Raw genomic sequence first — 71,508 nt, 5'->3', positions numbered from 1 at the left:
CTTAAGTTCAAAGAACCCTGAGGGGCAAGTGATCTTAATATGATCAAATTCACTCTGACATTAGCGAAGGAAAAGCTCAAGTCAGATGTGGAATAAAGAGAATTAGAGAGGTTTGAGAGAAAAACTGGTCAAAATCGATTTGGAAAGAACACAGGCAGGGATAAAAACAGAGCTGCAATGGCTGGAATTTCTGGAAGAAATTCGGAAGCAACAGGACATATACATCACAAAGAGGAAGTAGTATTCTAAAGGTAAGGTGACAAAATCGTGACTGATAAGAGAATCCAAAGACAATATAAAAACCAATGAGAGGGCATAGAGCAAAAATTACTCGTAAGTTAGAGGATTGGGAAGCTTTTAAAAACCAACAGAATGCAACTAAAATAGTTAAGATAGAATACATAGGTGAACTAGCCAGTAATAATAAAGAGGATACTAAATTTTTCTTGAGGTACTGTCCATATAGTGTAAAAGGGAGGCGGAAGTGGATATTGGATAATGCTGGAGAGGTAGTAATGTGGTGTGGATGCAAGGTGATGGCTGATGAACTGAGGAAGTATTGTACATTACTCTTAGCTGTCAAAGAACTGGAAGGAACATGGAAGTCCCAGATGTCAGTGGTCAGAATGTGTAAAGTTACGTTACTCAGGAGAAGGTTCTTGGGAAATAGAGATGGTCTGACGGCAAATAGGTCACCTGGACCAGATGGTGCACACTCCAGAGATCTAAAAGAGGTGGTTGAGGAGTTGTGGAGGAATTAGCAATGATCTTTCGAGAATCGTTAAGGAAATTATGTCCTCAGAAGTTTTTTTTCCTTCACTGCTCTCCTCTCCCAGTTTCACCTATCACCCATCATTTCTTCAACCCCTCTCACCCCCACACTTCCTCCTCTGACTTTTCATCTTTTTCCCCCCCCGGCCCTGATGAAGGGTTTCGGCCTGAAACGTTAACTGTTTACTATTTCCCATATATGCTGCCTGGCTTTCTAGGTTCCTCCAGCATTTTGTTTATGTGTTGCTTGGATTTCCTGCATCCACAAATTTTCTCCTGTTTTTGATAAAAGCAAAAGCGGGGTCATATAATGTAGCAAGAAAATATGTGAAGTTAGAGGATTGGAAAGCTTTTACATAACCAACAGGAGACAACTTAAAAAAAACACACAGGAGAGACAAGATGAAAAATTAAGGTAAGTGAGCCTATACTATCAAGTATCAAAAGTTGTTCAGATATCTTCTTCTTCATGTACCTTGCGCGTTACACACTTGGGCAATTGTGGCTTTCCATATTGAATGATCCCACGCAGCGTCAATGATATCTCGCACACTTAGATCTGTTACTTATTTCACAATGTCCATTTATTTTCTTTTTTGCCTTCCTCTTCCGCATTTCCCAAGCATATGGCTTGTAATGTAAGGCATTCTATTTCTCCCTTTCTGATTACATGGCCAGGAATTTAAATTTCCTTTCATTTAATTTTCTCATTAAAGATCTTTTTGTATGAGCACGTTGGAGGACTGTCTCATTAGTTACCCTATCTCTATATGATATTTGCAACATTCTTCTAAGAAACCACGTTTCTGTTGCTTCTAATTTTCTCTGGAGTTCTGGTGTTATAGTCCATGTTTCGGAAGAATACAGCAAGATTGTCCAGATGTAACATTTTAGTAGCGTAAGCCTTGTTGTCATAGAAATGTGTCTGTTGGTAAAAAAGCGTTTCAGTTTTTGGAAGTTGGTTTTGACAATGGCAATTCTTCTTTATATTTCTACTTTACTTCTAGCATCTTGTGATATAAAGCTACCAAGGTAATTAAAGCCGGATCTTTTTGTTCAGTCTCTTGGTTACCGATGTACATTTGACAGTTGGGAGTATCCTGCTGTTTTGATATTACCATACACTTATTTTTTGAACAGTTAATGATTAGACCAATATCTGCACATGTTTGTACTACTTTGTCTAGGAGAATTTGTAGATCTTCTGCAGCACTTGCTATCAGGGTGGTATCGTCTGCATATCTTGTTGATGTTAACACTTCCAATTTTTATCCCATCTGGGTATTCAATTTTTTGAGAATCATTTCACTACAGATACTAAATAATTCCGATGAGGCAATGCACCCCTGTCTAACTCCTCTTTGAATTTTAGTCCAACTGTTTATATTATCATCAAATTTTTACTGCCGCCATTTGGTTCCAATATAAATTTTGAAGCAGTTGTTGTTCCCTTCCATCAATGTTTATTTTAGCGAGAAGTTGAAATAATTTTTCATGTTGCACTTTGTTGAATGCTTTAGTGAAATCAATAAAACATAAAAGACATAATTTTGATATTCAACTGCCCTTTCTGAAAGCATTTGTGTACGAATAAACCCATATTGCATTTTAGAAGTTTCTAGCCTTAAATTGTTTTTATTCGACTCAGAACAATTCTCAACAAAATCATTATTATGTGACTCATAAGACTGACTGTTATATAATTTTCCAGTCAATAGCTCCAGGAATTTTTTGGCAGTGTTATAAATATTGATTTCAAGAGATCGTCAAGCAATACATCAGACTTATATATGCCATTAAATGGTTTAAAAAGAAAACTTATGCCCAGATCTCCTAGGGCTTGTATCGTTTCCACTGAAATTTCATCAGGTCTACTGGCTTTACCATGTTTCATGCTTTTCTTTGCTTCAGTTATTTCTTCTTTGGTAATAGGTGGGCCAGAATAAGGGTGTTTAATATCTGTGGATTCCCCTCTATTATCCTCAAACAGCTGCTCTGTATACAGGATTAACCTCTCACATACTTTATCTGGATCTGTTAGTATGGATCCAAATGCTGATCTGATGCATCCTGTAGAGGAGGTTTTCTTAATTTCAGTAATTATGTGTCATGGTCTGGTCCATGAAGTCTGCGTTCTGGCTCACGGTCTGGTCCGTGGACTCCTGACTCTGGGTCTACTGGCGTTCCTTTGTCTCATTTGGGCTTACTCATAGGCACCTGATTCTCGTCTTGGGGCCGGGAATATAAATGGCCCTGGGTTCGAAGCTGGTTGCTGATTATTCTTGTCAGTATCCTGTTCTTGTCTCTGTGGGGTTTGTTTCATCAGTATCCTGTCCTGGCCTCTGTGTGGGTTCGTCCTGTCGGTATCTTGTCCTTGCTTCTGTGGGGTAAGTCAGGCCGTCCTTGCCGTTACCCTACAGTGGGATCAGTCCCTCCCGGTCCTTGCCTCCGTTGGGTAAATCAGGCCGTCATTGCCATTACCCTGAGGTTGGACTGTTCCCTTCCTTCCCTCCAAAGCCCTGCCCTGCAACCCGTGTCTGGAGCCTTGTCTCGCCCTGCCTCTGCCTGGAGCATTGCCTTGCCCTGCCTGTGTCTGGAGCCTCACCCTTTTTGCAATTGTCTGTCCGTGTCCACGCCTTCAGTAGGTAGGTCTGACTGTTTTGCCGCTACCTAGCATTGGGAACTGTCTCGTCGTGTTCAGCGTTCTGTGTTATAAGTCCCGGCCCTACGTCCTGTACCCAAGGAGTGGTCCCGGCTCTGTGTTCTGTGTGATGAGTCCCAGCTCTACGTCCTGTACCCAAGGAGGGGTCATGGCTCTGTATTCTGTGTGATGAGTCCCGGCCCTATGTTCTGTACCCAAGGAGGGCTCCTGGCTTGGTGTTGCATATTCCTGTCTCTCCCTCGACCAAGGCTCTGGGTTCTCATCCTGTAGCCTCGTCTTGTCCTCGCCTGGTTCTGGAGTCCGAGCCCAAGTCAAGACCCAGCTTCCGGGTCCTTGCCCAGTCCCTGGCTCGGAGTCCAAGCCCAGGCTCCAAGTTCCCAGTTCCATGTCCTGGTTCCGCTTCCTCGTCAAGTTCTGGCCCAGGCCCGGAATTCTTGTCTCGTCTGGGACCTTTGGTACTCCTGGGCTGGGTGAGGCACATCAACAAGGTGAGAGCACAGAGCCCTGGTCGAGGGAGAACAGGAACGCAAAACAAAGAGCCTGGGTTGAAGGAGAACAGGGACACAGAACACAGAGTCGAGGGAGAGACAGGGGCATGGAACACAGAGCCGGGACTCCTCCTTGGGTACAGGACGTAGGGCCGGGACTCATTACACAGAACACAGAGCCGGGACCCCTCCTTAGATACAGGACGTAGGGCTGGGATTCATTACACAGAACGTTGAACATGACGAGACAGTTCCCAATGCTAGGTAGCCATTGCTGATTGTTTCTCACATAGACATTGTCATCTGGTTTAAACTGTGTCGTGTTGATCATGACCTTCCTTCTGCTTTTCCTGTTTCCTCTCCACGTTTGCCTTCATGTCCGGGTGCAGCAGGTCCAATCTTAACTTGTGCCTACACCCCATCAGCATCTCGGCTGGAGTGTGTGCAGTTGTAGTCTATGGTGTGAGGTGGTAATTAAACAGGAAACATGAAAGCCAAGTGCTAAGAGAGTCGCCTGTCATCTGCTTCAGGCTGTCCGAATGTGATGAATGCAATTCTGCTGCATGAACTCACTGAACAGCTCACTGGTGAATGTCGGGCCTTTATCAGTGAGCAGAGGCAAGTGCAAACACTTGCCTGAGCTTGTCTATGGTTGAGGGGGCTGTGATGTTGCACATGATATGAGCATCTATTCATTTAGAGTGCACATCCACCATTACCAGAAACATTGCCCCATAAAGGGGCCAGCAAAGTCCAAATGTAGCTTAGACCAGGGGTAAACTGGCCACTCCCATGGGTGCAAAAGAGCTGGTGGTGTCATGTTCTGATTGGTCTGTCATTGCGTGCATGAATTTACCTTGTTCTCCAGATCTTCATGCATTCTTGACCAGCAGACGTCGGATCTTGCAAGGTTTTTCATTCGAGATACCCCTGGATAAGTCTCATGAATTTACTCCACAATCTGTAAACGGCCAGGGGGAGGCACGATGACCCCTCGTCCCCCAGAAAATGCAGTCATCCTGCAACTCAGTTCTGTCTTGTGTTCGACATAAGGCCTCAGTTCCTCTCCTTCCAGGACACTGGGCCAACCTTGTAAAAGGAAAGTCTTGACTTGGGACAGGACTCGGTCGCTCTCTGTCCACTGGTTGATTTGGGTCGCCTTTGCAGGTGTCTCTGACAGCTTCTCCAATGAAAACACAGTCTCTGGAGGCACATATGTAGTAGCAGGTATCTCAGGTAAAGGCAGTCGACTCAGCGCATCGGCGTTTGCATTATCCCCACCCACTCTGTATACTATAGTGTACTGGTAGTCTGACAGTGTGAGCGCCCAACGTTGTATCCTGGCTGAGGCTTGCGGTGGGATGTATCTGGTCTCACTGAGTAGGCTCATCAGCGGTTTAAGGTCCATATAAATTGTGAATGCACGTCCATAGAGGTACTGATGAAAACGTTTGACCACAAAACAATGGCCAGACCTTCTTTGTCTAGCTGTGAATATCCCTTCTCAGCAGCCGTCAGGGTATGTGAAGCAAAACCAGTACGATCCTCCATTACATGTGAGAGAAGTGCCCCGACCCCATAGGGCAAGGTGTCTCATGAAAGGGTGATCTCCTTGTCTGGGTCTTAGTGAACAAGCAGCTTTGCTGAGTGGAGGAGTACTTTCACTTCCTTGAAAGCTTTCTCCTGCTCTTCACCCCACTGCCACTTAGTGTCATTGTGAAGCAATGGGGCCATGTTGTAAGTGAGGAAGCAGATTCGATAGGTCTCACGGACAAGGACTCTGGACACGCAGCCTTGGTGGTAAAGGATTTGATTTACAGAGGACAAACGTGGGAAAAAGGCAACAGAAGCAACATGCACACGCGCACACTTTACAGTAGGCAGATCGGCAATAAAACAGGCAGACAATAACAAACGTGGGAAAATCGCGGGGGAACAAATTACACGCACACACACACAAGGGAAAAAGGTCCCACGACCAAGGGAAAAGTCAATACGATATCCCCTGCCCCTTGACCTAGTGCAGGCACGGCTCTTCTGCTTAGGGACAATACCCACACTCCCAACCCTATTCAATGCACAACTCACCAGCAGCAGGGTGGACCCTCGGAGATTGCAAAAAAGAGAGCGGGTCAGCAGACGAGGTTTCCTTTATAGTGCAGCAGGGCTGAAAGGTCCAGCCCAGGTAATTCACAGGGAAGCTTGATGCCAACTTAGTTAAGCTGATTACAAAGGCCAATCTCCCGAGGTCAAGTACAAAGCTAATTAAACGGGCCAATGGTAAGGTGGTAAGGGCGGGGAGGGGTCAAACCTTGATTGGCAGGTGGCGTGTCTTCCGACCAGGTAATGGACAATGCTGTCACGTGACAGTCACGACCCCTCCAATACAGTCCACTCCTCGGAAGTCACGCCACCCGTCAAGGATTACATATAACACAGTGAGAAAGAAAGTGATATATCTTAATGGAAGTCTTAACTATTTCTAAGGTTAACGCTAATTGTGACTATATGGAACTAAAGAAAGGCAGACGTGCTCTTAATAAGTTGGTAAGCACAACATAGTATACACACAGCATTGATAACGAGAATGAATGCAATCGATCAGTGGATGACAGTTGCCCACCACCCCTCCAGGGACCCAAATGGCCACCAGTTTCCCCATGAGGTGTCGTGCTGGAGGAGCTGGTCCCTCGATTTTTGAATTTTAGCCACCGAGTCCCGAATGTGAGCAGCCAAGTGGGTGATGTTACTCGATTCGTCAGGGATAAACGTGCAGCACTCCTTACCAATCACTGCACAGGTACCACCGCGAGTAGATAAGACAGGGCTAGTCGGTTCTGCAGTGCCACCATCCTGACGGCCGCCAGCTCTGCCGCCGTTCGAATGAGGGCATCTTAGGTGTGTTGCAGTGCAACTGCCGTTTCATTGGCCAGCGCTTCACGCACACTGGTCATCTGGATCACCTCACGGGACTATCGGACCGTGCCATATCTGGGAAAGGCTATCATCCAGAATCTCCCCGCCTCCGTAATGGCCCTCTTGTTCCGGTAGCCACTGTATATCATGTGCTCCCCCAGATCGTTCAGGAGGTGGATGAAGGGCACTGCATATGCTGGAAAGCAACAACCGTACCAGCTCGCGGGGAGCCACGGGTAGGCGCGGTGGTCGGAAATCCAGTGGGTCCAGGGAGCCCCCAGTTTAGCGGCACCAACGGCGGTGATCACTGGAGCGCCCGGATACCAGTCTCCTTCCCAGTCGCTGTGGCCAACCGAAAGGTTGGAACTGTGCTCATTTCGGAGCCTGCACCAACATTCCCTGGGTCTGCTCACTGGCTGAGGGATAACCCTGAAGGTCGGGACTTGGGTGGAGGTCAAATTGTAGGGAGGGAAATGGCAGTTCCTGAAGCACCCACCCCATCGGGGGTCGCTGGAAGAGATGTTATGTTGTGCTGAGGGGAGTGGTGGGATACTGCCATTAGCCCCCTCCCCGCACCAAACAGATATACCAAAACCCACAGGAGCAGACAGTCCGTGTAAACCGTTCATTTTAGAGTCATCCAGCGGCATCGGCGTGAGTGGCAGGGCGTCATCAGCTTGCGCACGCGAACCTGAGGAAGGTGTTGGCAGCTGTCCCAAAGCCGATCATCGCGGTGACCAGAAGGGATGACTGGAGTAACGCCATTGTCCTGTAGGGGGTGGGGGTTGGGTGAGGAACAGACTCATTCTCATCGGGTTAGGTGTCGGGTATGTAGACAGGACAAGTCTGTTTTACCCGGAATCGCGACCCAGCGGGTGTCACCTGGACCACGTGCAACAACTTCTCCCTTCTTGGGGGTGGGGGAAGGCCATGTGGCTGTCGTAACCATACTCTCCCCAAGTCCTCGGTCTCGGGGGGTTCGGTGTTTTCTAAGTCGGGGGATGGGGAATGTGCCAGGTGGAGGGTCAGTGGGGACCCACCCTGGCCGGTGGGCCGTGCATTTAACTGGTCAACGTCCTACTGCGGCATGCTCAACCACCCCTGCAGTGTGCGAGAGGGCGCTGCGTGCGTATTTTTTTTCTTTAAGCAGGCGGTTCATCCTCTCAATGAATCCCGATGCCTGTGGCTGATCGGGTATATGGAACAGCCACGAGATCCGCGCCTCAGCAGCCCAGATCTGAACTTGGGCCCCAAAAAAGTGCGAGCCCTAATCGGCTTGTACCTCCCACGGGACCCCATAGATGAAGGAGAGGAACTTTAATCCTTCGATGGTGTTGTTCTGGTCGGCCCTCTCACAGGGCATCACCACCAGAACACCAGAGTACGTGTCCAGCATCGTCAGGAAGTACTGCTTTTTACTTTGGCGTGGGAGCGGTCCAATATAGTCAGTCTGCCATACGCGACCTGCTCCCGTGCCACGACGAATGTGACCCGGCGCCCCTGTCGGCCAGCCCCGTGGTCTCACCTGTTGGCAGATGGGACAATTGACAACAGAGGTCTTACATTGATCTAGCATGAGGGCGACCCCAAATTGCTCTGCCCAACGCCGTGTACTGTCGGCCCCTAGATGGCCAGCTTTGCGGTGCGCCCACGCAGCTAACGTACTGAGGTCGGTTTCTGGTGGGGAAGTGGTGGCGCGGCATATTTGGACAGCCTGGTCCACAGCGGCGTTATGTTTTGCTTCGTCAGTGTTTCTCTGGGTATGGGCATCCACGTGATGGACTGAAAATTTTCTGCGGGCAGCCTGGTCCCAAATGAACCGCCAGTGCTGCTGTTCCCAGAGCAAATTCATGTTGTCCATGAATTTCCCACCCCATCTCATGCCAACGGGCCATGCACACAGCCATACCGTTAGCCACTGTCCAAGAGTCGGTGTAAATGTGGACTGGGCCGGTGGTAGCCCGCTGGGTAAGGGCTATTGCCGCCAGCTCGGCAAGTTGGCTGGACCCACCCGCTCCCTCTGTGGTTAAAATTTTGCTCGTGGCGGGATGAAGTGCCGCCGCCTTCCAATACTGCTTTACCCCTTTCCAGCGGCTGGATCCGACTGATCAGGGTCGAGGGAGTCGAATGGTTGGTCCCAGGACACAGGGGAGGGCCAGAGTTCGGGTATGTCTGGGACTGGGTCCTGGGACTGCGGAAATGACATAATCTTTTCGGGGAGGCGGTTGACCCCTTCTGGACGTACAATAGGGCTGGATGAACTCAGCAGGTCGGGCAGCATCCGTTGAAAGAAGCAGTCAACGTTTCGGGTCGAGACCCTTCGTCAGGACTAAAGGAGGGGGCAGTGGCCCTATAAAGGTGGGGGGAGGGTGGAAAACCAATCAGAGGAAAGATCAAGAGGTGGGGGAGGGGAAGCAGGGAGGGGATAGGCAGGAGAGGTGAAGAAGGAATCTAAGGGGAAAGCACTATGGGTAGTAGAAGAAGGCAGAGTCATGAGAGGTGATAGGCAGCTAGAAGAGGAGACAGAGTGAAGGTGGGATGGGGAAGGGAGAGGGAGGGAATTACCGGAAGTTGGAGAATTCTGTGTTCATACCAAGGGGCTGGAGACTAACCAGACGGTATATGAGATGTTGTTCCTCCAACCGAAGTTTGGCTTCATCGTGGCAGTAGAGGAGGCCATGTATGGACATATCCGAATGGGAATGTGAAGGAGAGTTGAAGTGAGTGGCAACCGGGAGATCCTGTCTGTTGTGGCGGACGGAGCGTAGGTGCTGGACGAAGCGGTCCCCAAGTCTGGTGAGGTATATGCTGCCTCCAGTAGTCCTGGAGGCGGACGAACCTCTGGGTGGTCCTTTTATTTGAGGAGACAGCAAAGTTTAAAAAGTTGTTTTTGGCAGTCTGGGGAATGTTTCTTTGGCCTGAGTGCCATTGAATCCCGAGGAACAGGACATTCTGGCTGAGGCCCTGTACCTTTTCAATGTCAATTGCCCAGCCACCTACCTTGAGGGAGGAGATTAACATATCAAATGCCTCTGAGACAACGGTCTAAGACGGACCTTGCAGGAGGATATCATCTATATAATGGGTGAGTGAGACCTCTGGGGGAAGTTGAATTTGATGTAAATCACGAGAGATTACGCCGTGGTAAATTATTGGGTTGTGGACATAACCCTGGGGTAAACGACAGAAAGTGTATTTTCTCCCGTCCCATGTAAATGCAAATTACTCCTGGCAAACTTGATGGAGATAAATGCGTTGGCCAAGTCCACTACTGCATACCAGGTTTAAGTATCGTTAGTCCACCGTCATGCGCCATGACCCATCCTTTTGCGGACAGGCCAGACGGGACTGTTGAAGTGGGTGTGGCTGTGGGGTTAATGACACCGGCCCGTAATAGGGCTTGGTTGGCCTCAGTAATACCTTGGTGTCCCCCTGGCACTCTGTACTGACGGTTACAGATTATCTTGGGGGGGGGGGGGGAGGGCAATGACAGGTTCCCGCTGGGCCGCTCCAACTCCATTGCGACCCCGAATGTAAACCTGCCTCTGTTAGTGTCAAGGGACTATCCCTTTAAAATATTAATGCCGAGGATGCACTCAAGCGAAGCGGCTTTAAGGACTTTTCAGGTTGGGGAGGTTGGATCTCAATTGCTAGGCGGAGTGTGACCTCCTTCGCGGGTAAAAGGGAACCCCCTAAGCCCTGTAGAGTCAAGATACGAAATATTTGTCGTTTTGTGTCCAGCCAAATATTGCCGGCCGTTTGGCTCCTCAGGTGCTACCTTGTGTCAAGGTAAACATTCCCTGCTGTTTGTCTGTGCTATTTTGTGTCGAGATAAGGATTGCCAGCCATTTGCCTTTCCAGTTAATGCTCTATGGCAAAAGGAGTTTTGCCTGCCGCCTGTCTGCAATTAGGAGTCCAGCTACACCAATGCCCGGCGGTCAAGAAAAGTTTGGCCTGCCTACTGCTCCTCTGTCCATCCCCGTTGTTTGCCTGTGTTTACGCCGACTCTTGGCCGCTGAGTGTTCTATATTCCGTTCCCGCGCCGTTTGCCAGTGTTACTTGCCCTCCGTGTTAATAGGAATAGGGCATTCCGCCCTCTGTTCCTTCCTGGCCACGCTCATCCCCTGGTCCACATCCCTGCTCTGCCCAAGTCACGCCATTAAACGCCAGAGTTTTTCTGTAGTGACCCGGGTTCGATCCCCCATCCAGTTTCGCTCACTTTCGGCTCACCTCGGCCTAATCCTCGCTCACCGGCCTTCCTTGCATACACTACTACACTATTGTGTATATATACTAACACACTACTGGTAATGCTACCTACGTGTCGGTGTCCTGCACTTGGGTTCGCTTCCTACGGTCTTGTAACAATTTTTTTCAAGGTGTAGAGTTATAGTAAAGTGATGGGTTTATTGCTTATCGTTCGTATTGGGGTGGGTGTTCATTGCAGGAAATGAGTGCTACGTGTAGGCGTGTGTGGCCACCGTTTGTGGTGGTGAGTGGATTTCTGTGGAGGTTATGTTTTCTCTATGGACAGGATAATGAAAGGCTTGTCACTTTGAGGCTCCACTGTTAGGTTTTATTTTGACCATTTGGGGGGTAGATTATGTTTTGAGACCTAGTTCTTTGGCCTGACCTTACAGTAAGAGGTAATCTCCGTACATTTGGTGTTCTCTGACCTTTATGTTATATCTATGTGTGTGCGTGTTGGGGGCAGGTGCACCGAGGATTAAATTAACCGAATTTACTGGATATTCAGTGTCACTTAACCCTGCAAACTGGAGTTTAGGTGTGGCATATTTCCTGTTACCCCTTTGTATTTTTTTTTATTGACATCCCGTGGAAAAGGATAATGAAAAGCGTGTTGTCTTTGATTAGGTGCAATTATGCGGGCAGAGAGTGTTTCCTGATCTCATAATTGGACCTTCATTATCGTCACGCAAACCTGCCATATTGCTCTGCCCCACGCCTTCATTAACTAAGTCAACACTTACCTTTACTGGAATCTTTCCCTCTGGCACAAATTTTAATGAATATTCCATGGCTAACCAGTGCCCTGCTAATGTACTGTCGTGACCCTCATACTCCGTAAGGACCTGGTTTGATCAGGACTGCCCATACTGTACCTTATGCAGATAAGTGCTGGTTTTCGTTCCGTTAATAGGGCTTGCCTATTTTTGCCAGCACTGCCTTTTACTTTAACGTGAGCATTCTGCCACCGATGTCTTCTCAAAAGCTTCACACTTGTCTGGCAACCTTTACTGATATAAATCTTCGAGTTCCTTCCTTTCCACCAAAATGACGATTTGCACAATTTAGGTCTTTGACTTGATTGTCTGCTCTATCTTTTCTGTCCAACAACCTGTCAGCGGGCGGAGTGGTGGTTATTGGTCCCAAATGAATTCCCCACTGACACAGAAGCCACTTGAACAACCTCATTCCCTCACAAGTGATCGAGCGCAACCGTTTGATTTTCAGTACCTTCTGGTTCTTCACACTTAACACAATTAACCCAATCTAAATCACTGGTACTTCTACAGCCCCAGGCAATTTTAGGCAGATCATTTCACCAAGCCTTACACCGTATTATTAATTGTGATGTTGAAACATATTTCAACATGAATGGAAGGAGTAAAGTAAAGTTCATCCAGCTATGGAAGAAGCTGCAGAAGATCATGAACTTCACACAAACCAATCTTCCATCCTTGGACTCACTTTACACCACACGCTGTCGGAGCAGTGCTGCCAGGATAATCAAGGACAAGACCCACCCAGCCAACACACTTTTCGTCCCACTTCCCTCCGGGAGAAGGTTCAGGAGCATGAAGATTCGTACGGCCAGATTTGTGAACAGCTTCTTTCCAGCTGTGATAAGACTGCTGAACAGATCCTGACCCGGATCTGGGCTGTACCTTCCAAATATCTGGACCTGACTTGCACTACCTTACTTTCCCATTTCTATTTTCTAATTATGATTTATAATTTAAATTTTTATTATATTTACTTCGATTTGTACTTCAGGGAGTGCAAAGCGCAGAAACAAATATCACTGTGATGCTTGTACGTTTTAGTATCAATTGTTTAATGACAATAAAGTAAAATAAAGTAAAAGTAAAGTATTTCCACTACTCCGTCTGGCCCAGATTAAATCAGGGGATTACTGAGTGGCACAGCTTCAAGGGCCTGAAGCAACAATTTGGTGCTGTATCTTAATCAATCAATAAATCAGTCAGTCAGAAATAAATTAAAAAAAAATACCGATTGTGTTCTCCTAACATGTTCGATTACCTATTTCATGTTTATAAGCTGTTCCCAGAGGACGACGCCGTCCTCTGTGATATACGTGTTTCCTGTGAACTGCCATGATTTTCTCTCCAGACGAGAATGCAACTCTCCTCCAGTTTATTTCTATCAAGGCAGTGCGCTGTCATGCTCGGTTATCTGCCTCGTATTTTGTCTCACCACAGATCACTACGGAGTAAAGATACAGAGATAGGGGGTTTCGCAGCTTAACGTATCTCAGTGGTAAAAACAAAATAAATGAGGCAATAATTGAAATAAATTCTCTAAAAAGCAGCAAATAAAAATATTTAGTTACAGCAACCTGGTCCCAGAACGTGCAGGGTCAATAAACCTGCATGATTTCAAGTTCATTAGAATCATAAAACGCTGCGGTAAAAATCGACCCTATGGCCCACTTAGACCATGCTGAAGTATTATTCTGCAGGGTCCCACTGACATGCAAGCAGACCATTCCCGTCCATAACCTTCCCAGCTTTGCTCTAAGCTACCTGCCCGGCACCTACCTTCATATCAACAACAAATCTGATCACCAAGCTATCAATTCTGTCATCCAGATCATTGCTATCTAACATGAAAACAAGTGGTCTCAATACTGACCGCAGCGGAATGCCAATAGTTACCTGCAGCAAACAGAATAGGCTTGCATTGTTCTGGCTCTTTCCCTCCTGCCAGTAAACCAATCTACGATTGATACTGATATCTTCCCTGTAATACCATGAGCTGTGATCTTGTTAAGCAGCATCATGTGCAAGAACTTGAAAATCCAATCAAACAACATCCACTGTCTTTGCTTTGTCTATCCTGCCTGTTATTTCATCAAGTAATTCCAACAGATTTCTCAAACAAGTTTTCCCCTGAAGGAAACCATGCTGACTTCAGCATATTTTATCATATGCTTCCAAGTTCCCAGAAAAATCTCCTTAGTGGACTCCAGCCACTGAGGTCAGACTAACTGTCCTATCATTTCATTTCTTCTGCTTCCCTCCCTTCTGACATTTACAACTTTCTAATCCACCAGAAACATTGTGATTGTTGAGAGGTCATCGCTTATTCTTTAAGAGAAACATGAGGGGGAGCTTCTTCACTCAGAGCCGGTGAGAATAAGGAATGGGCAGAGGCGATTTCAACATTTCTGAGAAGTTTGGATGGGTACATGGATGCGAGGGGTACGGAGGGTTAAGGTTACGGTGGTGGTTACTGGAACTCGACAGATTAATAGTTTGGTTCAGACTAGATTGGCTGAATGGCACTCTCCTGTGTTGTAGTGTTCTATGACTCTGATGCCTTCACAAACTCTTCAGCTACCTCTTTCTGAACTCTGGGGTGTACTCCATCCAGTCCAGGAGTCTTCAGGCTTTTCAGCTTCCAAAGCACATTCTCTCCTTAGCAATAGCATCCATGTTCTCTTTTGCCCTTGATACTCTTGAATTATTGGCATTTTTAAAAAAAAGATGATGTCAGAGTAAGAAATGTAGGGGACAGCAGAGGAAGAAGAGCGATGAATAAGAAATATCCCCGCGATTTCAGCAGACAAGTTCTTAGCAAACTGAGAAATGTGTATGCTCTGCGATGCTTGTACCTCAAGTTTTACCAGCTGGAGCTGAGAAACAAAAAAATGTATAATAATTATTATTATAGGTTGACAGATCCTCTGTAGATGGATGATCGTGTCTTCATCGTCAAAGGTAGAACAATTAATTTAAATAGTAGAAATATTTTCTAAAGATAGAAACATGAACGTTGGACAGGATAGGCGCAGAGCCAAAAAGCATGGAAGTTGCAATAGAGCTGGTAGAATAAGAAACACAGCAGCAAGGCATAATACAACTGAGAGATGAATATGAAACAGAAGACCATAAGAGGTAGGAACAGAATTAGATTATTTAGCCCATCGAGTCTGCTCCGCCATTTCATCATGGCTAATCCAATTTTCCTCTCAGCCCCCATCTCCCGCCTTCTTCCGGTATCCCTTCATGCCCTATCCAAAGAAGGGTCTATCAACATCTGTCTTTTTGAGAAACATACAAGTGTACAGGACACAAGAAATACCGCAGATGCTGGAAATCTAGAGCAATGCACACAGTGTGCTGGAGGAGCTCAGCAAGTCAGGCTTGGTTGGGAATAAGGTTTCAGGTCAAGACCACTCTTTAGACAATAGACAATAGACAGTAGGTGCAGGAGTAGGCCATTCGACCCTTCTAGCCAGCACCGCCATTCACTGTGATCATGACTGATCATACACAATCAGTACCCCATTCCTGCCCTCTCCCCATATTCCTTGACCCCGCTATCTATAAGAGCTCTATCTAACTCTCTCATGAATGCATCCAGAGACTTGGCCTCCACTGCATTCTGCGGCAGAGCATTCCACATATCCACCACTCTCTGGGTGAAAAAGTTTTTCCGCATCTCTGTTCTAAATGGCCTACCCCTTATTCTTAAACTGTGGCCTCTAGTTCTAGACTGACCCATCAGCGGGAACATGCTTCCTGCTTTCAGCGTGTCCAATCCCTTAATAATCTTATATGTTTCAATCAGATCCCCTCTCATCCTTCTAAATTCCAGTGTATACAAGCCCAGTCGCTCCAATCTTTAACATATGACAGTCCCGCCATTCCAGGAGTTAACCTTGTGAACCTATGCTGTACTCCCTCAATAGCAAGAATGTCCTTCCTCAAATTTGGAGACCAAAACTACACACAATACTCCAGGTGGGGTCTCACCAGGGCCCTGTACAGCTGCAGAAGGACCTCTTTACTCCTATACTCAATTCCTCTTATTATAAAAGCCAGCATGCCATTAGCTTTCTTCACTGCCTGCTGTACCTGCAGGCTTGCTTTCATTGACTGATGTACACGAACACCTAGATCTTGTTGTACTTCCCCTTTTCCTAACTTGACTCCATTTAGATAGTAATCTGCCTTCCTGTTCTTGCCACCAAAGTGGATAACCTCACATTTATCCACATTAAACTGCATCTGCCATACATTTGCCCACTCACCCAACCTGTCCAAGTCATCCTGCATTCTCATAACATCCTCCTGACATTTCACACTGTCACCCAGCTTTGTGTCATCAGCAAATTTGCTAATGTTACTTTTAATCCCTTCATCTAAGTCATTAATGTATATTGTAAACAGATGCGGTCCCAGCACCGAACCCTGCGGTACTCCACAGGTCACAGCCTGCCATTCCAAAAGGGACCCGTTAATCACTACTCTTTGTTTCCTGTCAGCCAGCCAATTTTCAATCCATGTCAGTACTTTGCCCCCAATACCATGTGCCCTAATTTTGCCGACTAATCTCCTATGTGGGACTTTATCAAAAGCTTTCTGGAAGTCCAGGTACACTACATCCACTGGCTCTCCCTTGTCCATTTTCATAGTTACATCCTCAAAAAACTCCAGAAGATTAGTCAAGCATGATTTTCCCTTCATAAATCCATGCTGACTTGGACTGATCCTTCCACTGCTATCCAAATGTGTCGTAATTTCCTCTTTTATAATTGACTCCAGCATCTTTTCCACCACTGACGTCAGGCTAACTGGTCTATAATTCCCTGTTTTCTCCCTCCCTCCTTTCTTGAAAAGTGGGACAACATTAGCCACCCTCCAATCAGCAGGAACTGTTCCTGAATCTATAGAACATTGGAAAATGATTACCAATGCATCCACGATTTCTAGAGCCACCTCTTTAAGTACCCTGGGATGCAGACCACCAGGTCCCGGAGACATATCAGCCTTCAGACTCAACAGTCTATCCAACACTGTTTCTTGCCTAATATAAATTTCCTTCAGTTCATCCTTTACCCTAGTTCCTTTGGCCACTATTACATCTGGGAGATTGTTTGTGTCTTCCCTAGTGAAGACAGATCCAAAGTACCTGTTCAACTCGTCTGCCATTTCCTTGTTCCCCATTAGGACACTTGATACCCAGGTATCTGGAATATCAGCAAGAAAGAAAATAGAAAATAGTGTCAAATAGTGAAAACTAGTGACAAAATATACTGCAAGCCTGACGGAAATCTGCCCAGCAGAACTCAATATAATAACAAACACAACAACTGGAATAAACACTTTGACTATACACATGTTAATGCCTTCTTTAGGAAAAATACCCTGGCCCATTCTGATCTGGAAAACTTATAAAGAATAAAAGCTACTGAAATGATGAATTTAGAAAGCAGTATTTACACTGAAACACACATCGATCAACACTACCTAGGACAGAAGGAGGATGAGGAATTACAGACAATAAAAACTGATACAACAGTCAGATAAAATTCCTAAATATATGTTTTCTTCAAAAATAAGCAGGATTCAGCACACCATGTGAGCATGTGCAATTGTCACACCAGAAAACTTAAATGAGAAGTCAAATCAGAAAAGTGAATAATCACTTGAGGAAAATGTTAACCAGTGGAATGAGTGTGACCCTCCATGGGAGACATCCCAATGATCTGAGCAGACTAGATGTTTGTCAAGGAAGCATCAAACGCCTGCCTCAAAGTGGGAAACATCTTTGCAGAAAGAGAGATTCCTTGTGGAAATACAGGACAGGGTGGTTAACATAAAAATTATCAAAAATACATGAAAAACTATAAAACACGGTGATAAATGCAGAAAATGCCAAGAGAAACCACACTCAATCCAACACATTCCATGATCCTGCAGCAGTTTTACTCAATCTGATTTCTTACAGATGGCAAATATCATTCACCAACATCTTGCTTTAAACTCATGAATGACCACTGTAACTTCATAAATAGATAGATAGATAGATAGATAGATAGATAGATAGATAGATAGATAGATAGATAGATAGATAGATAGATAGATAGATAGATAGATAGATAGATAGATAGATAGATAGATAGATAGATACTTTATTCATCCCCATGGGAAAATTCAACTTTTTTTTCCAATGTCCCATACACTTGTTGTAGCAAAACTAATTACATACAATACTTAACTCAGTAAAAAAATATGATATGCATCTAAATCACTATCTCAAAAAGCATTAATAATAGCTTTTAAAAAGTTCTTAAGTCCTGGCGGTTGAATTGTAAAGCCTAATGGCATTGGTGAGTATTGACCTCTTCATCCTGTCTGAGGAGCATTGCATCGATAGTAACCTGTCGCTGAAACTGCTTCTCTGTCTCTGGATGGTGCTATGTAGAGGATGTTCAGAGTTTTCCATAATTGACTGTAGCCTACTCAGTGCCTTTCGCTCAGCTACCGATGTTAAACTCTCCAGTACTTTGCCCACGACAGAGCCCGCCTTCCTTACCAGCTTATTAAGACGTGAGGCGTCCCTCTTTATGCACCATAAATTCAAGCTTGATCCAGTTTTAGAGTCAAAATCTTACAAATTATATGATAATCAATACAATGCAGATAGGGCAGTCCATAATAACCATCCAGATATAATATTACAGGATAAACAAGCAGGAACAACTCCTGCAATAGACATAACCATTCCAACATACACACATTCCTCAACCAATGGAGCACCTCACAACAGGCGTTGTTTGTGTCAGCAGTCCGGCAACAAAATTATTTTCACTGACAATCAGCTTCCAAATGTTGTTATTCTGTCATTTGTTGCCACGCCCCGCTGCTGATTCCCTTCTCCTCATCATACGTTCTTACCCCGACCATCATCCAGAGCCCCAAACTCTGCCCTGTGCAGATCCGCCTCTGGTTTCTGACCCTGCTCCATTGAACATCCAACTAATAGTTTCCCATTCTGCTTTCAGTTTTCTAACAACCCTGACAGCTACATAGGACCCTGGTCAGACCTAACTTGGAGTACTGGGCTCAGTTCTGGTTGCCTCAGTACAAGAAGGATGTGGAAGCCATAGAAAGGGTGCAGAGGAGATTTACAAGGATGTTGCCTGGATTGGGGAAAATGCCTTATGAGAATAGGTTGAGTGAACTTGGCCTTTTCTCCTTAGAGTGAAGGATGATGAGAGGTGACCTGATAGAGGTGTATAAGATGATGACAGGCATTGATCATGTGGATAGTTAGAGGCTTTTTCCCAGGGCTGAAATGGCTGCCACAAGAGGGCACAGGTTTAAGGTGCTTGGGAGTAGGTACAGAGGAGATATCAGGGGTATATTTTTTTACACAGAGAGTGTTGAGTGCATGGAATGGGCTGCCAGCAACAGTGGTGGAGGTGGATACGATAGTCCTTTTAAAAGACTTTTGGATCGATACATGGAGCTTAGAAAAATAGAGGTCTATGGGTAACACTAGTAATTTCTCAGGTAGGGACATATTCAGCCCAACTTTGTGGGCCGAAGGGCCTCTATTGTGCTGCAGGTTTTATATGTTAATCCTTTAGAAGCATGGAAAATGACCCATAATGTGGAAATGAGCCGAGAATAAGGAGGTTAACTACCAATGTCATTCATCCTCAGCCCTGAGATTTAAGGGGTGAAGAACATGTCAGATAGAACTACAGTCAGCTTGACTTCTTCAGTCTGCAGAAAATTCAAGAGGAATCTCTTCACCCACAGAGTGGTGACTGTTTGGAACCCATCACCACAGAGATAAGAAGATGGGAACAACAGGGGAGGACTTAAAAACACCGTCGTGGAACAGAATCAATGGCAGGGTCCAGCTGGCCTGAGTTGACTCTCTACTGTACACTAGGTGTGTTATAAATTCACCAAGTACCAGAGACAGAGTTTAAAATAGAACTGATTTATTTGTCTCGGGTCCAGAATATTAAACTCAAGTCCCTTTAAAAGGTGAATATGCAGCAGAAGAAACTCCTCCCATGCCCGGTGACCAGGGTGCAGAACTGGATGCGGTGAGCAACAGTAATAATTGCAGAGTTCAGCACCGACAGTCTCTCACAAAATTGCATTCAGCAACGGTGATGGACAAATATCCAGCTTGCAGCTTATTGAAGCTTTCTCCCCAATGTGAACCCAGCAGTGTGAGTGAATCCCTTCCCACATTCACAGCAGGTGAATGGCATCTTCCCTGTTTGAAGTGACTGGTGTGCCAGGAGATCAGATGAACAAGAGAATCCCTTCCCACATTCTGAGCAGGTGAATGGCCTCTCCCCAGTGTGAACTCACAAGTGTGCCAATAGGTCAGATGATCAAGTGAATCCCTTTCCACAGTCGGAGCAGGTGAACAGCCTCTCACCAGTGTGAACTGACTGATGTCTCTGTAGGATGGATGACTGAGTGAATCCTTTCCCACATTCTGACCAGATGAATGGCTTCTCCCCAGTGGGAACTTGCTGGCGACTCTGTAGGTTGGATGACTGAGTGAATGTCTTCCCACAGTCTGAGCAGGTGAACGGCCTCTCCTCACTGTGAACTCGCTGGTATCTCTGGAGGGTGGAAGAGAGAGGGAATCTCTTCCCACAATCTGAGCAGGTGAAATCCCTCTCTGTAGTGTGAACTGACTGGTGTCTCAATAGGTGAGACGCCTGAGTGAATCCCTTCCCACAATCAGAGCAGGAGAACGGCTGCTCCCCGATGTGAACTCGCTGGAAGCCATTAAGTCAGATGACCAAGTGAATCCTTACCCACAAATTCACAGATGACCAGACTCTGCCCAGTGTGAACTGACTGGTGTGTCCACAGGTGGGATGACTGACCGAATCCCTTCTCACACACAGAACAGATGAATGGCCTTGTCCCAGTGTGAACTTGTTGATGTACCTTCAATTGAGATGACCAAGTGAATCCATTCCCACTGTCTGAGCAATTGAACGGCTTTTCTCCTGTGTAAAATGATGGTCATGCCAGCTGGTCAAATGACGAGTGAATCCCTTCTCACAGTCTGAGCAGGAAGAATGGTCGATTTAATCCCTTGCTCCACTTCTTAAATATCTGGACAGAGACAGCAAAGTTGGCATGCCGTGTTCCAGACTCCTGGAGACAAAATTGTTGTTGTTTTTAACCTGTGAAAAGATTTACAAATTCCATCAATGGGTGTAGAACAACATTTCAGATGAGGTCACTTGAGTTGCCAACATGTGATCTGGTATCCCACTGTTACCATGAGGTTCAACACAGTTGGACAGAGAAATCATCTTCTAACTGGGCACAGTGCTGGTATCTGGAATGACCCTCAAACTCTCTGATGCTCTTTCTGTCTCTATAAGAATGGGGCATTTCTGCCATCTCCAATTTGTGACTTGGCTCAGTTTGACTCTCTCTATTGGCATTATTCCCTGTTTCCACTGAGCTGGATGGGTGCCTGGCCAGACAGTAACTGAAACACTCTCATGCAAATAACCTTTGTTAATGTGCAGCTGGGATTTTCTTTTATGTACTATTAATTTAAAGTGCCACAGTTTTAACACCATATAAAAATTTCCTGCTGAGATGAATGGTTTGTCTGCACAACTGTTTAAAGAACTTCGGGTGAATATCAGTATTATTTCAGATTCTTGTCACAGCCACAGAAAAATACAACACAGAAACAGACCCTCTGGGCCATCTAGTTTGTGCTGAACTATTTAAACTTCCCACTCCCATACCCCTACCATCCAGGTACCCATACAAACCTCTTAAATGTTAAACTCGAGCTCCAGTTGTTCTGGCTGCTCATTCCACACCCGGATGAGGGTCTCTGTGAAGAAGTTTCCCCTCATGTTACCCTAACATTTCACCTTTCACCCTTAACCCATGGCCTCTGGTTGTAGTCCCACCTAATCTCAGTGGAGAAAGCCAGTTTGCATTTACCCTATCTATACCCAATCAAATCTCCTATCTATCACAATCAAATCTCCCCTCAATCTCCTACATTCCAAGATTAAAGTCCTGATCTGTCCACATCTATCCAAATACTTATATATCTGGTTCCTGCAAATATGTTCCAATAACTTTCCCACTACTGACGTATTATTCCCTAGTTTATTTTTAAAGCGTTTCTTGAACAGTGGAACAACATTGGCTATCCTCCAATCCTCAAGGACCTCACCTGTCACTAAGGATGATTTAAATATCTGTGCTTGGGCCCCGACATTTCTGCACTTATCTTCTGCAGGGACCTAGGGAAAAAACTTGTCAGGACCAGGTGCTTTATCCACTCTAATTTGCCTTAAGACAGCAAACACCTCCACCTCTATAAGCTGTGCAGCGTCCATGAAGTTAATGCTGCTTTGCCTCAATTCTGTAGACTCTGAGTAAATGCAGATAGAAAAAAATATATATTTTAATTCTCTCCTGGTCTCTTGGTATGGATTACCATTCTGATCTTCCAAAGGACCAGTTTTGTCCCTTGCAATCTTTTCGCTCTTAACATATCTGCAGAATTACTGAGGATTCCCCTTCATCTTGTTTGATGGGGCAACCTCATGCCATCTTTTATTTCTTTCATAACTGTTCGCTTGAATTTCCTATAACTCATATGTACCCCATTTGTTCCTATTTGCCTGTACCTGGTATGCACTTCCTCGTTCTTTGATCTTGGTGAGGAAAGCCAAAGGGGTGATAGAGGATCTGTTAATTTGGAGAACAACATCTGAAATTATGACACTAGGATCTGGCAACTGTGGACTGGGACAGGCGGCTTTATGGCAATGGTGTGCTTGGTAAATGGGAGGCCTTTGAAGCATAATTTTGGAAGTACAAATTGGATATGTGCTTGTCTGAATAAAAGGTAAATATAGAAACTGTAGGGAACTTTGGTTTTCAAGAGATATTGAGACCCTGGTGAAGCACAAAATGGAGTTGCATAACAGGGATAGACAGGTAGGTTCTTATGGAGTATAAGAAATGCAAGAGAACACATAAGAAATAAATCAGGATGGCTAAAAGAAGGCATGAGGTTGCCTTCTCAGAAAAGATGAAGGATAATCCTCAGGGATTCTAGAGATAGATTAAGAGCAAAAAGATTGTAAGGCACAAAATTGGTCCTCTGGAAGACCGGAATGGCAATCCACGTGTGGAACCAAAGCAGTTGGGGGAGGTCTTAAATATTTTTTCAATTCTATTTACTCAGGAGATGGACACAGGATCCATGGGAGGCTGGGAAAGTGTCATTGAAATTGTGGACCCTGTACAGATTAAAGAGCAGGAGATGTTTGCTATCCTGAGGCAGATTAGGGTGGATAAATCTCCATAGCATGACAAGGTGCTCCCTTGGACCCTACGGGAAGCAAGTGCAGAAATTGTTGGGGCCCTAGCAGAGATAATTAAATTATCCCGAATGTCAGGGGAGTTATCAGAGGATTGTAGGATAGCCAAAGTTATTTCACTGTTCAACATAGAACATAAATATCTACAGCATACTCCAGGCCATTCAGCCCACAATGTTGTACCAACCATGTAACTTACTCTAGCAACTGCCTAGAATTTCCCTAGCACATAGCCCTCTATTTTTCTAAGCTCCATGTACCTATCTAAAAGGCTGTTAAAAGACCCTATTGTATCTGCCTGGACCAGAGCTGCCGGCAGTGCATTCCACGCACCCACCACACTCTGTGTCATAAATCTTACTCCTGACATTCCCTCGGTATCCATTTCCAAGCACCTCATGCTAGCCATTTCAACCCTGGGAAAAAACCTCTGGCTATCCACACATTCAATGCCCCTCATCATTTTATACACCTAAAAAAGGCTCTAAACATAAACAAGGAAATTATACACTGTTTTGAGGTTATGTTAGAAGTATACAAAATTATGAGGATACAGATAGAGTAATGCAAGCAGCTTTTTCCACTGAGGTTGGGTGGGACTACAACCAGAGGTCATGGGTAAATGGGGAAGGTGAGAATTTAACAAGAACATGTGGAAAAGCTCTTTACTGAAATGGTCATGAGAGTGTGGAATGAGATGCCAGCACAAGTGGTGAATACGAGCTCGATTTCACCATTAAGAGAAGCTTGGATGGGAGCCTGGATGGTAGAGGTATGGAGGGTGATGGTCCCGGTGGAGGTAGTTGCATTAGACAGCTTAAATGTTTATTTAGCATTGACTAGGTGGGACAAATAGCCTGTTTCTCTACTGCACTTCTCCATGTTTCTATGACAGAGAAGCTGGCCAAACTTGTTTGGAAGGGAAAAGGTGGAAGTGACAACGGAACAGCAATCGCTGGAGTTCCTGGGAGCAATTCGGGAGCTGAATGATAGATACATTCCAAAGAAGTTCAAGCACTGGAAAGGCAGGAGGACAGAACCGTGGCTGAAACGAGAAGCCAAAGCCATAATAAAAGTGAAAGAGAGGTCAAACAAAGGAGCAAAAACTATTGGGAAGTTTTTAGAAACAAACAGAATATACCTAAAAAAAAAAGGCAGATGAGCTCAGGGTGTGGAATGATGATATTGTAGTCATTATTGAGTCTTGGTAGTGCCTAACAGTCTGAGGCATTTAGAGGAACAAAATATCTGGGGCCTCAATATTGCTTGAAAACCAAGGTTCCCTGCACCAGTTACCTTTCAACTTATATTTTGACAGGCACATACAAACTCTACAACCTCAAAATTTCACTTTTAAAGGCCTCCCACTTACCAAGTACTCCTTATCAGAAAACAGCCTGTCCCAAACATCACTTGTCAGATCCTCTCTGATACCACCAAAATTGACTTTTCTCCAATTTAGAATTGCAGCCCATGGTCCAGACCCCTCTTTTTGCATACAGTCAGCCCTCCTAATCCGTGGGGGATTTGGTTCCGGGACCCCCCGAGAATACCAGAAGAGGTGGTTGCCCAAGTCCCTGACTTCTACGTTGGGAATTCTACGTACTGATTAAGGGCATATTTGACAAACTCTACCCCATCGAGTCCTTTTACAGTATGGGAGTCCCAGTCAATACATGGAAAGTTAAAATCACTTACTAAATCAACCTTTGTTTCTTGGCATGGTCTGCAATCTCTCCACAAATTTGTTTATCTAAATCCCTCAGACTGTTGGGTGCAACCAAGTCCCAATAATGGCTACAATACCATAATTGTAGCCATTATTGTACATGCTGCTGTGAGGTCCAGGTCACTGCTGAGAAGAACAGGCCCCCAGTCCTTAGGGTCGCGTTTCCGGTGGCCGTTGGTGGGGGCGTCTTAATGTGCTCAGCAGTGGATGGTGCTCGGAGCAGCTGTGCCAGAGGGGATGGTCGGAGGCTCAGAGGTTCGACGGACTCGGAGTCTGCTGCGGTTGGGGCGCTGGAGAGCTGTCTACGAGGCTGGGTCTGACGGAGCTTTCATTGTATGCTGCATCAGTGAGGCTGAGTCCGGCGGCACATTGTAAGTCCATAGTGGGGGTATTCCCTTCTGCCATCTGCATGGGATGACGGGTCTATCGGGACCCTGAGGACTTGTGGGAACTGTGTGGTGGTTTCTTTTGAACTTACAGTCTTTTAACATTTTTGGACTATTTTTACTGTGCCCATGGTCTGTTTTTTTTTATCAATTACGCTATTGTTTGCACTGTTGTAACTATGTGGTTTTGTGCAGGTCTTGTAGTTTCAGTTTTTGGTTTGTTGGGTGCTGGAGTTGGTCTCTTGACTTGGTGTGTCTGGGTAGTCTTGTTTTGTCTGGTGAGTTTGGAGCTCCTTTCCAGGGAATGTGTTAAGATGGTAGAGCGATATTAATACACAGCAGCTTCTCTGGACTCTGGATTGTGGATTGCCAAATGTTATATGGATTTTTTGGTGTAGTCTGTTTTGTCATGTACTTTTGTGATATCATTCTGGAGGAACGTTGTCTCATTTTTTAACTGCATTGCATTTGTGGTTTCTAAATGACAATAAACTGAACTGAACTGATTCCCTGCTCATCTGGTTTTCCTACGTTGCTTCTTGCATTGTGATATACACAGGGCAGTACATTCATCGCACCATGCTCAACTGTCTGATTGCTGGCTCTATCTGAGGTCTGAACAACATCTGACTGGTGTCAAGAAAACAAACTCTCCCTCATTGTCACAAAAACAAAGGAGCTGATTGTGGACTACAGGAGGAATGGAGACAACTCCTATTGACATCAATGGATCTGGGATTAAGAAGGTGAACAGCTTTAAGTTCCTCGGCATAAACATCACCAAGGATCTTACATGGTCTGTGCATACCGGCTGTGTTGTGAAAAGAGCACAGTAGCACCTTTTTCACATCAGATGGTTGTGGAAGTTTGGGATGGGGCCTCAAATCCTAACAACTTTGTACAGGGAAACAATTGAGAGCATCCTGACTGGCTGCATCACTGCCTGGTTTGGGAACTGTACTTCCCTCAATCGCAGGAATCTGCAGAGTGTGGTGCGGACAGACCAGCACATCTGTAAATGTGAACTTCCCACTATTCCAGACACTTACAGAGACAGGTGTGTAAGAAGGGCCCAAAGGATATTGGGGACCCAATTCATCACAACCACAAACCGTTCCTGCTGCTACCATCCAGGAAACAGTACCACAGCAAAAGGACCAACAGGCTCCGAGACATCATCTTCCACCAGGCCATCAGACTGATTAATTCATGCGGATACAATTGCATTTCTATGTTATATTGACTGTCCTATGTACAAGCTATTTATTGTAAATTACTATAATTACACATTGCACATTTAGATAAAGATGTAACATAAAGATTTCTACTCCTCATGTGTATGAGGGATGTATGTAATAGAGTCAATTCAATTCAATTCACCCTCTCCACTATCTGTTCTGTCATTCAGGCTCCCATTCTCCCTACAACTTATACTAACCACATCATCCCCTTCCCTGCGCACTAGCACAAGTAAGCCTTACCACTAGGATATTAGTCCCATCTTGTTCTGTTCTCCTATCTAACGAATCTCCTGTCACCACTTGGACTTTCCTCTGCCAGGTAATCCCCCCTCCAACAGTTTCAAAAGTGGTCCACCTGCTGTTGTGTGGGATAGCAACAAGAGTATTCTACGATGGCTATTTAACCTCATTTCCCTTCCTGACTCTCACCCAGTTTCCTGTGTCCTGTACCTTGGGTGCAACTCACATCTCTTCATGTCATATCTACCACCCCCTCCAACTCCTGGATGATCCGGAATTCAACCATTTAAAGCTCTAACTCCTTAAAGTGCAGGGTTACAAGCTGTAGCTGGATGCACATCTTGTAGGTGAGCACATCAGGGACACTGGAGGTCTGCACGCCTTCCCTTCTAACTTGTATTGACCAGTGTGCACATAAATCTTGCCCTGTGTAATTTTTTGTCCAGTGACAACAACAGGTGGGCACTGAATTTTATATTTTGAGGTATTCATGTTAATAGCTAGCAAATCACTGTCGATAAGAACTTTGATCTCCTCTGGGTTTGATCGAGTTCATCTGCACTCACACAACCTACATAGCAGGCTTGTAATGGGTAATGAAGGATTTTCTCATCAGAGCTTTTGCACATTGTCTATATGTGGTTTGCTTGCTAAGTTACGCTTTAAAAAGTCAGATTTCCAAATATCACTCCATTTCTTCCCACTTGTAAATTCTTCAGCAACTTTTGCATCGCCACAATAAGCACAAGTAACACCAGATTTTTTTATTGTACATAAATATTTCCCCTGAACACTCCTGAGGAATTGAGGATATATAAAAAAATTATTTTGAACCTATGTAACCTCTGGCTTAAAGAATAATTGGGACTGAATAGGAATTTTTGAACTCGTCTTCAGCGGTTATCTAAGGCAGGCTCATTACCAGTTCTCCGCAGCTTGCAGAGAGACACACTGAGAGCTGATAACACCATACGTTGTACCCTCATTAGTTGATAACATTATGTTACATACCCCATGGGTATCTTGTGACTGTCTTATGACCATGATGTAATTGAGTATCTGGTGAGCATGATATAATGGTCTTGTGATGGTGGGGTGATGTAATTTCCCGCCAGAGTGACGTCACATGATGTAATTTTCCCGCCGGTGAGGGGTCATGTGATGGCCTGTTTCAACAGGTATAAAATAGGAAAGCCTTGCAGGTCAGTTTGTTGTTTAATTCATCAGTTACTCCATTTTGCTACATACTTGTCTCATGATGCAGTTTTGTTTTAAAGTAGAGTTTTACTTTCTATCTTAAGTCTCAAAAGTTATTGCCGGCAGTTTCACCACAATGCTGCCAGTTTAGTTCAGTCAGAGAGTGAAGAATTTACCGAAGTATGAATCAAGTAAAGTTGGTATCATTGATGGTAATACAGGATCGACCTTATTGAATCCTTTTTCAAGGAGGTAGTAACCTGCATCCGAGATAGCCCCTGCATAGTGAAAGCAGAAAGGGCTGGGTGCGGCGCTATTTGCTGAGACAAAGGTCAGTGCCTTTAAGCTGTTTTTATTTTCTTCGTCGTGAATCCTTCAGGCAAGGTATGCTTCTGCTGGGATCAGCAGCGACGTCACTTCATTCAGGAATTCGTTACTTCAGGAAAGTCTCTCTTAATTGACTGTGTAAATCATTTGGACTTCCGCATTTATCACTTTAAGAACTGTTTGAGTTGCTGAATAGCCGTTAACTTTTGGCTAAGTTAGTCGTTGGTTTACTTTTCATTTTTATTGAGCAGTGTTTAATAAATGTTTTATTTGTTTATAAAAAACAGTCATCAATTCTAGATTCATTGCTGCGGTATCATAACAATTATACATTGTACCCTCATTTGAGTAAAGGGAGGAGGGCTCGTCAATAAGGACAGGAATGAAAATCTCTTTGTAATTAAGTCAGGGCCTTGCAAAGAGAATAACTGATAAGGATTGGACAGTACATCCATCTGTAATTAAAACCTTGATTGAGCAAACTCTCTTATCTAAGTAATTAAGTTTGGCACCAACAGATTTGGTGGGCATACCAGTTCAAATAACATCTTGCTATAGTTGTGTTGCCTTCATGGCATTTGTTTAGTTTATAATATTTTCGCTTTAGTAATTCGTTTGTTAGCATTTTCTAGTTAAAGTTGGGATTGTTTAAAGTAAATTCGTTGTCTGTGATATATCTCGGTATGCGATGACGTCACATCCGATTTCACCGCGTCTTGTGGGAAAATACTGGTTTGGAGAAACGGGAAGGAGGGGGCTCACATGTGCAGGATCAGCGCAAGAAAAGTTTTCTTTCTACGCACTAGAAACATAGTGAAGCAACGCCGTAAGTTCATGAGATAATCGATATGTCGAATTAAAATGTTAACGCTGATTCTGTTAAAAGTAATGACGGTTGATAAGGTTTATGTTTTCGTTAGTTAAAGAGTTGCGGATAGTTTGTGCTGAAGTGTATTTAAAGCAGTCAATGGCGTAGGTAGATTCTGACTGTATGCTGCATTTTAATGTAATGTAATGTAATTGTTGTAGTTTACTTTTGCAAGTATTTATGATGTAAATGTGATATCAAGAAGGAAACAAATACTGTACAAACTTTATATTGTTTTATCAACAATTTTCATCATACGTTAATGTGGAAGAGTGAACAGTAAACGGTTAATCTTACTGCGATCCTGTTTTCATTGACTACGGTTTACCTCGGTGTTTAGTTCAGAGTTCTCTTACACCTGAGCGAGAACACTACAATAGTAATGTATGGGGCTTACTATGTATACCTTCAGACCTTCAGTCTAAAGGTATACATAGTACATACCAACAATATCTGAAGGCACTTGAAAGATTCCATCAACATTGTCTTCAAAACATCTTAAATATCAGCTGGGAAGATAGAACAACCAATATCAGCATGCGAAATGAAGCAAAAACAACATGCATTGAAGCCTACGTCATCAAGAACCAACTAAGATGGAGCGGTCATGTTGTTTGGATGAAAGACAAATGTCTGCCAAAACAGATCTTCTACTCCCAGCTTAAAGAAGGCAAATGTAAAAGAGGTGGACAACAGAAGAGATTCAAAGACATCTTAAAAGCCAACATGAAGAAATGTAACATCGACATTAACAATTGGGAAACCGATGCCAAGGACAGGAAACTCTGGCAAGCCATCATCTGAGAAGGAACAGCAACTTTTGAAACCAACAGATGTGCAGAATTATAAGAAAAGAGAAGAAAATGGAAAGAGAGGCAGCAAGAACCAAAGGCCGATCTGCCATCTGATACTACCTGTCCTGAATGCGGAAGAACTTTCAAAGCCAAGATTGGACTCATAAGCCACTTGAGAACCCATAAATAGATCAACAGAATGAAGACCATCATCCTTGACCTCCAGGGATAGTCACCACGATGACTATGTATAAATATACGGCTGTAACCTGACTAAGTCAGTCCACTTGTCAGTTGGGGGCAGTGCTTATGTGCCTTCCCTTTGACAATGGGGTCTCAAACTCCTGCAGGAGAATGCACAATAAATTCTGGTGATGATAAGAAGCTGGTCTCCCGAGTTTAATTCAGATTCAACTTTAACATGTGGCGTCACGACAAGAACCCAATGTAGGGAAAGCCAAGCCGACGTGCTGAGTAAGCGGCTGAACCACTCTGGGGACTGCGGAGACTGACCAGGAGCCCAATAGGTATTTTACCGTTTGTCCCTCTCTGTTAGTTCCTTTGGAGGTATGGTCCCTCGCCTAAGGCTGATTGCATACCTTGACGGGATCAGGAGAAAATCTTTCAGGAGGCTTGTATCAGGTTGGCAAAATTTTACTAAGTGGGAAGGAGCCAGACATGCTGGGTAAATTTATCAATTGAGTAAGAGGGGTCAGCCGGGTAAATTTATTAAGTGGGCAGGAGGTGCCAGCCAGGTAAATTCACTAAGTGGGCAGGAGGTGCCAGCTGAGTAAATTTATTCAGTGGGCAGGAGGTGCCAGCTGTGTAAATTTATCTGATTGTTAATCGAGCAGGAGGCTTTGTGCCAGGTAAATTACTTAGAAAACAGGGGTCAATTGCAGTCAATTGATACGAGTGGGCCAGGAGCAGCCCACACAATATGTGTGAGTGTTTTCCAGACAAGGAAAGAGATTTGCGAATGTTGAGTGCAGCAGTGAATAAGAAATTGGGGGGGGGGGGGGGGGAATGTGGCCACTGGGGGGGGGGGGGGAGGTGGAGGGGAACCTGGGATATTACCTCATGAGAACGAGCAGTAAATTTGATATGGAAAAAGTGCTGTGGAAAGAAGTGGGAATTGTTGAAAAGGGAATGGAAGGATAAGGCAGATGCAAAGTGGAACTGCATATTATTAGCAAGTTGGAAGAATAATGCAGGTAACAAAGGGATAGAGGTATGTACTGCAGAAGGAACGCCAAAGGTTGGGTGATGCTAAAAGTGGAGCGTGAATGGGTAGATGGGCACTTAATCTGGACTCCACTGTGTTTGAACCCCTTCTGCCAGCGGTCGACCCCCATGTGACTCTGTGCTATGACCCTGGGGCACACCACTGAGGAAAGCTAATATTATGCACCCCCTCAAGGGACAGAAGTTCCCAGTCATGGTGATTGGAGAGATTAAAGAAAGAGAGGGCAGTTACTGGCTGAAGAGTGCATTACTGGCTGAAGTTCCAGATTTCCTTTGGCAACAGACAGGACTGGTGGTTCCCCATTCCACCGTTAGGGTTTGCCCTGGGTTCAGGCCAAAAAGCCTAGAGTTCCTTGCCTACACCCCGATGAAACAAGCCTCCAGCACCGGGAGAGAATGGCAAGACTTGGCTGCGGGCCAACTCCGATACTGGAAGGATTCTGAGGCGAAGACCAGACATCTGGTAAGACACTCTTTTAGTATTAACCGAAACCAAGATTTTGTACCCCATTTCTGGGCAATTTCAGGCCATGGATTTGGCCCCACCAACTGCCCCCTGTCCGGATCACTGTGGAAGAAGGACAGACTCTCCCATCCATTCCGCAATACCCCCCTCAAGCCCAAGGCAATGTTTTATTAGGATGGAAGCTCTTTTGTGGATCCAGCAGGGAAACAATGTTCTGGCTATGCGAAAGTGACGGACAGTGAAATAGTTGAGCAGGCCTCTTTTTATGTATATATATTTTTTAAATTAAAATTTTAAGAGAATTACATACAGTAAATAGAATAATAGAGTAATGAAAATTAATATTAGCCCTCTCCCCTCTCCTTAACCCTTCCCCCCTTAACATCCCTGTCTAAAAAAAAAGAAAAAAAAGAAAGAAAGAAGAAGGAAAGAAGGATTGCCTGGATATCGGAGGATTCCCACATGCTCCATGGAGTTCAAAATAACTTTAGTATATATCTTTATTTTTTCCCCAAATAACTAATAATTTTGTCTTCAAAGGACCTATATATTTAATCCTATCTTTTGTAGATAGAGGTGCCAAATTTTCAAAAATATATCATATTATTTTCTTAAATTATAAGTAATTTTTTCAAGTGGAATGCAGCTATATATTTCATCATTCCAATGGTCCATAGTTAAGTATGAATCTGATTTCCAAGTAACTGCAATAGCTTTTTTGGCTACAGCCAATGCAATTTTTATAAATTTTTTCTGATATTTATTCAATATAGGTTTAGGTATTATCCCTTCAATATCGCCTAATAAAAATATTGGGCTATGTGGAAATTGTATTCCAATAATTTGTTCCAGTAAAAGTCTTAGATTTATCCAGAAAGGTTGAATTTTAAAACAAGACCAAGTAGAGTGTAAAAAAGTACCGATTTCTTGATTACATTGGAAACATTGGTCAGATAAATTTGGGTTTAATCTATTTATTTTCTGTGGTGTAATATATAATTGATGTAAAAAATTGTATTGTACTAATCTAAGTCGGACATTTATTGTATTTGTCATACTATCAAGACATAGTCTTGACCAATTTTTTTCAACAATTTTAATATTCAAATCAGTTTCCCATTTTTGTCTTGACTTATGAATTCCTGGTTTAATTGTCTGTTTTTGAATCAAATTATACATACAAGATGTAAATTTTTAAATTTTTCCTTTTTGAATTAAAGTTTCTATTTCATTAAGTTTTGGCATTAACATTGTTTGACCCAGTTTATCTCTTAAAAAGGTCTTTAATTGAAAATAACAGAAAAGAGTGTTATTTGATATTTTAGATTTATTCTTTAATTGATCAAACTACATCAATATACCTCCTTCAAAACAGTCACCTATATATCTGATCCCTTTTTGAAACCAGTTATATAAAAGTTAATTATCCATTGTAAAAGGAATAAGTCTATTTTGAATTAGGGTTCTCTTTGCTAATAAAGATTTCTTTATCTCATCGTCCACATTTACCTTATTCCATAAATCGATCAAATGTTTTAATATAAGAGATTCTTTCTTTTGCTGTATCCATTTGGATTCCCATTTATATATAAAATCTTCTTATATATTTTCTCCTATCTTATCTAACTCTATTCTAATCCATGCCAGTTTTTCTTCATCAAAAAAAGATGCAATAAATCTAAGTTGATTTGCTTTATAATAATCCTTAAAATTTGGGAGCTGTAACCCTCCTAGGTCAAATTTACATGTCAATTTTTCCAACGATATTCTTGACATCTTACCTTTCCAAAGAAACTGCCTCACACATTTATTCAACTCTTGAAAAATCTTCTGGGGCAGTTGTATTGGTAATGTTTGGAATAAATATTGTAATCTAGGAAATATATTCATTTTTACAGCATTAACTCTACCTACTAATGTTATTGGTAACATCATCCATTTATCAAGATCTTCTTGTATTTTTTTCAATAATGGCAAATAATTTAATTTATATAAATTCTTTATATCATTATTGACTCTTATACTTAAGTATTTTATACCATTTGTCGGCCATCTAAATTGAGTTACTAATCGACATTGACTATAATCTCCTTTAGTAAGGGGTAAAATTTCACTTTTATCCCAGTTTACTTTATACCCTGATATTTTCCCATATTCTTCCAATCTAAAAGATAATTTATGCAACGAATGCAATGGATTTGTTAAATAAATCAGAACATCATCAGCAAATAAATTAATCTTATATTCCTCCTCGTTAACTCTGAAGCCCACAATATCTGCATCCGTTCTAATTAATTCAGCTAATTGTTCTATCGCCAATACAAATAGGGCAGGTGATAATGGACAGCCTTGTCTAGTTGACCTTGTTAACTGGAATGATGTTGAAATTTGACCATTTGTCACTACTTTAGGTGAAAGAGGCCTGGCCGTTTTGGCGGAGCCTCGTACTCAAGTTGGATCTCCGGCGAAGTATATGTTGCCTCCGATGGTGCAGGGCAGGAGGCTGTGGCAATATTAACGGTCTCTAAGAAGAAACAGTGGGAGCTGCGCATGCGTGAAGAAACAAGTATGCACAAACAGGTGCAAACAAAACTATAGGTTCCAACTGCAACTGGAAGTGGAAATGAAAGTGAATCAGAAGTCGAATCAGACTCTCTGGAAAACACAGATGAAGAAATATATGAAGAAGAACAGGAGGAAATTAAAGGTGGAAAACTTTCTGGAGACATAAGAAAAGCCCTGATACAAATAATGCATGAATTAAAAGTAATAAAAACAGATATTAGAAATGTGAAGATTACACTTGATAAGGTGGTGGAAAAATAAAGAAAATGGACAAGATGGAAGATAATATCCTTGCCTTGACATCAAAAAGAAAACGGTTGTTGGAAATAGTAGATGTGCTCGAAAATTTCAGCAGACGAAACAATATTAAGATTGTTGGTCTTAAAGAAGGTATAGAGGGAGAAGATTCAATAAAATTCTTTCAAAAATGGATTCCGGAAATCTTGGAAATGGAAGCGGGAAGTCAGTTAATTGAAATCGAAAGGGCTCATAGAGCTTTAAGACCAAAGCCCCAACAAGATCAAAATCCACGATCAATCTTGATAAGATGTTTAAGATATCAAGATAAAGAAAAGATCTTGAAGGCAGCTGCTCAAGGTGCCAAGAAAGAGAAATGGGCTATTGATGATAGAAGGGAAAAGAGTTCTTTTTTATCCTGATATAAGTTACGACCTTTTGAAGAGGCGGAAGGAATTTAATTCAGTGAAAAAAAATCTTATGGGAAAAGGGTTATAAATTTATATTGAGTACCCAGCAACACTGATAAATTTTTTGGATGACAAAGAAAGAAGATTTTTTACTGATCATCAGAAAGCGGAGGAGTTTGTACAAGAACTTCCTAATATTCACGAGATGCTGTAAAGAATTATGGAAATGAAATGGATTAAAGATGAAGACTGAGATAGGGATTGGATTTGATGGACATTTATGAGTAGAAGAATATACAAATATACTTTAAGTATATGATAGAAGGGGAACAAGATAAAAAATAATTGAGAATATTAATTGGGAGTAAAGATTTTTTTTTCTTCTTCACTTATATATATCTTTTTTTGTTATGGGGGAACTGGAGGAGCTTCTGATTGATTGCTACGGGATTCACGTGTGTAATCATGGTGATTGCCATGACCTGTAAAACGGAGGGGGGTAATGTTGTGTTGATATTCATTCACAACATTAGTGGGGGGGGGGGTATTTTGTTATTTTTTTCTTTACTATCTATCTTTCTATTTTTTTTTGCCTGGATGAGTGGGGTGGGGGGGGGGTGGGAGACACATGGAGAATTTTAAAGAGATTCCCCAAGGTATTATGAATGACTCATTTTTTAAAGTTTTAATCTTAATGGGCTTAATGGACCTGTGAAAAGAAAAAGAGTTTTAACATATATTAAGAAAATGAAAGGAGATACAGCTTTTTTGCAGAAAACACATTTAACAGAGAGAGAACATCAGAAATTGAAGAGAGATTGGGTTGGAAGTGTTATTGCAGCTTCATTTAATTCAAAGTCGAGGGGAGTTGCAATTTTGGTTAATAAAACCTTGCCAATTAAAGTACAAAATGTACTAATTGATTCTGTGGGGAGATATGTTATTATACATTGTCAAATCTTTTCGGAATTATGGACTCTTATGAACATTTATGCACCAAATGAAAATGATGCAAAATTCATACAAGAAGTTTTTTTGAATTTGGCCAACGCACATGATAAAATATTAATAGGTGGAGATTTTAACTTTTGTTTAGACCCAGTTCTAGATAGGTCAACTAAGGCTGTTACAAAATCAAAAGTAATAAAGCTACTTTATCATTGATGAAAGACTTAAATTTGATTGATATATGGAGAAGAATTAATCCAAGAGAAGGAGATTATCCATTTTATTCAAATAGACATAAAACTTATTCAAGGATTGATTTTTTCCTATTATCAATGAATATTCAGGATAGAGTGAAAAGTGTGGAATATAAAGCGAGAATACTGTCAGATCATTCCCCCTTGATAATGACAATGATAATAATGGATAAGGAGGAATTGATTTACAGATGGAGATTTAATTCAATTTTATTAAAACGTTGATTTTTGTGATTTTATGAAAAAACAGATCCAATTTTTGGATACAAACTCATGTTCAGTTGATGATAAATTTATATTATGGGAAGCGATGAAAGCATATTTGAGATAATAAGTTATACTTCTAAAATTAAGAAGTAATATATGGTAGAAATAGATCAATTAGAAAAAGAGATTACAAAATTAGAAAAAGAATCCCAAAGATATATGACAGAAGAAAAAACGAAGACAACTTATCAATAAGAAGCTACAATATAATACACTCCAGACATATCGAACGGAAAAAGTAATTATGAGAACCAAACAGAGATATTACGAATTAGGTGAAAGATCACACAAGATTCTTGCTTGGCAGTTGAAAACAGAGCAGGCTTCCAAAACAATAAATGCAATTAGAAGAAGTGCAAATAAAATTACTTATGAACCTTCAGAAATTAATGAACTCTTAAAAATTTTTACTCCGAATTATATCAATCAGAATCACAAAATGAGGTTGCTGAGATAGAATTTTTTTTTTTATCACAAATAACTCTTCCAAAATTGAATTCGGAAGAACAGAAAGGATTAGATATGTCCTTTACATTAAAAGAGGTTGAAGAAGCTTTAGGATCACTCCAGAGTAATAAATCTCCAGGAGAAGACGGTTTTCCGCCTGAATTTTATAAAAAATTTAAGGATTTATTAATCCCTCCCTTTATGGAGTTAATATAACAAGCTGAAAGAACACATAAACTTCCACAATCTTTTTCGACAGCAATCCTAATAGTATTGCCAAAAAAAGATAAATATCCTTTAAAACCAACATCATATAGGCCTATCTCTTTGTTGAATACGGATTATAAAATAATAGCAAATAATTTATCTAATAGACTATCTAAATATTTACCAAAATTAATACATATGGATCAAGCAGGCTATATTAAAAATAGACAATCGGTGGATAATGTAACTGGGTTACTTAGCATAATTCATCTGGCACAAAAGAAGGAGGAAATGAGTGTGGCAGTTGCTTTAGATGCAGAAAAAGCATTTAATAGATTGGAATGGGACTTTTTATTTAAGGTATTGAAAAATATGGGTTAGGAAAATCTTTTATAAAATGGATTAAAACCTTAAATACTAGTCCCAAAGCTAAAGTAGAGCAGGCCACTTTTGAAGCAGCTGTCTCCTCCCAGAAGGCTGAGCTGTTTGCTTTGACTTGCGCCTGTATCCTAGTAACAGACCAAGTGCGAATGTTTATACAGACTCCCGTTATGCATTTGGAGTTGTACCTGACTACGGGGCTCTCTGGGAACATGGGGATTCCTGACTTCCTCTGGCCACCCCATTAATAACGCCACCTTTGTAAACGACTTACTCACTGCTCTACAGCTACCTCGAGTTTTGGCTATAATTAAATGTGCAGCCCACACCGGTATGTCTGACTGGGTCACTAAAGGCAATTTTTTAGCAGATAAGACAGCGAAAAGTGCGGCACAATCCTTAGTAGTTGTAGCCTCCTCGGGTTCCCATCAAGCAACCTTCCATGATTCAAGCAGAACGGGTTTGCCAGACATGCAGGAAGTGCGTACTTTTCAGGGGACACCTCTGAGGAGGAGTGCAAACAGTGATCCCAGATGTGGGGGGGTCAGAAAGACCCTGACCTAGGTTTCTGGATCACCCCAGCAGGACAGGTTTGTGGGCCTTCACAGCTTCTACCAATATTGGTCGATTCTATACATAATTGTACACACCTGAGAAAAAAGGAAATGGTTTGTAACCTGTACCCTGCACACCGGGTATGACTCCCTTGACAAGTGGACCTTTTTCGTGTCTACAAGTTGACTTTATTGAATTGCCTATAGATACTTTGCTATAGATACTTCTTAGTTATTATAGATGTGTTTAGCAGATGGATTAAAGCTATTCCAACTACCAATAATACTGCTATGACTGTTGTGAAGGTATTATTAAGAGAAATAATTTCCAGGTACAGCCTGCCAGAGATGCTGAGTTCTGACAATGGCCCACACTTTGTGGCAAAAGTAAACGAAGGGGTATGTAATGAACTAGCTGTCAAGGAACAATTCCACTGTGTACACCAAACACAGGCCGCTGGCATAGTGGAAATAGCCAATGGCACTGTGAAGAGTAAATTGGCCAAACTAACAGTGGAGACTAGACTCACTTGGTTGAAGGTCCTACCGTTAGCCCTATTCCACATGAAGATTACCCCACAGGGGAAAACAGGGTTGTCACCAACTGAAATCATTTATGGGTGGCCCATGAAGACACCCTGGGGATCAAGACCTTGTGTACCATTGCTCCCAGAAAGTCTACCAGAAAAATTGGATATGCATACCCTAGGGAAAGAGATGGGGAAATATATAAGCCAACTAACCAAAATTCTCCAAGCATTACATTCACAGGTACGACAGGCTTACAAGGAAGAGAACTACTCCACAGAGAGGAGTGAATATCCCACCAGAGAACCTGGGAATTTTGTCCTGATCAAGAACTGGGATCGAGGGAAACTCTGACAGCATGGAGAGGACCATATCAGGTGTTACTGACCACTCCCAGTGCTGTGAAACTGAAGGGGCAATCTCGGTGGATACATCGAACAGACTGCAAATGTGTTACTGAGGGAACTAAGTAGAAAAACTCCCTCAGACTAAAGGAAAATGTATTGGTTGATAGTGGTGTTTGTGTTTATGTCTTTGAGAGGGCTCACTCCAACATCTGGGGGGCCCCATGTTAACATCTTTCTGTCCCTCTATGCCAAACAGGTAGAACTAGGGGCCTGCTGGGTTTGGGCCGAAATTCCACAGCATGGTAAAACTATGATCCCAATGTCAGTAATCCCGCTCAACCAGAGTGAGGAACTCTCAGCCTGGGCTTTCTCAAATAACACCTGGGGAAGTGAGATGAGGAACTGTGGTCCAGTCAGAGATGACTGTGGCTGTCACTGTTTTGAGGGATGGTATCTCAGGCCCCCACCAAACAGAACCTCCTATACTGGGAAACGTGTGTCCTGGCCATACTTGCAGGTGCCCAGCAAAGTAGTAAATGCCACCTGTTACTGTAACTTCCAGGGAGGGGAAGATAGATAGATAGAGATAGATAGATAGATAGATACTTTATTCATCCCCATGGGGAAATTCAACTTTTTTCCAATGTCCCATACACTTGTTGTAGCAAAACTAATTACATACAATACTTAACTCAGTAAAAAAATATGATATGCATCTAAATCACTATCTCAAAAAGCATTAATAATAGCTTTTAAAAAGTTCTTAAGTCCTGGCGGTAGAATTGTAAAGCCTAATGGCATTGGGGAGTATTGACCTCTTCATCCTGTCTGAGGAGCATTGCATCGATAGTAACCTGTCGCTGAAACTGCTTCTCTGTCTCTGGATGGTGCTATGTAGAGGATGTTCAGAGTTATCCATAATTGACCGTAGCCTACTCAGCGCCCTTCGCTCAGCTACCGATGTTAAACTCTCCAGTACTTTGCCCATGACAGAGCCCGCCTTCCTTACCAGCTTATTAAGACGTGAGGCGTCCCTCTTCTTAATGCTTCCTCCCCAACACGCCACCACAAAGAAGAGGGCGCTCTCCACAACTGACCTATAGAACATCTTCAGCATCTCACTACAGACATTGAATGACGCCAACCTTCTAAGGAAGTACAGTCGACTCTGTGCCTTCCTGCACAAGGCATCTGTGTTGGCAGTCCAGTCTAGCTTCTCGTCTAATTGAACTCCCAGATACTTGTAGGTCTTAACCTGCTCCACACATTCTCCATTAATGATCACTGGCTCCATATGAGGCCTAGATCTCCTAAAGTCCACCACCATCTCCTTGGTCTTGGTGATATTGAGACGCAGGTAGTTTGAGTTGCACCATATCACAAAGTCCTGTATCAGTTTCCTATACTCCTCCTCCTGTCCATTCCTGACACACCCCACTATGGCCGTGTCATCAGTGAACTTCTGCACATGGCAGGACTCCGAGTTATATTGGAAGTCTGATGTGTACAGGGTGAACAGGACCGGAGAGAGTACGGTTCCCTGCGGCGCCCCTGTGCTGCTGACCACCGTGTCAGACCTACAGTCTCCCAACCGCACATACTGAGGTCTGTCTGTCAAGTAGTCCACTATCCAATCCACCATGTGAGAGTCTACTCCCATCTCCGTTAGTTTGTGCCTTAAGATCTTGGGCTGGATGGTGTTAAAGGCACTAGAGAAGTCAAGGAATGTAATCCTCACAGCACAACTGACCCCCTCTAGGTGAGAGAGTGATTTGTGCAGCAAATACGTGATAGCATCCTCCACTCCCACCTTCTCCTTATACACAAACTGAAGAGGATCCTGGGCGTGCCTGGTTTGTGGCCTCAGATTCTGTATTATCAGCCGCTCCATGGTCTTCATCACGTGCGACGTCAAGGCAACAGGTCTGAAGTCATTCAACTCCTTTGGTTGTGGTTTCTTCGGTACCGGGACAATACAGGATGTTTTCCACTGTCTGGGTACTCTTCTCTGCTCCAGGCTCATGTTGAAGATGCGCTGTAGTGGTTCTCCCAGCTCAGTCGCACAGGCCCTCAGTAATCGTGGGGAAACTCCATCCGGTCCAGCCGCCTTGCTGGTACAGATCTTCCTCAGTTGACCTTCCACCTGTGCAGCCGTAATCCTGGGCATGGGCAAGGTCTCCTGTGAGTGGCTATTTTCCTGTGAGGGAAGTAAGCCTGGTGTGGATTTCTGCGGTGAGGATGAGATTGAGCTGTCGAACCTGTTGAAGAAGTTGTTCAGTCTTTCCGGGAAATAGCAGCTGTATCACCTATACCACTGCAGACCCTCCTCGACCAGTAAATGGCACCCACGCGGTGTGTGGAAATCGGGCCTATGTATGGTTCCCAAGGGAAACTGCTAGTAGATGGGATCCACAAAGTCCCAGCAAAGGGTGGACCGGCTGTTGTTACCTGGCATATTTAGTACCCCATCTGAGAGTCATGGCCCAGCTGCAGGATCACCCCCATTGGAACAGGCAGTAGAGAGATATAACTGAAACTGTGTGATTTTAGAATGTCACTTTACCCTCCTATGTAGTAACCAGGAATTCATGAGAGATAATCAAATTGGCAGTAGCACTTGAGGAACTGGCCAATAATACTGCAGGGGCCCTGACAGAAATACAGGCCCAAGTAACAGAAATATGCACTGAAATGATTGCAATCCGGAAAACAGTCCTACAGCACCAGATGGCCTTTGATTTCATTCTGGCAGGAAAGGGGGTACATGCACCACTATAGGGAAATAATGTTGTATCTACATACGTTTGTACATACCCCATGAATCTAGTAAGATATTGTCCATTTCTGAGCATATAAACTAGGAAATAGAAAAAATTCATAATGTAGGGCAGAGGTAGCATGGGTTTGGCAGCCGGACAGGATGGTGGTCATTTGGGAGCTTCTTCAGGGATATCAGTGGTGTACTATTACATTGCGGAAGTACTGTACTTATTGTAATTGCTGTCATTCTTATATTGCAATGTTTGTGGCCACTGGTGGCTAGCTGCTGCAGGATCCGATTGTAACCTTTGGGCCCTGAGAGTTATCATGAAATAATACAAGGTATAATTTAGGTAGAAATAAGGTATTTAAAATTATGAGGGGGATAGATACAGATGACATGGATAGGCTTTTTCCACTGAGAGTAGGGGAGATTCAAACAAGAGGACATGATTTGAGAGTTAAGGGGCAAAAGTTTAGGGGTAACGCAAGGGGGAACTTCTTTACTTAGAGAGTGGTAGCTGTGTGGAATGAGCTTCCAGTAGAAGTAGTAGAGGCAGGTTCGATTTTGTCATTTAAAAAAATTGGCTAGGTATACGGACAGGAAAGGAATGGAGGGCTATGGGCTGAGTGTAGGTCGGTGGGACTAGGTGAGAGTAAGCGTTCGGCATGGACTAGAAGGGCTGAGATGGCCTGTTTCCGTGCTGTACTCGTTATATGGTTATATGATAAAAGAGGGAATGAGGAATTGAGGATATATAAAAAATCATTTTGAACCCAAGTAACCTCTGGCTGAAAGAATAATTGGGACTGAACAGGAAATTTTGAACCGAAGTAAACTCTGTCTTCAGCAGTGAAAAAAGTAACCAGCTTATACTGGTTTCCTTTCAATTGGCAGAGAGACATTGAGAATTTGATAAACAATATATATTGTACCTTTGTTTGAGTAAGGACTCACCGAAAAGGACAGGAATGAACATCTGTCTGTAATTAAGTCAGGGCCTTGTAAAGGGAATAACTGATAAGGAATGGACAGTATATCCATCTGTAATCAAACCTTGAGTTAGTGGACTCTTATCAAAGTAACTAAGCTCTGCACCAACAGACTTGGTGGGCGTACCAGTTCTAATAACAGCTTGCAACAGTAATGTGTGGTCCTTACAGTACTAAATATACGGCTGTAACCTGACTGAGAGAGTTGGTTGGCAGCACAGACAGACCTTCCCTTTGATAACTGGGTCTCAAATTCTTGCAAGGGAGTCCAGTAAACTGTGGTGCCGAGATGGAACTGGTCTCCTGAGTTTTATTCAAGTTCAACTTTTAAAAAATTATCTATCAGACAGTTCTTGTACCCCTCCACCCCAAGACCATGCTTTCCTGGTTAAAACTCTTCTCCTCAGCCCCTTCTCTATTCTCTTCTCCTTTGCAAACTCCAGATATGCCACCAGATCCACATCTATTCTAAGGACATTTATATCCACAAGAGGCTGAACTAATTGTTCTCTGATACAGAAGTCACTGACACACCATCACCATCCCAATCTGCACCAACAGTCCATGACGGTGACAGTTCTTCCCAGACTCTGGGGCTCTTTAACAAACGCAATGCTAACAGCAAAATTAGTCAGTACTGTAAATGATATGGAGAGAATTGTTACTTCCTGAAAGGACATCCCACTTTCTGACAACAGACCTCTCCAACCCCCACTTCAGGCCTACGGTCCCACACCCTTCCCTCGACTCACCCCGCACCCACAGTCCACCCATAACCTCTACCCACACACACAGATTGATCCCCTTCACCCCAAACACCATCCCAGTCTGGGAACCACAACCAACTGATCCCACAGCCCGGGCTCGGGCGCAAAGCTAAAACCAGGGCTGCGGGACCGGAGAGCCCGGAGCCTTCAGCCGTCCGGCAGAACTCGGTCCCAGCCCTTTCCCACTGCAGCAGGCCCCCGATTTACACAATCCCGGGATCAGCCCCTTCTCACCCTTCCCAGTGCGCTGCGGTCGGCACTGCGCCTGTGTTTAGCAGGAGGTTCGCGGCAGTGCCAACAGTGGGCGGAGGTCTGCACATCGCCGCCGGTGACCCGAGCTCCCCGCAGCGCCGCCAGTGTTTCATGGACAGTGGTTCATGAAAGGACCACTTTCATGTGGTGTGAAACCACATGAAAGATATGTGACAAAGTAGCTACTTCAGTTTTACATCTATCACAATAGTTATCTATACTAGGAAATAAAGTCTTTCCTTTGTTAAGTAATAACGGTGTACAATTTTAAATTGAATTAAACAATGGTTGGCACATACAGAAAAAGAATTTACTCACCGGCACTCTGAAGGATGAGGGGTGGCTTCATTGAAACCTATCGTATGCTGAAAGGGCTCGATAGAGTGGATGTGGAGAGGACGTTTACATAGAAACTGTTACATAGTCTGGTCGTGAGAGCCCGAATGCTTAGGTGCCTTTTCCCAGACGGCAGGAGGGAGAAGAGTTTGTATGAGGGGTGCTTGGGGTCCTTCATAATGCTGTTTCCTTTGCGGATACAGCCTGCAGTGTAAATGTCCATGGTGGCGGGAATAGTGTGAGAGGACCGCCAGTGGTCCATGCAGCGCCGCCAGTGGCCGGAGGCGGGAGGGACAACGGAGAGGTAAATCACACACGACGAAGTCTGCAGATGCTGGAAATCCAGAGCAACACAAACAAAATGCTGGCAGAACTCAGCAGGCCGTGCAGCATCTGTCGAAAAGAGTCAACAGTCGGCGTTTCCAGTTGAATCCTCTTTCAGGACTGAGAAGGATGGGTGGAAATATCTGAATAAAATCGGGGCGGGCGAGGAATGGGTATCTATGGTTTACATTGTCGAATTTACCAGGAGCCAAAGACTGCAGGGACGAGAGGCTTTCTGTTGACTAATACACTGTGTGTGGACCCCGCTGACAATTCTGGTGTTGTGACCCGAATCGAGACAAACACCACGCTGTCCACTCCCCCAACAACACAGCACAGCCGGACACATACAGAGGACTTAACATCTCATAACATTGCATTCAGTGACAAAACCTGTGATTAATGTTGTTGTCCCACTGAAATCATAAGAAACATCCATTAAGGTGTTTTTAAGCTCCCCCACGCGCCTGACGTCAAACATGGGTTTCCCACACCGGGATCTGCCCTCACGGGCCCGGTATCTTACGGCACCCACGCGCTGCTGAGCTCGAGCTTTATCGGTTTAACGGCTGAGCTACAAATACGTGACCCGCCCCTCCCCCACCGCTTCCAACATATGCCTCAGGAGCTGCGCTATTGCCATCGGTGCGTAAGAGTGTCAATCACTGTTTACACCCAATAGCAGAGGCGGACTAGCCGAGAGGGCGTTAACCCTGCTCCCGGTCTGAGCGGAAAAAAATCTCAGAAGAAAATGTCTGCTTTTTGTTTCATTTCCATTTCCCTCCGAGGGAAGTTAGGGGCGTTTGTGAAGCGTCTCCCACGGTCGGAGTCTGATGTATCGCTGAGAGGTACGAGGAGTCTGCTCGGCCTGTCGATTTGATGCCGGTTTCCCGGAGAGAAACTTTTTTGAAAGGATGAAGATGGTGTGAGAGGATACTTGTCCCAGTGGGGACAGGAGGGTTTCACCTGTGAAAATGTTTGAGGGATTCACCACATTGGGGGGCAAACATCGGCAGATGTTTACTCTGCAATGGTCCGGGCAAAGTGACAATTATTTGGGCTTTGTTGAGATTGTAACTGGAATATGGTGTAAAATCCCGCTCCCCACACAAACACGGGTTATACAGACCAAAGAACAAACTACCGGAAGAACTCAGTGGGTCGGGCAGCATCTGTGGAGGGTAATGGACCGTCAACATTTCGGGCCGAGACCCTCCCTCTAGACTGAGAGTGGACGGGAAATAGTCAGAGAAAAGAGGTGAGGGGTGGGGATGGGGCAAGAGCTGGGAAGTGAGAGGTGGATCCAGGTGAGAGGGGAAGTGGGAAGGTGGAAATAGTGACGGGTTGGAGGTGAGTGGTTGGGGCAGCACTGGGGCTGCAGAAGATGGGAACTAATTCCACAATGGATTAACAAAGAGGTTAGAGAGTATTTTTCATAGAGAGTGGAATGAAGATTCACCAGACTGATCCCTGGAGTGGTGGGGTCATCATATGAAGAAAGATCAAATGTGATAACCCTTTCATTTAGAGAATCGGGGACTGAGAGGTGAAAACATTGAAATGCACATCATCATTACCAGTTGAACCAGGGATCCTAGTCTCTGAAAAGGGTGTGGACTGTCCAGGACTGAGATCAGGGGAAATGTCTCCACTCCGAGGGTGGTGAGTGTCCGTAAATCTCCACCACAGAGGGCGGTGAAGACTCGGTGATCATCCTCAGATAAAACAGAGATTGGTAGATGTGTGGAGACTGAAGGGATCGAGGAAATGATGATCGGGCAGAACCATGTGGCTGAGATGGGAGAGCAGCTGCCATCTTGTGGATGGTTAGAGGGGCTGAATGGCCACAGATAGAAAAGAGCAGAGAGATCGAATGGACCTGCGAGATAATCTCGATATACAGAGGTAGTGAGTACCTGGAATGAGCTGTTCAGTGTTTGCGTCGTTGGTTATCTACCTCGGGTTCAGTGTCCTCACTGTGTTTGGAAATCTTCACTCACTGTCGTCTGTCTGTGAGCAGCTGGAAATTAAAGAAATACTCCAGATGCTGGAGACCTGAAATCAAATCAGAAAGTGTTTGAAGCCATTCCAACATAGGGTGTTGCAGCTAAAGCATTAACTTTGTTCCTCTCCAGAAATATTCTTTATCCGTTGAGTGTTTCTTGTATTTGCAGATTTTTAGAACATTTCATTGGAATAATTTAAGTCTCCTGGGAAATGGACTTGTGTAGGACGCACAACAGAATTCATTCCCTTACTGCACAGAAACAGGACTTTCGGCCCATCTAGTCTGCCATTTTCTGCCTGGACCCATCCACACGCACCCAGACTCCAGATGTCAATACCACACAAACTACTCTTCAATTGCTCCAATTGAACCTGCATCAGCATTCGCATCACCTTCTGAGTAAAGTCAAGGTCACAGCGAATAGGATTGTTGGAACAGATCAGTTCAGAACACTCCTGGGTACTGGCTTCCAGGGAGAATACGCTCACTCTACCACCACCCTCTGCCTTCGGTGGTCAAGTCAATTCGGTATCCACAAAACCAAGTTCCCCTGGATCAATGCTTCCTGCCACCCTGACCTGGCCTAATTTGGGGAACATTATGGAAATTCTTACTCAAATCCAGTTGGCACTTCTGCATGATTTCAGTTAATACTCCTGAGTACCTTCAGTGCAGTGAACCGTGAAAAGAACTGAATATATTAAAAAGTGAAAAAGACTGAAAAATCAAGTTCCATTGGTGTGTGTGTGTATTATCCTGTGAACATATGCATTTTTGCGAGGGAGAAATGAACAGAGGCATAGATGGCAGATAGAAAATCAGATAGACGGATAGAAACACAGATAGACAGAGATCCATCGCAGGAAAATTTATTGCTGTAACATGGGAGAATTAAAGAGATTGGTGTGGACAGAAACAACAGCATGGACGTCGTAGACCTCACTACACATCAATGCTGTGAAACTCCATGGACAAGGTGGAGCGAACTGCCTGCTTACATGAGCAGAATCTGTTGATTGCTGACTGTCATTGTATGCTAGGGAAGGACAAGAGGTACTCCATTGCTATTGCGGCGGCGGGAAGATTAGGTTCGTGCAGATGGGCTGTATCCATTTTAAAAGGGATGCTACAAACATATCACTACGTCCCATCCCCATCACTCCACAGGAATTGCTTGCTCCGTGATTCCCTTTTTCATCTGTCCCTCACCACTGATCTTCCTCCCTGCACTTTCCCTGCAAGTGGCCAAAGTACTACACCTGTTCATTCAACTCCTTCCTCACCACTAGTCAGGGCCCCGGTCATTTCTCCCAGTGAGGCATCACTTCAGCTGCTAATCTGCTGTGGTCGTCTGTTGTGTCTCCTGCTGCTGATGCAGGCTTCTCTACGTTGGTGAGATTCGTGATGAACTGGGGTTGATTTCACAGAGCACCACCGCTCCATCTGTGACAAGTGGAGCTTTCCAGCGTCCAGCCATTTTAATTCTGATTCCCATTCCCTTTCCGACATTTTTGATCCATTTATTCCTCTTCTGCCATGGTGAGGCTACACTCAAAATGGAGGAGCTATAATTTATTTTCCGTCTAGGTAGCCTCCAAACTGATGTCATGAACGTCCGTAAAAAAAAATCCATCCCCCTCCCTTTTTATCCTATTCAGCACTCTGGTCCCATGCCTGCCACCTGTCACCTCACATTGTCTCTTGACCTGCTTCCGTTTTCCCTCTGCTCCACTGTCCCCTCTTACCAGATTGCTTTCTCTCCAGCCCTTTACCTTTAATACACACCTGGCTTCATCTATCACTTTTTCCCCTCCCCATGACATTTTATTCCGGCGTCTTCCCTCTAACTTTCCAGAACTGAAGAAAGGTCTCAGCCCAATACATCGACTGTTGATTCATTTCATAAAAGCTGCCCGACCTGTTGAGTTCCTCCAGCATTTTGTGTGTTGTTTTGGATTTCCAGCATCTGCAGAAATCCACATGTTTAAGATATTGAAATGTATATACTTCTTGAAAATTTGAAATGGATGGAGACACACGGATGTGTGAATCCATAAGACCATAAGATATAGGAGGCCAGGTCAGAGGGATATAAGTAGGCCACTCGTCCCATCGAGTCTGCTCTGCCATTCAACAGAACTGGCAGATGCTCCAAAGAAAAGCATCTTGTAGGCATTCTAAGAATTCCTCCTCTTGTGACCAACACCATCCTAATTTTCCTAATCACCTGTGTGACAATCCCCCATGATAATTGTAACATTGCCCTTTTGGCACACATTTTCTAACTCCCATTGAAATTTGTGGACCACATACTACTGTTTGGATGTCTCTATACAATTCCCATTAGGGATTTTTTTTGACATTTGCTGTTCCTTAATTCTACCCCCAGATTCTACACCTTCCAATCCTATGCTACCTCTTTCTAATGATTTTATGTAATATTTTATCAACACAGCCACATAACACTGGTGGCGGAATGAGATCAGCGCCGGGCTCGAGAATGGAGGTTCCTGAGTATGATCCAGTAATAGACCGCTCTCGAGTGCACTCTCCATCTGTGCCAGGTTAATGTCGAGCTCGCAACTCGACCTCATAAAAAGAACTGCCACCTCCAGTTTAAATTCCCACGTGGAATATCGTGGAGGATCAAAAACCCAAACCCCACTACTAGCTTGCTCTTGGCTTGTTCTTTCAAGAAACATCTAAGTATCTGGGAAACAAGAGGACCTGCAGATACTAGAAATCTAGAGAACTACACATGGGGTGCTGGAGGAGCTCAGCATGTCAGGCAGCATCTGGATGGGAATCAACATTTCGGGCCAAGACCACTCACAGGAACTCTTGATACCCACATACCTGGAATATCAACAAACAAAGAAAATAGAAAGTAGTCTGAAATAGGGAAAACCTTTGACAAAATTTAGTTCAAGGCTTTAAAAACCCTGCCAAACAGAGCTCAATAGTTAACAAATACAACAAAGGCCATAAACACTTTCATCCATACTGACATTGACTTTTTTATTGAAAACATATTGCTCCCTTTTCAAACAGTAAAATTTACAAAGATAAATAAGAACTTTAGAAAAGACTATTTACATTCAAACCCATTTAGATTAACACTACCTTGGACAGAAGGAGGAAGAGAAATAACACACATGAAAAAAAGCACACAACAGTCAGATAAAACTTCTAAGTATATATTTTACCATAGAATGTTACAGCACAGAAACAGGCTGTGCCGAACCATTTTTCTGCTTAGTCCCACTGACCTGCACCTGGACCATATCCCTCCATACACCTCTCATCCACGTACCTGTCCAAGTTTTTCTTAAATGTTAAAAGTGAGCCCGCATTTACTTCATCTGGCAGCTCATTCCACATTCCCACCACTCTCTGTGTGAAGGAGCCCCCCTAATTTTCCCTTTAAACTTTTCCCCCTTCACCCTTAACCCATGTCCTCTGGATTTTTCTTCTCCCCTAGCCTCAGTGGAAAAAGCCTGCTTGCATTTCATCAAAAATGAACAGGATTCAGCACTCCATGTGTGTATATGCAATCATTATAAGAAATACAGACCAGAAAACTTAATGAGGCCAACACAGAAAAATGAATCATCACTATGGAAGAAAACATTAACCAGTGGAATGAGTATGATCCTCCATGGGAGACATCCCAACAATCTGAGCAGACTAGATGGTGACAAGGAGGCACTGACCACCTGACTGAGAGTTGGAAACCTTTTCCCAGAAATAGATGGGTTCCTTGCAGAAATACAGGACAAGGTGGTTAACAAAAAGAAAAAAAAAGATAAAACCATTCCCAACACACAGGGAACTCGAGCTTTGTTGGTACCCAACACACATGGTCCCTCCTCGACCAGTGGAGCACCTCACCACAAGTATTGTTTGTGTCATCAGTCAGACAAACAAAAGATTTTCTCTGTCAATGAACTTCCAAATGTTGCTACTCTGTTATTCGTTGCCACACCTCAATGTTGATTCCCTTCTGCTCATCACAAGTTCTTACCCCGAACATCATCCAGAGCCCCAAACTCTGCCTTGTGTGGACTTGCCTCTGGTTTCTGACCTTGCTCCATCTGCAGAGAATTCAAGGGAAACCTCTTCACACACAGAGTGGTGACTGTTTGGAACACCTCACCACAGGGAGAGCGAGAGATGAACAACAGTGGAGGATTTAAAAGTACTGTCATGGAACTGAATCACTGGCAGGGTCCAGCCGGCCTGAGTTGACTCTGTACTGTACACTAGGTGTGTTGTAAATTCACTAAGTACCAGTGACAGAGTTTAATATAGAACTGATTAATTTGTCTCAGATCCAGAATATTAAACTCCAGTCCAATTAATAGTGAATATGCTGCAGAAGAATCTCCTCCCATGCCCAGTGACCAGGGTGCAGAACTGGGTGTGGTGGGCAATAATTGCAGAGTTCAGCACCGATAGTCACTCTGGAAATTGCATTCAGCAACGGTGATGGACAAATATCCAGCATGCAGCTTATGGAAACTTTCTCCCCAGTGTGAGCTCATTGGTGACTCTGTAGGTTGGATGACTGAGTGAATGTCTTCCCACATTCTGAGCATTTAAACATCCTCTCCCCAATGTGAACTGACTGGTGTGCCAGTAGTTCAGATGACCGAGTGAATCACTTCCCACCGTCTGAGCATGTTAACGGCTTCTCCCCAGTGTGAACTCGTTGGTGACTCCATAGGATGGATGAGTGAGTGAATCTCTTCCCACAGACTAAGCAGGTGAACGGTCTCTCCCCAGTATGAACTGACTGGTGTGCCATTAGGGTGGATGACTGAGTGAATCCCTTCAAACATTCTGAGCAGGTGAATGGCCACTCCCCAGTGTGAACTGACTGGTGTGCCAGTAGTTCAGATGACCGAGTGACTCACTTCCCACCGCCTGAGCATGTTAACGGCTTCTCCCCAGTGTGAACTCGTTGGTGACTCCGTAGGGTGGATGAGTGAGTGAATGTCTTCCCACAGACTGAGCAGGTGAATGGTCTCTCACCGGTGTGAACTCGCTGGTGCACCCGTAGGTCAGATGACCGAGTGAATCCCTTCCCACAGTCTGAGCATTTAAACGGCCTCTCCCCAGTGTGAACTGACTGGTGTGTTAGTAGATCAGATGACCGAGTGAATCCCTTCCCACAGTCCGAGCAGGTGAAAGGCCGCTCCCCAGTGTGAACTCGCTGGTGTGCCATTAGGGTGGATGACTGAGTGAATCCCTTCCCACATTCTGAGCAGGTGAATGGCCACTCCCCAGTATGAACTGATTGGTGTGCCAAAAGGGTGGATGACCGAGTGAATCCCTTTCCACAGACTGAGCAGGTGAACCGCCTCTCCCTAGTGTGAACTGACTGGTGTGCCAGCAGTTTGGATGAGCGAGTGAATCCCTTCACGTCGTCTGAGCATGTGAACGGTTTCTCCCCAGTGTGAACTCGTTGGTGACTCTGTAGGGTGGATGAGTGAGTGAATTTCTTCCCACAGACTGAGCAGGTGAACGGTCTCTCCCCAGTGTGAACTCGCTGGTGCACCCGTAGGTCAGATGACTTAGTGAATCCCTTCCCATAGACTGAGCAAGTGAATGGTTTCTCCCCAGTGTGAACTCGCTGGTGTACCCATAGGTCGAATGACCGAGTGAATCCCTTCCCACAGTCTGAGCATTTATACGGCCTCTCCCCAGTGTGAACAAACTGGTGTGTCAATAGATAAGATGACCGAGTGAATCCCTTTCCACAGACTGAGCAGGTGAATGGCCACTCCCCAGTGTGAACTGACTGGTGTGCCAATAGGGTGGATGACCGAGTGAATCCCTTTCCACATACTGAGCAGGAGAACGGCCTCTCCCCAGTGTGAACTCGCTGGTGTACCAGTAGGTTGGATGACCGAGTGAATCGCTTCCCACAGTCTGAGCATTTAAACGACCTCTCCCCTGTATGAACTGACTGGTGTGCCAATAGGAAGGATGACTGAGTGAATCCTTTCCCACAGTCTGAGCAGGTGAATGGCCTCTCTCCAGTGTGAATTGACTGGTGTGCCAATAGGGAGGATGACTGTGTGAATCCTTTCCCACATTCGGAACATGTGAACAACTTCTCCCCAGTGTGAAAACGTTGGTGACTCCATAGGATGGATGAGTGAGTGAATCTCTTCCCACAGACTAAGCAGGTGAACGGTCTCTCCCCAGTATGAACTGACTGGTGTGCCATTAGGGTGGATGACTGAGTGAATCCCTTCAAACATTCTGAGCAGGTGAATGGCCACTCCCCAGTGTGAACTGACTGGTGTGCCAGTAGTTCAGATGACCGAGTGACTCACTTCCCACCGCCTGAGCATGTTAACGGCTTCTCCCCAGTGTGAACTCGTTGGTGACTCCGTAGGGTGGATGAGTGAGTGAATGTCTTCCCACAGACTGAGCAGGTGAATGGTCTCTCACCGGTGTGAACTCGCTGGTGCACCCGTAGGTCAGATGACCGAGTGAATCCCTTCCCACAGTCTGAGCATTTAAACGGCCTCTCCCCAGTGTGAACTGACTGGTGTGTTAGTAGATCAGATGACCGAGTGAATCCCTTCCCACAGTCCGAGCAGGTGAAAGGCCGCTCCCCAGTGTGAACTCGCTGGTGTGCCATTAGGGTGGATGACTGAGTGAATCCCTTCCCACATTCTGAGCAGGTGAATGGCCACTCCCCAGTATGAACTGATTGGTGTGCCAAAAGGGTGGATGACCGAGTGAATCCCTTTCCACAGACTGAGCAGGTGAACCGCCTCTCCCTAGTGTGAACTGACTGGTGTGCCAGCAGTTTGGATGAGCGAGTGAATCCCTTCACGTCGTCTGAGCATGTGAACGGTTTCTCCCCAGTGTGAACTCGTTGGTGACTCTGTAGGGTGGATGAGTGAGTGAATTTCTTCCCACAGACTGAGCAGGTGAACGGTCTCTCCCCAGTGTGAACTCGCTGGTGCACCCGTAGGTCAGATGACTTAGTGAATCCCTTCCCATAGACTGAGCAAGTGAATGGTTTCTCCCCAGTGTGAACTCGCTGGTGTACCCATAGGTCGAATGACCGAGTGAATCCCTTCCCACAGTCTGAGCATTTATACGGCCTCTCCCCAGTGTGAACAAACTGGTGTGTCAATAGATAAGATGACCGAGTGAATCCCTTTCCACAGACTGAGCAGGTGAATGGCCACTCCCCAGTGTGAACTGACTGGTGTGCCAATAGGGTGGATGACCGAGTGAATCCCTTTCCACATACTGAGCAGGAGAACGGCCTCTCCCCAGTGTGAACTCGCTGGTGTACCAGTAGGTTGGATGACCGAGTGAATCGCTTCCCACAGTCTGAGCATTTAAACGACCTCTCCCCTGTATGAACTGACTGGTGTGCCAATAGGAAGGATGACTGAGTGAATCCTTTCCCACAGTCTGAGCAGGTGAATGGCCTCTCTCCAGTGTGAATTGACTGGTGTGCCAATAGGGAGGATGACTGTGTGAATCCTTTCCCACATTCGGAACATGTGAACAACTTCTCCCCAGTGTGAAAACGTTGGTGACTCTGTAGGTGGGATGACTGAGCAAATGTCTTCCCACAGTCTGAGCAGGTGAACAGCTTCTCCCCAGTGTGAAAACGTTGGTGACTCTGTAGGTGGGATGACTGAGTGAATGTCTTCCCACAGAATGAACAGGTGAATGGCCTCTCCCCGGTGTGAACTGACTGGTGTCTCTGTAGGTTGGATGACCGAGTGAATCCCTTCCCACAGTCCGAGCAGGTGAATGGCCGCTCCCCAGTGTGAACTCGCTGGTGAGCCATTTGCTCAGATGACCGAGTAAATCCTTCCCCACAAATTCAGCAGATGACCAGCCTCCGCCAATGTGTAGTGACTGGTGTGTCCACAGGTGGGAAGATTGACTGAATCCCTTCTCACACACAGAACAGATGAATGGCCTTGCCCAGTGCGAACTTGCTGATGTATCTTTAGTTGAGATAACTGAGTGAATCCCTCCCCAGAGTCTGAGCAGGAAGGATGGTCGATTGATATCTAGACTGAGATAGCCACACTGGTGTGTTGTGTTTGAATTCCCATAGACAAATCCCTTGTCATTTTTAACCTGAAAAAAGATTTACAAAATTTATCAATGGGTGAAGGACAACATTTCAGATGAGTTCACTTCAGTTGCCAAAGTGTGATCTGGCATCACACTGTTACAATGAAGTTCAACCCAAGTTGGAGAGAGAAATTATCTTTTAACTGGGCACAGTGCTAGTATCTGGAATGACCATAATGGGGCATTTCTGCCATTTCCAATCTGTGACCTGGCTCAATTTGACTCTCTCCATTGGTATTATTCCCTGTTCCCACGAGTTGCATGGGTGCCTGGCCCCACAGTAACGGAAACACTCTCATGCAAATAGCCTTTGTTAATGTGCAGCTGGGATTTTCATTTATGTACTGTTAATTTAAAGTGCCACAGTTTTAACACCATGTAAATATCTCCTACTCAGATGTATGGTTGGACTGCACAGTTGTTAAAAGGAATTAGAGTGAATATTAGTATTATTTAAGGTTCTTGTCACAGCCATAGAAAAGTACAACACAGAAACAGACCATTTGTCTCATCTAGTTGGTGTTGAGCTATTTAAACTTTCTACTCCTGTACCCCTACCATCCAGGTACCTATACAAATCTCTTAAATGTTGAAATTCAGTTCACATGCACCACTTGTGCTGGCTGCTCATTCCACACCCCGATGACTGTCTGTTTGAAGAAGTTTCCCATCATGTTCCCCTTAACATTTCATCTTTCACCCTTAACCCATGGCCTCTGGTTTTAGTCCCACCCAATCTCAATGGAGAAAGCCAGCTTGCGTTTACCCCATCTATGCCCCTCTATCACAATCTCCTACATTCCATGGATTAAAGGATTCAATCTTTCCTTATTACCCAAGTCCTCCAGACCTGGCAACACCTTTCAACCTCTTTTACATCTTTCCTGTAGGTAGGTGACCAAAACTGCACACAATACTCCAAATTAGGCCTCACCAATGTCTTGTACAACGTCAACATAACATCCATTTCCTGTACTCAGTACTTTGGTTTATCAAGGCTAATATGCCAAAATCTTTCTTTCCATCCCTATCTAACTGTGACACCATTTTCAGTGAAATATAGACCCGTTTTCCCAGCTCCCTTTCTTCAACAACACTCCTCATTGCCCAACCAGTCACTGTGACAGACCTATCTTGGTAGGTCCTATCAAAATACAACACCTCACACACGTCTGCATTAAATTCCATTTTCCGTGTCACAGCCCCTTTTTCCAGCTGGTCCAGATTGCACTGCAAGCCGTGGTAGTCTTCCTTGCTGTCCACTACACCACCAATCTTGGTGTCAATCCACAAATTTGCTGATCTAATTAACTTTGCTAATGATCTAATGCTGATCTTTGCTAATCTATCATCCAGATTACTGATATAGATGACAAACAACAACAGATCCAGCACTGATCCCTATGGCACACCACTCGTCACAGGCCTCCAGTCAGAGAGGCAATCACCTGTTACCACACTCTGGCTTCTCCCGAAGCCAGTGTCTCATCCAATTTACTATCTCATCTTGAAAGCTGAGTGACTGAACCTTCTTGACCAACCTCCCATATAAGACTTTGTCAAGTGCCTTGCTAAAGTCCATGTAGACCGCATTAGCTGCTTTGTCTTCATTCACTTTCCTGAAAACACCCTCAAGAGAATCTATAAGATTGGCTAGACATGACCTACCATGCAAAAAGCCATGCTGTCTATCCTTAATCAGTCCACATTATCCAAATATTTATATATCCGGTTTCTGCACACATGTTCCAATAACTTCCCCATTACTGATGTCAAGTTCACCAGCGTATAATTTCCTAGTTTATTTTAGAGCCTTTATTTAACAGTGGAACAACATTGGCTGTCCTCCAATCCTCCAGTGCTTCACCTGTCACTAAATATCTGTAATTGGGCCCCGACAATTTCTGCACTTGTCTTCCACAGGGTCCTAGGGAATGACTTGTCAGGCCCTGGGGATGTATCCACGCTAATTTGCCTTAAGACAGCAAACCCCTCCACCTCTGTAATCTGTACAGGGTCCATGAAGTTGATGCTGCTTTGCCTCACTTCTATAGACTCTGTGTCCATCTCCTATGTAAACACAGATGCAAAAAAAAAATCTCCCCAATCTATATTGTCCCTTCATTCTGATCTTCCAGAGGATTAATTTTTTTCCCTTGCAATCTTTTTGCTCATAAGATATCTGCAGAATCCCTGAGGATTCTCCTTCACCTTGTCTGCTGGGGCAACCTCAAGCCTTCTTTTATTTTTTTCGTAAGTGTTAACTTGAATTTTCTGTACTTCATAAGTACCCCATTTGTTCCTATTTGCCGGTACCTGGTATGCATCTCCTTGTTATTGCTCTGGGAGACGAAAGCCAGAGCACGGTGATAGAGGGTGATAGAGCTGCACGTGGGAGGTGGGGGGGGGGTTAAACTAAAGTTGCAGAGGGAATAGGAGCATGAATAACAGAACAGATAGTGGAGGGGTTTTGGAGACAGATGTTGTTCAGACCTCAGACAGTCAGGAATGAAATTCACTGCATGGTGCAGTGAATATGCTGAGCTCTGTATATTTCAATACAGTGTGGATGTGTTCAGGGCATGGAACAACACCTGGAATTATGACACTAGGATCTCGCAACTGTGGACTTGTACAGGCTGCTTTATAGCAAAGGTGTGCTTGGTAAATGGGAGGCATTCAAAACGAAATTTTGAAAGTACAAAGCGGGTATATGCTTGTCAGAATAAAAGGTAAAGATAGAAACTGTAGGGAACCTTGGTTTTCAAGAGATATCGAGACCCTGGTGAAGCACAAAATGGAGTTGCATAACAGGGATATGCAGGCAGATTCTTATGGAGTATAAGAAAGGCAAGAGAACAAATAAGAAATAATTCAGGATGGCTAAAAGAAGGCATGAAATTGCCCTCACAGAAAAGATGAAGGATTTTAGGGATTCTAGAATTCTAAGAATTCTCAGGGATTCTAGAGACAGATTAAGAGCAAAAGGATTGCAAGGCACAAAGTTGGTCCTCTGGAAGACTGGAATGGCAATCCACGTGTGGAACCAAAGCAGATGGGGGGGGAGATCTTAAATATTTTTTCATCTCTATTTACTCAGGAGATGGACACAGCGTCTATGGGAATGTGGAAAAGTGACATTAAAATCATGGACCCTGTACAGATTAAAGAAGAGTAGTCATTTCATTGTTCAACATAGAACATAAAAATCTACAGCATATTTGAGGCCATTCAGCCCACAATGTTGTGCCAACCATGCAACTTACTCTAGAAACTGCCTAGAATTTCCCTAGCAAATAACCCTCTATTTTTCTAAGCTCCATGTACCTATCTAAGAAACTATTAAAAGACCCTATTGTATGTGCCAAGACCACTGCTGCTGGCAGTGCATTCCACACACATACCACTCTCTGTGTAATAAAACTTACCTGACATCCCCTCGGTATCTATTTCCAAGCACCTTAAACTATGCCCCCTCATGTTAGCCATTTCAACCCTGGGGAAAAACCTCTGGCTATCCACACGCTCAATGCCCCTCATCATCTTATACACCTAAAAAAGTCTCCAAACAGAAACAAGGAAATTATACATTGCTTTGAGGATTTGTTAGAGATGTAGAATATTATGAGGGTATAGATAGGGTAAATGCAAGCAGCTTATTCCACTGTGGTTGGAATAACAACCAGAGGTCATGGGTAAGCAGGGAACATGAAAATTTAATGGGAACACATGGAAAAGCTCTTTACTGAAATGGTTGTGAGAGTGTGGAATGAGATGTCATCACAAGTAGTGAATATGAGCTTGATTTCACAAATAGGAGAAGTCTGATAGGTACCTGTATGGTAGACGTATGAATGCTGATGGTCTCAGAGCAGGTAGTTGCATTAGACAGCTTAAACGGTTTTTCAGCATTGACTATATGGGCCAAATAGCCTGTTTCTATACTGAACTCCTCCATGTTTCTATGACAAAGAAGCTGAGCAAACTTGTTTGGAAGGGAAAGGTAAGAGCAACTCGGCAGCTGAGTGATCGATACATCCCAACGAAGTGGAAGCATTGGAAAGGCAGGAGGACACAACTGTGGTTGAAATGAGAAGCCAAAGCCAACATAAAAGCCAAAGAGAGGGCAAACAAAAGAGCAAAAACTATTGGGAAGCTTTTAGAAACCAACAGAAGATGACTAAAAAAGAAAGTCAGATGAGCTTAGGGCATGGAATCATGATATTGTAGTCATTAATGGGTCTTGGTAGCACCCAACAGTCTGCAGCATTTAGAGGAACAAAATACCTGGGGCCACAATATCTCTTGAAAAGCAAGGTTCCCTGCATCAGTTTTCAACATTTATTTTGGCGGGCACATACAAACTCTGCATCCTCAAAATTTCACTTCTGAAGGCCTCCCACTTACAAGTACTCCTTTGCCAGAAAACAGCCTGTCCCAAACCACACTTGTCAGATCCTTTCTGATATCATCAATATTAACCTGTCCACAATTTAGAATCTCAACCCATGGACCAGGCCTCTCTTTTTCCATATTTACTTTGAATCTCATGGCATTACAATCACTAATTTGTCACCAGCCCTGGATCATTTCCTAACAGCTTATTGCACACTTCTACATCAAGAATTCTACGTACTGATTAAGGGCACATTTGACAAACTCCACCCCATCTAGTCATTAACAGTTTGGGAGTCCAAAATCCAGTGTATTATGCCTAAACAATGGATACTGCAATGGGATGACTGAGGATTTGGTTTATGTATACTGGGAACACAAGCTATATGGTGGGGTGGTTGAGGAACAGTCAAAGACTTCCAAAGAGATTTTTCATGGTGCTCAACAAAAGTATACTCCAGTTAAAAGCAAGAACAGTAAGAGTAGGGAGAGCCAGCCTTGGATAACTGAGGAATTTTAAAAAGGCATCAAACTGAAAGCTTATGCATACGAAGTCGCCAAGAGTAGTGGGAAATTGGAAGATAGGGAAGACTTTAAAAAGCAACAAAGAACCAAAGAGTGAGCAATAAAGAAAGGAAAGCCAGATTATGAAAATAAACAGCACAAACTCTGAAAATGGATAGTAAAAGTTTTTATAATTATATTAAGCAGAAAAGTGAATGTAGGTCCCCTGGAGAATGAGAAGAGGAAATTAATTTTGTGCAATGAAGAATTGGCCGAGGCTTTGAATGACTATTTTGTTTTGACACGTCTAACATGCCAAAGAGAGACATAATGGAGGTGATGGAAGCTGAGGACCTCGATACGATAGCTATTGCTAAAGAGGTAGTGCTGAGCAAACTTGTGGGGCTGAAGAAAGATAAGTCCACAGTCCAGATAGGGTACTGAAAGAAATGGCAGAAGTTATAGTTGATTCCAGAGATAAGGGGGTGAGCCTACGAGGAGAGACTGAGTCGCCTGGGACAGTACATGCTGGAATTCAGAAGAATGAGATGAGATCTCACAGAAACACATAAAATGATGCAAGGGATAGATAAGATAGAGACAAGAAAGTTGTTTCAACTGATAGGTGAGACTAGAATGAGGCGACATAGCCTCAATATTCAGGAGAGTAGATATAGGACGGATATTTCTTCGGCAGTTTGAACGGGGAACGACTGTGCAAGCACGTGAAGGTCGGCCTGTGAGATCAGCTGGAGAGTTTAAAAAGTGAGCAGATTGAAAGGAAGAAGGTCATTTCTTCAGCAGTTTGAACAGGGCACAACTGCACAAGCTCGTGAAGGTCGGCCTGTGAGATCAGTGGGAGAGTTTAAAAAGCCAGTAGATTAATAGAGCAGGTGACGGAGTAGTGGGAGACAGAGTAGGAAGGCTTTGGCTTGAGTGGCTGAGGACGAGCTTGCTCCCAATGAGGTAAGGATGTGTAAGCTTTAATTAATCTAATTAACTTAGAAGAAGGTAATGGAGGCAGTTTTAAGGCAGTCAAGTGCTCCGTTTGCAGTATGTGGGAAGTCAGGGCAAACATAATTGTCCCTGATGACTACACCTGTAAAAGGTGCATCCAGCTGCAGCTCCTGACAAAACGAGTTAGGGAACTGGAGCCGGAGCTGGATGAACTTCGGATCATTCGCGAGGCAGAAGCAGAAATAGACAGGGGTCACAGGGAGATAAGTCACCCCTAAGAGTCAGAGGACAGGTAGCTGGTTGACTGTCAGGAAATGGAAGGGGAATAGACAGGAAGAGCAGAGCACCCCGAGGGCGTGCCCATCAATAATAAGTGAGCTAGGGCTTTACTCTTTGGCGAGAAGGAGGATGAGAGGAGACATGATAGAGGTGTACAAGATATTAAGAGGAATAGACAGAGTGGACAGCCAGTGCCTCTTCCCCCAGTGGACCACTGCTCAATACAAGAGGACATGGCTTTAAGGTAAGGGGTGGGAAGTTCAAGGGGGATATTAGAGGAAGGTTTTTCACTCAGAGAGTGGTTGGGGCATGGAATGCACTGCCTGAGTCCGTGGTGGAGGCAGATTAGTGAAATTTAAGAGACTAATAGACAGGTATATGGAGGAATTTATGGTGAAGGGTTATATGGGAGGCAGGGTTTAAAGGTTGGCACAATATTGTGGGCTGAAGGGCCTGTACTGTGCTGTACTATTCTGTGTTCTATGCTTACTGACTAAATTGCTAAATGGCAGATAACATCGCATCTGTTATCCTCCTTGGCCTGACATGCTTAAAAAAACAAAGACCATTAGGTCAAAATGTTGTTTCTGGATTTCATTTCAGCATTCAACATTTATGGACAAAAAAAATCAATGTCAGTCACCATATGTCCAGACACTCCTGTGCCTAATGTCACTTTATGGACATACAATCAATGTTTTTTAAGATATCATACTGTACGTATTGTTTTTCAAAAAAATTATTGGGGTCTCTGTTGTTTTTTTTTCCTGTCCTGCTTCGGACCTAGAGTAACAATTATTTTGTTCTCCTATACACTTCTGTACTGGAATGACATTAAACAATCTTGAATCGTGAACCCTGGGAAAATACCATGACCAACCACATTCTCCCTCTTGATTTTATAAACTCCTGCAATGTCACCTCCATTCTCCTCTGGAATGAAGATCCAACTTGGCCAACCTCTCCTGAGAATTCAGCCCTCTAGCCCAGGCAGCATCTTCAGCAATCTGTTCTGCACCCTCATGAGCTTGATAAGATCTTTCCAACAGTAGTGTGAACACAACTGTACATAATACTCTGTGTAGCCTCACCAACTATTTATCTGACTACAATGTATTGTCCATAATCCAAAATGCAATGCCCTAACTGATGAAGGCCGGAATGATTAAAGGCTTCATTTCCAGCCTCTATACTTGCACGTTCACTTTCAGTGAACTGTTCACTTGTACTCCCAGGTCGCTCTGTTCCACAACTCTCAGTGCCCTCCCATTTAACTACACCAGTCCCACCCTGGTCTGACTGTCCAAAATGCACCATCTCTCACTTGTCCACGTGGAAAACCATTTGCCATTCCTCAGCCCATCTGCATAACAGTCCCAAGGTCCCTTTGAAATTCACTGTCACCTGTTGCAACATGAAGTAGACTCCCGGATATCATGTCCAATTTGCTAACTGTGCCATGTACGTTCATATACAAATCAATGGCATGAATAATGAATTACAAAAGTTTCAATAATGACACACACAATTCCAGTTGTCACAGGCCTCCACTTGCTAGATCCATCTTCAACCATCACCCTCTGCTTCCTGTAATTGAGCCCAGTCTGAATTCACCTCTCCAGTTTCCCATGAATCCCACGTGACCTAATCTTCCCGATCAGCTGCCATGTAGAATCTTGTTACAGATTTTAGCAAAGTCCATATGGACAACATCACTGCCCAACTTCATCTATCCCCATAGTTACCTCTTCAAATACCTCCAGAATAGTATAGAGGTATGATGTCCCACTGGGTGGTGTAGTCGGTGATTTCCTCATAACCAACATCTAACTACCCAAGACTTCAGCTTCACTGCAGACTGAGGAAATTCCGTTCCCAGCTGTAGAATTACCAATCTGTATACTGCCAGTTCCATATCCTCAGAGTCACCAGACCAATATTACAATATAACCCACATAAAGCCTCTGAGACGCTTTTTTTTGGTGTTAATAAAATTAGCTACTTGGACTGAAAGCCATATACTGCCAGTTCTATATTCTCAGAGACTCCATCCCAATATTATAAGCCACACACAGATTTCCTTAGGATGCTTAGGCACCGGTGATTTGTCGTTGTGTTCCTGCCATTTCCTATTCACAAACTAAGGCGGAACTGGAACCTAATGACCCTCTCCTGGACCTGGTGCTCAGGCTGATTCAACGGTGTGTAGATTGTGAGAGGATGCAGATACGCTTCAGCTTGTCTCCAGCAGCTAAACTGAGCATATTTGATCACTATATCATTGCTGTGTGGGATCGCGCCCTGCACAATTGGCTGCCATGTTACCCATAGTGTAGCAGGAACAAAATGCTTTTCATGTAAAATTATAAAATAGAAAATGTTGGGAACTCAGTACATCAGGCTACATCTGTGAAAGGAGAAAGGGTGGAAGTCTCAGAAATAGGACTGTCCAAGATACTATCTGATCAGCTGACTGATTCCAGTATTTTCTCCTTACTTTAAATTTCCTGCAAAAGTAGTTATTTTTCTTCTGCTTCAATGCACAGATATTACCTGATTGTAAAATATTTGGGGCACCCCAAATTGTTCAAAAGATTTGTGTATATGCCACCCCACGCATTTGTCAGTTTTCAGTTCCTTCTGACCCAGGTGTAACACATTCCATATAGTCAATGCTCACAGCATCCTTTCCTGCCACTATCATTCTGTTACATTTGCTTCTGTGGCTACTGTCTCAACGTTGAGAGGCAGTGACCACAAAGCAATACAAATGTGCAACTCTTCTTGCAGCTCTGGCTGGCTGTTACCCTGGAAATGGAAGTGATTCACCAAAAATAATCGGAAAAGGAAATAATGAAACTCACAGCATATTGTATTGAGTTTGTTATGATAGATTAACACTGCAATATTTTATAACAGCGAAACAAAAATTGAAATGGCTGTGTTTACCCTGCCACATGCTGTACCAATATAACCTCAATTAATAAAACAAAACACAATTCCTGGAAAATAGTGAGGTAAAACGTGAAAGACTATACTTCACAATGAAGACAAAGGCTAGAAGAAAGATTGCTGATAGATATCATTGAGGTGGTGGGATACAGTCTGGACAAAACAGAACAAGATGGGCAGGGAATGAGCAGATAGAATCAGGTGGCAGAAGGGATCAAGAACAATCACTGATAGTCCTCCTGCAAAACACAGGTACTGAATTAATAGTACATATCACTGTATAAATGATTCTAAAATGACACTAGGACAAATAAGAACTTTAGTTTCTGTTCTTGCCTCTCACCAAATTTCATCAACACACCATAAAAAGTATCCCATCTGGATACTTCACACCTTTGTACAGCTACTCTCCTTTTGACTTCCAGAAATAGCAGGGAACTGTGGACACTGCTGAGCACCTCATGGAAACAAGCCTCCCCTCCATGGACTTGCTCTATATGTCCTGCTGCCTCAGTAAATCAGGCAACATAATTATCATTAATCAAATCTCACTGAGTTGTCTTGTTGAATTTATTACCATGTGCACAAGTACGGGAAGGTACAGGTACAGAGAAACACTTACTTGTGGCAGCAGCACAGGCAAGTACACACGGAACACAAATTATACGATTCTCTGTCAGTAACAATATAGAAATATGTTTTACGTCATCCTGTTAATAGGACCAGAACAACAGGGGCTGAGCGGCGGCTCATCTCAGGCGGTTCAGTGTGAAAGTCTCACAACCTGGACCAACCCCGGCAGATTCTGTGAAGGAAGAGAGACGAGGCCGCCAGTTCGGGAAAGTTCATCCCCTCCCTCTTCAGGTTTCACCGATCACCTTGTGTTTCTCTCTCCCCTCCCCACCCCCACTTTTTATTCTCCAGTCCTGCTGAAGGGTTTCGGCCGGTAACGTCGACTGTACTCTTTTCCTAGATGCTGCCCGGCCTGCTGAGTTCCTCCAGCATTTTGTGCGTGTTGCTCGGATTTCCAGCATCTGCAGACTTTCTCTTGTTTCAGTCCGGGAAAGTTACCTCACTACCCAACGTCAGATCTTTCCGCTCGGGACCGGCTTCAATACTCACCGAAGGAAATTGTTGGTGTTTGCTCGCAGAGAATAATCCGTCTCGGCCCCCAGCGAGGACCCCTGCTGATCCCGATCCCACCGTCTACCCGCTTCCACAAGGAACGAAAAACAGCACGGCCCGTCCAGGACTGAGCATGCGCGATGTGAACGACGCATCATCAGGGCAGTGGGCGGGGCGTCCGAAACAAACCTGCAGATGCTGCGGATCCGCGGTAAAACTGGATCACGTGACGGTGGAGGATCTGGTGGTGATTTGGTGACTTCCTCGCCCTTCATACGCTGCCCGACCCACCGCCGCATTTCCCACATCGTTTCATTACTTCCCTATACTTTTCCTTATTTACACCAGATACGGTGTAAACTAAATTTCCCCTCCATATCTTCCCCAATCCTTTTCCCCGGGAAGCGGCGTCAAACCGATGGGCCGAGTGGTCTCCTCCTCCCTCTCAGCGATACATCAGACTCCGGCTGCAGGAGACGCTTCATAAACGCCCCCAAATTCCCTAGGAGGGAAATAATAAATCAGAAAGCGGACAATTTCATTGACGTTCGGGCGGCAGCAGGAGACGGAATCAGTGGCGGTAACGCCCTCTCGGCTGGTCCGCCTCCACTATCGGGTGTAAGTAATGATTGACTAATGGGAATAGCGCAGCTCGGCAATCAATTCAATTCCTCCGTTGCCTGTGGGGGGGGGGGGGGGCCTTGGCACGTGCTTAGTAATTCAGCCGTTAAACCGAAAAAGCTCGAGCAGAGCAGTGCGTGTGTGACGTAAAGCACCGTGCTCGTGACAGCAGATACAGATACAGGGAGACCATGGGTGACGGTCAAGCGCATGGGGGCTGCTGTGTGACGTCACGTGAGGGGGAGCGCTTCTATTTAAAAACTCCTTTCGTCTGGTACGATTTGGAACCACAAAATTAAATTAGGGTTTCATGACTGAATCCAATGTTGTGTGATGTAAAGTCCCTTCTATGTGTCCGGCTGTTGGTGGTGTCCAGCGTTGTGTTTGTCTCCAGTTGAGTCACAAAACCACAAATGGTTTTAAATGGTTTTAAACCACAAATGGTTTCACAAATGGTCTGGGCAATCAGACAAAATGCTGGAGGAACTCAGCAGTCCGGGCAGCATGCTGCCTGGCCTGCTGAGTTCCTTCAGCATTTTGTGTGTGCTCCTTGGGTTTTCAGCATCTGCAAATTTTCTCTTGTTTGTAAAATGTTTCATGGGAGGACTTTCGGGACTGACCTGGTTTGGGATGGCTTCAGTCAGTGCAGTATCTTGGTGTTTAGTACTTTAATAAAGAACTGTTTCTTTTTAATAAATGCGAATCAGAATTACCAGCGGGGTCCACACAGTGTATTAATCAACAGAAGTCCTCTATTCCCTGCAGTCTTTGTCTCCTGTTAAACTCAACATCCTGACAATCCGGACCATAGATACCCCTTCTTCTCAAAGTCAGGGAATCATTCAGACAGCTGATCGCTGACAGTAATTATATTTGTTGGTCATTAAATTTTACTCGAAGATGGAATTGATGTGGAGTTTGGGGTGTCCCAGTGAAAGAGCCGGATGGCCGAGCTCTCTGCATTTTGGGGACATCGAGCCATTGGTGATGCCATTGGACCCTTGGAGATGCGCAGGCGCGCTGCCGACACTAAGTATTGCCCCGTGTTGTACCGTACGGTCGGTGGTCAGGAAGGAGCTGTTACCGGGTTTGTGTAAATCGGGGCCCATTGCGGTGGGAGAGGGCCGGGACTGAGCTCCGCTGGATGTCTGGAGGTTATGGGATCTCCGGTTCTGCAGCCTTGGTTTTAGATTTGCGATGGAGCCCGGGCTGTGGTATCAGTTAGTTGTGGATCCCCAATGGGTTTGTGGTGAAGGGGATCTGTCCGCAGCATCCACACAAACATGGCCTTTCTGCGTGGGCTCGCACCTCAATCTCACTCGTTTGGCAGGGCCAAGGATTGGAAGACAATCCCTAGACATGCACAGCCGACGGAGCCAGAGTGTTTCAATCGTCCGGGATTGATTTGGTTGGATGCTGTGTGATTGCCCTGAGCATTGACCCAGTGGGTTGTGTGTTTAAGTCTGTGTAAAACTATTGTCCGGTAAAGTGCATACGGTACGTAGGTGTGGATGATGCCGACGTTGAGCTGGTCGAATCGCAAATCGATTCACCCGTAGCTGGGGGTGGAGACTTCAAAGGTAGTTGCTCTGGTTTCTGTGGAGTGAGGGAAAGGAGTGATCTGATTTGGAAGGTTAATGAGTCCTCCAGCGAGTGGTGAGAATTCTGAATTGGAATCGCCAGATACCCATATGGAAAGTTCCTGTTATAGTAGGCTCGGAATATTCTCAGAGAATACGCCCACCTCGGAATGATCCGGAGGTTATAAGAGCGCTTAAAGTTAAGGAACACTTAGGGAACAGTGATCACAATATGACCGAGTTCACAATGAAACTTGAGAGGGAAAAAATATAATCCAATGTGTCGGTATTTCAGTGGAATAAAGGAAATTACAGGGAACTGGCCGAATTTGACTAGAAAGGGACATTTGTGAAAAGGACAGCAGAGTAGCAATGGGTGGTTTCTGGGAAAAATGAAGGAAGTGGAAGACAGATATATTTCAAATAAGAATAAATTTTCAAAGGGTAGAAGGACACTATCATGGCTGACCATTGAAGTCAGAGCCAAAGTAAAAGCAAAAGAGAGGGCATACAAGGAAGCCAGAGCTAGTGAGAAGATAGAGGACTGTGAAGCTTTTAAAATCTTCCAGAAGGAAACTAAGAAGGTCATTAGCAAGTAAAAGATGAATTATGAAAGGAAGCTGGTGAATAATATCAAAGAAGAGACTAAAATCATTTTAAGTATATAAAGGGTAAAAGAGAGTCGAGGGTAGATATAGGACCAATATAAAATGACGCTGGAGATGCTGTAATAAGAGAGAGGAACTGAATGCGTATTTTGCACCAGTCTTCACTGTGGAAGACGTCTGCAGTATACTGGACATTCACGAGTGTCAGGAAATTGAAGATTGTGAAGTGAAAATTATGACTAAAATGTGCTGGACCTGATGGAATGAACCCTCGGGTTCTGAAAGAAGTAGCTGGAGAGATTATGGAGACGTTAACAATTAACTTTCAAAAATTGATATATTCTGACATTTTACCGGAAGACTGGAAAATTGCAAATGTTACTCTGCTATTTAAGAAGGGTGGGAGGCAGCAGAAAGAAAACGATAGACATGTCAGTGGTTGGGAAGTTGTTGGAATCGATTGTTAGGAATGAAATTACAGACTACTTGGAGGAATATGACAAAATAGGCCAAAGCCAGCATGGTTTCCTAAAAGGAAGATCTTTCCTGACAAACCTACTGCAATTTTCTGAGGAAACTACAAGCAAAGTAGACAACGGTGATGCAGTAGACGTGATGTACTTGGATTTTCAGAATGCCTTTGACAAGTTGCCGCACATGGGTCTGCTTAACAAGATAAGAGCCCACGGAATTACAGGGAAGTAACTGGCATGGGTGGTCGGCAGAAAACAGAGAGTGGGAATAAAGGTGTCCTATTCTGACTTGCTGCTGTTTACCACCAGAGTTCCACAGGGGTCGGTGTTGGAATCACTGCTTTTTACGATGTATGTCAATGATTTCACTATGGTATTAATGGATTTGTGGCTAAATTTGCCAATGATGCAAAGATATGTGGAGGAACGGGTAGTGTTGAGAAAACAGACAGCCTGCAGAGAGACTTAGATACTGTAGGGGTATGGGCAAATAAGTGGCAAAGAATGATCAGATGCTGGATGATTGGCAGTGCTCTAATGACATTAAAAGACAGCTACTGGTAGAGAGTCTGAGAGGACAGGCTGCTGATGTAGTAAGGTCCTTAAGACACAACATCCTCCGGTTACATGCAAGCGGTAAAAACTGCTTTTGGCGCAACTGGAAGCCCAGTGGAGCTTATGATTGGTATTCAAAACTTATTTCAGGAGAAAGTGGAGAAACTTTTTGCCTACATTTTTCGGCTATAGTGACAGCTGAGTTGCTTGCGGCATAGGCATCCATTCGAACGGCTGAGGTGAATAAGTTAAGAATGGAACAATTGGCGAAAGACACACAGTCACAAGACTTGATCGGTTGGGGCCTCCACAAATCTCGTCTGATGAGCTGATCAGGGAAGTAGGAGAGGTGGGGAATGCGATAGAGGCGCCGAAGGCCTCCATCAGCAGGGTACAGGGGTGATGAAGTAATGCATGAAATCCCATCACTCCTATGGAATCTATTGTGGTGGACTGAGGAGTGTGCAGAGGGAATTTAGGAGGGGAATAAGGCCTCCAGGAAAGTTAAGAGGTAACCTTCTCTGACTCGTCTTATTAAGTATAAAAGGGCATAGACTGTGGTGAAGATTGCAAAAAGGTTTCGTGGAAATCATATTGCAACAGTACTGGAAGAGTTAATAAACTTGGCGATATTTCAGAAATGATTAAGAAAATGGAGGAGGTAATAGTAGGGATAATGGTATCCAGCATTGATTGATGAGAGTAAAATGATTGTTACTGAAATAGGAATTGCTGGGTCATTTGTGCGATAGACAATCAAGATAATTTGTGAAGAGGTTAAACAATGTAGGGTAAGGTTCTCATTGATCTGCTGGACGTCAACTACAGCAATCATAGAATTACTGATGCAGAGTTTTATTTGTGTGAAACAAAAAAGCTATTATAATGCAGGTCAGATGTCTCTAGGAAAGGATGATATATTTTATTGTATGATTAGACATATGACTGAAAACATTCTTGGGATAATATTAAAATTTTTGAATTTTTATTTGGAAGTTGGCCTATCTTCCTTACTCATGGAAAATGGCAGTGGTTGTGCATAATCCAACATGTAGTAACTCCCTGTCAGAAATTTCTCGTCATACATATCGGCAAGGTCTCATCAAAAGTTTGAGTTATATTTTGGAAAAGACAGCTATAATAGTGTTTTCTCAGAGTGGATTTCGGAAATGTAGAATGACATTGGATTCAGTTTTATGTTTAGAAGAACACATTAGGAAAGCACAGTTAAAGAAATATGTTGGAATAACAGTATTTTTTGATATTGGACAGGCTTACGATATGTTATGGAAGAAAGGTCTTTTGATTAAATTACGGAAATAAGGGAGACGGGAAGATTTCATTATTATTTTTCAGAGTTTTTTTAATTGAACTGTGCATGTAGGTAAGGGTGAGCAAGTTATAATCTGTGTTCATTAGGAATGGGAATGGGACCCCACAAGGTAGTATTTGTAGCCCTTTATTATTTAATATTATGAATCATGGTATTTCTCTCAGATAGCTATTTGGGTGTGTAAATTACTATATACAGATGATGGAGCTTTATCGATTAGAGGTAGAAATATCAAATTTTCTGTATATAATTAGCAATTAATAAGGTTGAACAGTGGACAAATAGATGAGGATTTGATCTTTCATCAGCTAAAACAAAAGTTAGGCATTTTACAAATAGGATTAATAGACCTGCAGTTGGTTTGAAATTATATGATATTATATGTTAAGGTTTCTCAGTAGGTGGCTGGATAATAAACTGCATGGTAGCACCATGTGTGAAAAGGAATTAATAAAGTATAAGTGAGCATTAAATAAGCTTAGCCGTCGATGTGGGTATTCTTTGTGTTGGTGCTATCACGACAATCTTTGTTGACCATTTATGTTTATTTAATTAGACCTGTTCTTGATTATGTCTGTATGGCTTGTCGATCAGCTTCATCTTCAGCTTTAAAATGTCTGGAAGTGATACAACACAGGGTTTAAGATTTTTTTGTTGTGTAGTAAGGTCGTCCCAGTTTCAGATTTACTAGATAAAATGGAACAATTACACTTACAATTGCGGAGGTTGAATTTTATGTGGCGCACTGGATTAATTTACGGCAGCAAAGAAATGATCGGATTTCCACCATCTACAGATTTTCTCTTGTGCACTTAGAACCAAACCCCTTAATTGCTTTGTTCGGTTTTTGGGACGAGACAGATTTATGTCTGAGTCAGACCAAATGCTGAATATTATCCTTTGCCTCTCTCCTGGCTAGACGCTTGATCCTCCTTAGATGGAGAGATGTTGCCCGCCCACTCATGCGCAATGGCTTAACGATATTATGGCCTGCTTGGACCTCAAAAAAATTCATTATTCAGTTCTTAATTCGGATCTAAAGTTCCATGAGGTCTGGGGACCTTTTATCGAGTACTTTCATAACCTTCCTCTTGACTAGGGTTTTTTTTTTCTTTTCGGTCCCTTGCTTTCAGCTCCCCTTTTTTTTCTGGTAGTAGGCATTATTATCCTCTGTTGCTATTCACAGTCTGGGAGTTTGATTGTCCTGATTTATACTCTCTATATTGTGTTGTGGTTGGTCTGGAGTTGTTGTTGTTTTTTCTTGTGTTGTGGGGCTTGGGGAGGATACTAAGTTTACTTGTCTTCAATTTAGGTGCTTTTTTGTCAAATTTTCTTCCTTTGTAGCATATTGTCATTGTATGCTTAATTTTGCACTGTATTAATGTTCTTCATTGGGATTTGGGGTTTTTAATTTGTAAAATGTATAGAAAAACTAATTTAAAAAAAAGATTTTCTCTTGTTTGTGAAAGGAATGATAATCTTTGTGTTGCGGGACCTTGGAAACATCACAAGAACAGTGTTTCTAGTTTTGGGTTTTTATCAGGCTAGGAACATGGGTTGGTTGGATTAGGCCCCACTGTCGCTTTCTCGGTTACGCCACCTTGTTTTAACCAATGGTTTTAGTAGGTGTTGGGATAACAAAATCCAAGGATTCTGTTATGCCTGATAGTTTA

The 71,508-nt window shown here is 43.9% G+C and overlaps 1 protein-coding gene across 3 annotated transcripts; it reads right to left on the bottom strand.

Annotated features, from left to right (window-relative positions):
* Nucleotides 1–18,000: 18,000 nt before the first annotated feature.
* LOC140738058 (uncharacterized) lies at nucleotides 18,001–64,802 on the bottom strand. Of its 3 annotated transcripts, XR_012101295.1 has the most exons (3): nucleotides 64,663–64,802; nucleotides 46,235–46,373; nucleotides 18,001–21,064 (listed from the first exon to the last, which is right to left on the bottom strand). XR_012101295.1 is itself a non-coding variant. In XM_073065076.1 (2 exons), the coding sequence occupies exon 2, from the start codon at nucleotides 54,155–54,157 to the stop codon at nucleotides 52,667–52,669; it is 1,491 nt and encodes a 496-aa protein (XP_072921177.1). In that variant the 5' UTR covers nucleotides 54,158–54,456; nucleotides 64,663–64,802; the 3' UTR covers nucleotides 52,514–52,666. The 3 variants fall into 3 exon arrangements, 1 of the variants encoding a protein (XP_072921177.1); XR_012101296.1 differs by lacking the exon at nucleotides 46,235–46,373; XM_073065076.1 differs by lacking the exons at nucleotides 18,001–21,064; nucleotides 46,235–46,373 and adding an exon at nucleotides 52,514–54,456.
* Nucleotides 64,803–71,508: the final 6,706 nt, after the last annotated feature.

The sequence above is a fragment of the Hemitrygon akajei genome, chromosome 13, assembly GCF_048418815.1.
Source record: "Hemitrygon akajei chromosome 13, sHemAka1.3, whole genome shotgun sequence".
NCBI classification, from domain to species: Eukaryota; Metazoa; Chordata; class Chondrichthyes; order Myliobatiformes; family Dasyatidae; genus Hemitrygon; species Hemitrygon akajei.
Note: the sequence above shows the minus strand (reverse complement) of the source record. Positions and strands in the feature narration are given on the sequence as shown.

What these genes read in the sequence shown, in the direction of transcription:
- LOC140738058 (XM_073065076.1), bottom strand. Translation starts at nt 54,157, where the DNA reads ATGGCTCACCAGCGAGTTCACACTGGGGAGCGGCCATTCACCTGCTCG.